This window comes from Petromyzon marinus, chromosome 17, assembly GCF_048934315.1.
Source record: "Petromyzon marinus isolate PM22_M1 ecotype Great Lakes invasive population chromosome 17, UKy_Petmar_22M1.pri1.0, whole genome shotgun sequence".
Classification (NCBI taxonomy): Eukaryota; Metazoa; Chordata; class Hyperoartia; order Petromyzontiformes; family Petromyzontidae; genus Petromyzon; species Petromyzon marinus.
In genome coordinates, this window is record NC_133683.1 from 9,253,923 (window position 1) to 9,317,643 (window position 63,721).

Below are 63,721 nucleotides of genomic sequence, written 5' to 3' on the forward strand. Positions count from 1 at the left end.
GTTTCTTCCATTTGCGAATAATTGCACCAACTGTTGTCACCTTCTCACCAAGCTGCTTGGCAATGGTCTTGTAGCCCATTCCAGCCCTGTGTAGGTATACAATCTTGTCCCTGCCATCCTTGGGGAGCTCTTTGGTATTGGCCATGGTGGAGAGTTTGGAATCCGATTGATTGATTCCTTCTGTGGACAAGTGTCTTTTATACAGGTAACAAGCTGAGATTAGGAGTACTCCCTTTAAGAGTGTGCTCCTAATCTCAGCTCGTTACCTGTATAAAAGACACCTGGGAGCCAGAAATCTTTCTGATTGAGAGGGGGTCAAATACTTATTTCCCTCATTAAAATGCAAATCAATTTATAACATTTTTGACATGAGTTTTTCTGGATTTTGTTGTTGTTATTCTGTCTCTCACTGTTCAAATAAGCCTACCATTAAAATTATAAACTGATCATTTCTTTGTCAGTGGGCAAACGTACAAAATCAGCAGGGGATCAAATACTTTTTTCCCTCACTGTACGTTTCCTAAGTTTGATCTCATTAATCTGCGTGTCTTCTCCCATTCTCGTGCTCCTATTTCTGTCGCAGAGTGTTTAATGTATGTATGTTTAACTTATTTAGCACCCTACGTAGCCAACCATGCTATTCGGAGGTGCGGGGAAGGACAACAGACTAAACACAAACAGCAGTTCTAAATCAATTAATTTTCAATATATATTTAAAAGTGCATAGCTCCAGTGGCTTCCTAATATCGAGTTGTTCTAAGCATGCATCTCTCTGTGTTTTGAGTGTTTTTTTTTATTAATTTACCAATTTGCATATAGCATTACTGTACTATAGACCTTTGCAACTTTTACTATACATTTCAATATAAAATTGCACTTCTAATGTTAAACAAAATTCGCTTTAAATGCGCACACTATGGTACAATTTTAATACTTAAATTATCACTGCTCTAGAGTGCAGTGTGTGTCTTGGGAAAACAGCGCAACACCTGGCACGGAAGAAAGTGAAGTGGGAAAAGTGCGTGGCGCGGTTCTGTGCCGCTTCGCTCGGGAAAAACCGAGCCGAGCCGCACTGCTCACGAGCCGTTCGTGCCATGGGGTCACGGCTCTGACGCGCTGCAGACTGCCCGAGCGACTCATTCTGTTGTTTAAGTGTGAAGGTAGACTTTACAACAGAATAACTTTGATTAAGTTTGTTTTATTAAATCCGTAATTGTGGAATGCGTTGTTTTTTTTTTCTGCCGGCGAGTCGTCTTTAAAAAAGAGCTTTTTAGCTCTACGGGCTTTGCTCAGTGGGAAATACACTCCTAATTCTGATGATTGAAAATCAGGAAAGCGTGCAGCCATCCTAACATTTTAACACGTAGGCTTTCGCGACCAATATTAGCTTTTCGGTTTGTAATTTATATGAATACATCAACTCCCCCTCCTCTCTGTTCTTCACACCTGATTGGCTCACAAGTGACGACGTCACATTTATCCCCCGTCTATTTAAGACTGAAACAGAAGGGAGGTTTTCGCCACAATTATGGCTCTCGCCTGATGATGCTGCTGGTTGTTATTGTTGTAATTACCGGCGAAATGTCACGGTACTAGAATTGTAAATGTTATAGTGGGTTTACTCTCCAACACTCAACCGGTGTGTGCTGAACTAGGAACTAATTGGCACGTTTTGTTTACGTGACAAATCTTACTAACTGGCTGTGTCGGGTGGTGGTGGGTTTTTACAACACATTTATATCTACGGGCTCTCACCCAAAAAAAATACTAACATTATTTTAAAAATGAAATAATCTGCTGGAGATTGTTTGTATAAATATCACTGGTATTAGCATTTAAAGAGCATTTTTTTATTTGAAGGGTGGGGGGGGGGGGTATTTTTGTTAGTATAACCGTCACTTTATACTGGAGGTATAATTAATACAATGGGTACAACAAACATTTCAAGAAAATTACACTTGAGAATGACTATGTCCCTTCCGTACATAGCGTTACTCTCGTTTAGCATGATGTTCACAAGATTATAGAAATGTAGCTGCAACGTGTCGCATGATTATGCAGGTCAGGCTGCATTGCCGCATGGTAAGGCTTGAATCCAGTTGGATGGACAATTGACTACTCGCGAAAACACAGCAGTTCTTTGAATTCGTTCTACTGCTTATATCGATGAACGTATGGTCAGTGATGAACGTATGGTCAGCGTGCAGAGGACCTCAGGACAATAACCGCCCAGTACAAATCGTGTTTTATGAATGGAATTAAGAACTCGGAAGAAATATCAAATTTGGGAGTGCGGTTCTTCGCTTGTTGGCGATGTGAGAACTTTGCAAGCAGGAAAATCAAGAATCCGAGCGTTTGAGTTGTCGTCCTGGGGAGAGGAAAGTATACGCTGGATAGAAACACGCGATAATAGGTTATCGAATGAGCAGATGACAAGTGGCTGGAAGGTCACTGTGAAATTTAGTGAGGAAATGTGATGAGGCAGATCATGGGAGGCAGTGGTCTGATAAAGATGCAGAACTGAAATAAAAGACACTCGAATACATGAAATGGTGGAATGGGCAAACTTTACTATTGTATGTACACGGTGTCAGTTGTCATATAGTGATACATCTTATCACCTTAACGTATATTTTGCCGGTCACTGGGTAGGATTCAGCGCTTCAATACCCTCTATCCAACGGCAGAGTTCTCTTCGCAAACTGGTTTCACACCTCGCCACTTCGTTGAAAAAAATGTTTCTCACGGCTCGCAGTTAGGGTCCTGGGTAGGTCACGTAATGATCTGGCCACCACCACCAGGCACAGCCAAACAAAGTAAATTGTCAAGACTACACGCATTTAATGTGCCGCCAAATATTATTTCCTCGCCTCACGAAAAAGTTGAACAATTCTCACAACCAAATTTTTGCAGTTGGATATTATTAAACGAAGCTTTAAAATGTGATCCTGTAAATAGCCGCAGTTTCCTCTGACACGCTGCATCGGCGGCAATGCGCTGGAGGACGCATGCGTCGGTGTGGTTCGCTCTACCGATTGGTGATGCGCTGGTGTACTGTGTGGGGAGCGGTGGTGTAGCGGTAAGCGCACTACACTACGAACTCGGCTAACCGAGTTTGATTCCCGCTCAGAGCCAACATCAGTGACGATTATCTCAACCAGTCCTGGGCTTCCTCACCTCGGTCGACTCAGCCTCAAATGAGTACCTTAAGCGGTGTGTTAAAACATCGCCACTGGGAAGCCAAAGGCAGCCGGGCGTGGTGTTGGCCACCCACCCCCTTGTGTACTGCGCAGACCTGTAAATAGGTGCTCGTTAATAACACTTGCCCCAACAGCCTTAAAAGCTATACGGGGAATCTCTGTCTTCGTGTGCCGTGTGTGTTGCCAGCAGCGGGCCCCTTAACACCAGCACATGCTGCGTCGGTCACGGGCATTATTTGACCTTTATGCCCTCCCGCCCCCCTCCACAGGAAATCTGACACTGCTAATCTCTCAGGTTATTCTGAGTACATGTGACATCTTCTACCATGTATTCTCAATATATATTTCTCAACAGGAGGTGGTTCCTGCCAGGTTTTTTCGCAGTAGGGGGGCGAATTTACCGCTGCGTGATCCCAATCGAGTAATTCGCAGGTAATTTTTCAGCACTGGGAATGTGATTGGCCAATACCGGTGACATTGTGTGGGGTATTTTTTTGTAACTATGGGAGGAAACGGGAGAGCCCGGAGGAAAGCCATGCAGCAGAACGGGAGGAGAACATACAAACTTAACGCAGAAAACGTGTCAGACCCTTCGTGCCGCGAGACAAGGGTGTCACCACTGCGCCACCCTGGCACCCTGGTTTGGTGCGGAGTGGTTACGTTGCAGTGTGCCTACAGTGGTTGAATGTAAAGTGGTGTGACGTGGCATCACGTGGCGTTGCATTCCTTTGTACGTCAGTACGTGGCTTCATGTGGTGTGGTTTGTGCTTTAGCAGAGCGTAGTGCGGTGTGGTGTCTAGTTGAGTAGAGCGCAGCGCGGTGTGGTGTGTGGTTTAGTAGAGCGCAGCACGTTGTGATGTGTGGATTCGTAGAGCATAGCGCGGTGTGGTGTGGCACGGTGCATATTCCAGTAACTGCATAAACGATACATTGCGGTAACACGCAGCCTTGTAGGACCACGCGTAATGAGTAAGCGATGCGACGGACCATCGCTGTGATTATGTTGGGAAACGTGGCGCGCGGGGCGGTGCGTCGTCACGGGCGCCGCTCAGAAGGGCTGCGCCGTCACAAACAGCGTGAGGCGGAGCACGCTGCTGCTGCTGCCGCTGCGCACGTACGGTTGCACGCTCACCATCTCCACGTCCAGGATGATGTCGCGCGGGCCGCTCAAGGAGCGCAGCAGCGTGAGCACGGCGCTGTACGGGCCCGTCTGCTGCTCGCGCGCGCACACACACACACGCACATATGAAGATAGAGATCCCCCATGTAGCCTACATGGGCTGTTGTGGCAAGTGCTGATTAAGGCTGATGCGGCACATGAGGAGGGTTGTGTTGCCACACAGTGCACAATTTACTAATTTAAGACCGAGTCAAACTGTTGGGGGCAAGTTCGATTTGCGAGTGGCATCTATTCAGGCCAGTACAGAACATGAGTGGGTGCTGTGGCGAATATCATGCCTGGCCATCTTTGTCTCCCCGGTACTGAGGTCTACACACTGCACCGGGTACTCATTTGAGGCGGAGTCGACCTCGGGGAGGCGCAGGACCAATTGACACATTCGTCATCGATGTTGATCATGAGCAGTGCATTGAACTCGAGTCGCCGGGTTTGTAGCGAAGCGCGATCACTACCCCCTGCGGTGGGCACCACGCGCCCACTGGGGGGCCGAGTGCATGCATACCCGGAGTGAGAAGTACGCGCCGTCGCTGCCGGGCGTGTCGTGCAGGTGGAAGGAGTTTCGCGCCCCCGGGTAGCGGGTGGCGGCGTGCACGTGGTACACGGTGGACTGGGGCCTCCGGTCCGGGGACAGCACGGCGTAGCGGTAGCGCACCATGTACGGTCGGTTGCGGCACGCGGCCAGGTCGCGCGGGCACACGCACGTGCTGCGATCGCGCAGCAAGGAAATGTGGGAAGAGGTTGAGCAAATCCATGCACGCACGCGCAAACATGCTCACGCACACTCGCACGCACACACACACACATGCGCACACGCCTACGTACAGCAGTGTAATGAATTGGATCTTGACGATAGCGGCCAGGTGGCTCAGCGAGCGACTCACAATCAGAAGCTTGCGAGTTCAAATCCTGATTGGGAGTTGACCGCCCATCATCCCTACGAAGTCGATAAAATGAGCACCACTGTGTGTGGAAATCAACAGTGATTGAGTAGTGACATCGCGGGATGTTACTGTGTAGTGCCAGCCCGAGGGAGGCACGGAGTGTGGTGTATTGACATCGCAGATACCACTATGGTGTGGGTGTAGTACCGGCCCTAGAGGGGCTCGGTCAGCGCTGATTGATAGCGCTGGATGGCACCACGCTCAGCGTGCAGTGCCAGCCTTACAGGATAGGGTGTGGAAGTGCCGGCTGTAGGAATGAGGTTATTAGAGACCATGGCACTCTACGGTCTATCGAGTCTCCAACACGTGGACCTGGACCTGAGCTGTGGTCCAGTCCGTAGTAGCTAGTTACGTTGTAATTAGTGTGGTTAGCCTGGTAGTCACCACCTTAGGTTGTTATTCTGTTAAGGGGCATTTACCCCGTGTGTTGTTGTTAAATAAATGTGTTGCCTCCAAGAGTGCATCTGCGACTCAGTTGAACTAACTACAACTGGTGTCGGAAGTTGCCAAACGTTATTTTATTAGTAACATAGCCGAGTAGGTTATTCATAATAAAGGTTTTTGGGTTAGATCCTGCCAAATCTGTGACTGTGTCGAGTTCGCCTGTTGACATTCCATCTCTCAGGTGAAGACTGCCCTTTGTTAAATAATTTTCCGCCGCCAGAGGCAACTGGGTGGCCTTCAAGCAAAGATTTCTGACGAACAATGACTTGGCAGGGTGGACGGAGGCGGAGGCGCTGAGAGCGCTGCCCGCCGCGCTTGATGACGATGCCTTAGCGGTGTTTCTCACCGTCCTGCTGTTGGAGAGGGCCACGCTACATCAAGCATTTGCTCAAATGGCGGTAATCTACGAACCACCGTCAAATGTGCGCCATAAGTTCACTGCGCTGAGGAGGGGGGAGGCCGAGACGCCCTCGCCTTCCGTAGCGCACTATTGGTGCTAGCAAAGGCTGCCTTCCCGAAGATGGACCACGACGAAGTAGACTTGCTGGTCCTCGAGAGATTGTTGACGTTAGCAAAGGACCTCCACATCATCCTGCCAGCCATCGACGAAGACGTCTTGTCTTCTCTCAAGGTTGCAAGATGCATCCAGGCACACCTGCTCTTGCAACAACATAAGGGGTTGGCGGCGTGTACCGCGCCCTGTGAGGCACGCGATATACTCGAAGACGTGGAGCCCGTCCAAGCCTATTCATCAATTCTAGATTTGAAGCTTTCGTGACTGCAAGGATCCATACTCTTTGGTTCTATTCGGTAAAGTCACGTAAGTAAAAAAATATAAAACAACAAAAATCATGACGTTTCAGCCACAACACAAGCGGCCTTCATCAGGTGAAGGGACCAGACTGTCTCGAAGACTGCACTGGAGTGAAACAGAGCCAAGCTCAGACCACGACCTTTAAGCTGTGTGAGAGGGATTAGGGTGCCTTGACAAAGGAATTAGCATAAAAATTATCATTTGATTGGCGGACTTAGCATGATGAAAGGTGCAGCTCAGTGATCGGCGACTGCAATGCAACCGCCTGTGCTGCGAAAGTTTGGGGTACCATTACTTGAAAAAATATACTGTACCCTTTGAAAATTAGTTTAATGTTTGATTCGATTTAGAACATCTTTCCAATGGTTGCTTAATTTGAAACCATCTTCTCGGTTGAAATTGTGGCTATGTTTGTAGATCTGAATTTCCTCGTGAACAAATCTCTGATAAAAACCTGTGGGTTTGCAAAGAACCTTGGTATCGGAGAAAATTATATCGTGATCACCCACAGCATTGTAACAGTGATCAGCCACGGCAGAATAATTCGTTCTGCCGTGTTTCAAACCTGATTTGTGCTCGCGAATTCAGTCAGATTTGAAACACGGCAGAACGAATTATTCTGCCGTGGCTGATCACTGTTACAATGCTGTGGGTGATCACGATATAATTTTCTCCGATACCAAGGTTCTTTGCAAACCCACAGGTTTTTATCACAGATTGGACATGTCTGTCATTCAGGAGGGCACTGTGCTAGCTCATGTGTCACCCACGCTTCACGAAGGAAACATCGTTGGCAGTGTGGGGGTCGCGTCGAATACGCGGCCACAAAAGAATTCTGATGAGAATTGGATGGATACGCTTTGTTCGGAAAATGCGGAATTGTCCGAGTCCCAGAGGGGGGAGCTGAGGGCGCTCTTGCCTGAATTCTCAGATGTGTTTAGCAAGGGCAAATTTGACATCGGCCGCACTACGCTTTTGAGTCACCACATCGATACAGGCGACGCCGCTCCCATCCGGCAGAACCCCTACCGGCTGAGCCCAATGGAAAAAGAACATGTGCGGCTAAGGGTTGATGAAATGTTGGCCGCCGATATCATCTAGCCATCCACCAGCCCGTGGGGAGGCCCTATTGTTCTTGTTAAAAAGCAGGATGGTAGTTTGCGCTTCTGTGTTGACTTCCATAAGCTTAATAAGGTATCTGTGGCTGACGCGGACCCTCTTCCTCGGATGGACGATTCCCTGGATGCTCTAGCAGGAGCACATTTTTTGACTCTTGACCTCCTATCCGGATTTAGGAATTTGCCACTAGATGAAGCCTCTAAGCCCAAAACAGCTTTTTGTACACCACAGGGCTTATTTTAATTTACAGTGGTACCTCGGTATTCGTCGTTAATTCGTTCCAGAAGGTAGGACTTATACCGAAAATGATGTGTACCAAACTAATTTTTCCCATAAGAAATAAAGGGAAAGGAAAGAATCCGTTCCAGAGTATAAGAAATGATATTTTATATGGCATATTGTACATTAATGGGGTTGTATAAAATAATTTAGACACTACTTATTACTAAAATGCATATGTAAATTAAAATAAATGCATAAATAAATTGAAATAAAATTTTTTACATCACTTTACCTTGCTGAGAGGAGTTGATAGCCAGTCCTCTTCTTAAAATTATCAAACCAGCCATGGCTGGCTTAAAACACTTCACTAATATCTTCACTCGTTCCTGGCATGTCTTTTAAAAGATCAGCATGCAACATTTTTGCCTTCTCGCAAATTATAGCCTCTGAAACACTATCACCGGCTAACTGTTTTTCGTTTATCCATATTAATAACAATTTTTCTACTTGCTCTAATGTCCGTGATATTTGTTTTGATATAAATTTCACCCCCTTTGCAACGTTAGCTGATTTGATGGCTTTTTTTTCACAATCGTCGAAATTGTTGTTCTCAGCATATGGTATCCCACCGCAAAATAAGTGACGCGCATGCCGCTTTCATACTTTTCTATGATCTCTTTTTTCATGTCAATAGTGATCCTAACCATTGTCTTCGTAGCTTGGCTTTTCTCACTAACCTTCATAGGACCCATCTTGAATGAATTCGCAAAAAATTCACGTTAATATGACAAAAAACACGTGAAAATTCACAGAGAGTTATAGCAAGGGTTGTGCACTGAACGAGATCTACTGTACAGGCAGACGAGGAGCGGTGATTTGTTTCAGTCATGAACGGGGTATACACCGGTACGCGGTGACTCATTCCGACCCATACAAGTTCTAGCAAGCGCGTCATATCCCAAGCAAGACGTCGTATCCCAAGACATTTTTTTCTCGTCAAAACACGACGTATACCAAATTCGACGTATTCCAAAGCGGTCGGATACTGAGGTATGACTGTAATCGGCTTCCGATGGGTCTTCATTCCGCGCCGGCTACGTTCCAGCGATTGATGGAACTGGTTCTCGCTGGTCTCCAGTGGGAATTGTGCCTGATATATCTTGATGATGTTATTGTTTTTAGCCGTACATTTAAAGAATATCTCGAACGGTTATGTGCTGTCTTTCTTAAAATGCGTGCGGCGAAACTCAAATTTAAACCGCAGAAGTGTCACCTGCTCCAAAAATCTGTTCGGTATCTTTGCCACATAGTCAGTAAATCAGGGAGAGTGATGGACCCGGACAAACCCGCGTGTGTTCGTACTTGGCCGACCCCCACGTCAGTGGGGGAGGTGCGGAGTTTAATAGGATTTGCGTCCTATTACCACCGTTTTGTCGCCAGGTTCGCCATTATCACTAAACGTTTCCACGCCTTGATGGCAAATGGTCAGAAGTTCCATTGGGGGGAGGAGGAGGAGGCCGCATTTGTTGCCCTCCGGGACAGCTTGGTGAACGCCCCTCCGCTACCCCAACTTTTTCTTGCCGTTTGTCCTTGATGCAGATGCTAGTAACACCAGAATTGGCGCTGTTTTGTCCCAAGTTGTTAATGGCGTCGAGAGTGTTGTCGCATATGGCAGCAGAGTGCTGTGTCTGGCCGAACAACAGTACTGTGTCACACATCGGGAACTTTTGGCTATTGTATTTTTGTGCAACAGTATCGCCCCTATTTTTATAGCAGATGCTTTGAAGTGCGTTCTGACCATGCAGCGCTACAGTACACGCTGTGTATTGAGCAGCCGTCAGGGCAACTTCTACGTTGGTTGGAAGTCCTCCAGGACTATTCCTTTACAGTTTCAAATCGCAAAGGTACCCGACACATGAACGCGGATGCCCTGTCGCAATTACCAAAGAGCGACGGGTGTGCATGTTTTTTCGGCTCAGGGCATTGTCAGATGCCTGCCAAGGAATCCGCCCCCTCCCCTTGCGGTGTCGACCGAGGTTAACACCTCTGAGAAAGCCGATGGTCTCGTGGCCCGTGATGCCGTTATTGGCTTAGACCATGCGGAGTAGGGGCACCTCCAGGTTGAGGACGCTTCCCTGCTTAAGTTGCGACGCCGTGTCAAGGAGGCGGAGGGGGGTGGGGATCGACGGGTGTAGCTTTTGTCATCCTCAGAGGCGGATTGCTCATGCATTGGGACGGAGGGTTGCGCCGTTATAACATTGCCGTGCCCACTTCCCTACGGGGTAAAGTCATCTGGGCGGTGCACGAGCGACTGTTGCACCTGGGTGTGCATAAGATGCTAGCCACACTTAAGCTCGACTTTTTCTGGCCTGGCATGGCGGAAAATGTCGCTAATTTGTTGAAAGGGTGTGTGCAGTGCACACGGCAGAAACCCCCATCTAAACCCTGTTGTCCACCATTGCAATCCATTCAGGTCTCCCGTATAAATGAGTTGGTCGCTCTTGATATCCTTGGTCCATTTACCACTACCCTTTGTGGGAATAAGAATTTGCTAGTGGGCGTCGAGTATTTTTCACGCTGGCCGATGGCCTGGCCACTCGCCAAACAGTTGGCGGCGGCCATCACCGATGTGATGGACAAGAGTGCCCCTGAGCATCTTCTAACCGATCAGGGCAAACATTTTTTTTCCAAATTACTATGGGAGGGGTGCGACTTGTTGGGAACAAAGAAAGTACGTACGTCGCCATTCCACCCCCAGATGGATGGAATGGTGGAGTGGCTGCACAGGACTCTAACCTCCATGTTGACGCATCAGGTCAGCGAGTCCCAGCTTGACTGGGACTTGTATGTTCCCGGGGTCCTGGCTGCCTATAGAATGGCCCCTCACGCGTCCACCGGCTACTCACTATTTTTTTAATGTACGGAAGAGAACACGACCCCCCGATTGATGTCAAATTACGAGCCGCACCAAACAAGGCTAAATCTCAAATTTCGGACTTCCAGAGAAAATTCCAATTCGCGCCAATTGGCAAAGGAGCGGCTGAGGGGTTCCTGTCTTTCCGCACATGAGTGGACCCCAGGTGACAGAGCCTGGCTACACTGTCCACAGGTACCGGTGGGTACATCACCCAAATTGTTTAAACCCTGGAGGGGGCCGGTTGATGTGATTCGGGTCGTTTGGCCCCAGTGTGTTCAAATTCGCTGGGGTCGACGGAGTTGGTTAGTACATCCCTCTTGCCTCAAGCCCTTCATCGCACCACGTGAATTCATCCCATCACCGGCGAGCTGAGGTGTGTACCCGCTGAGGTTGGTCCTCAGGGGAGTCATGTGATCCCGTCCTTGGGTGCCGCGCGTTTAACGTCCCCCAAAGCTGCCACCAGCGCCATCTCCACTTGATTCGAGAGAGGAAGACCCATCTGCCCGGCTGACTGCTCTTCGTGAGGAGCCGGGTTCGACGGGACATTTGCAGATTCCCCCCGGGACCCCCAGGGAAAGTAAGCCCACCTTCCCTGGGGGCCCGGCCACAAGGACTCGATCAAAGACTCTTCGGTTTTCGTGATCGCCATATACACACACTCCCACACCGTCAGTTGGTTGTCACACTCGGGAGGCCATATTGGTTATGGGCTGAACCTGGCCTTTATTGTGCCTGCGGGTGTTGTTACACAGTGAGGGTGGGAGATACGGGTGCTGGGGGGGATCCCGAGGTTTCACGTGTCACTGCGTTTTATTTTTTCTCTCTCTTCCTTTGTTTCCTATTGTTGTTCTGTACTTTCGTTCCCTTTCCCCGTTAGTTACTGTATAGTGTATATATTGTATAGGTGGGTTGGGGTATTTATTTGTTGATGCACACATAGGGGTTTTGTTCATTTTGTTCGTTGTTAAAGGGGGAGTTGACAGCCGGGACGGACGGCTGAGTGCTATGAAGGGGGTGGGGGGGGGGGGGGTGATGTAGTGACATCGCGGGATGCCATTGTGCAGTGCTGGCCCTAGGGAGGCATGGCGTGCGGTGTATTGACATCGCAGATACCACTATGGTGTGGGTGTAGTACCGGCCCTAGAGGGGCTCAGTCAGCACTGATTGATAGCGCTGGATGGCACCACGCTCGGCGTGCCATGCCAGCCCTATAGGATAGGGTGTGGAAGTTCCGGCTGTAGGAATGAGGTTATTAGAGACCATGACACTCTGGTTGACCCGAGAGGACACGTGACCGGTTAAGTATACAAAGGGGCCCCAAGTGGGGGCTAGGGGTGGTCACGTGGTCGGGGCCCAGATCATGCTCGAGGATTCTAGAAGGTGGTCGTGGCCAAGGGCAGAGCCAGCCACGCCGCAGAGAACATAAGCCAGGTCCCCCAGAGGGACCGGCGTTGTAGTTCATCCTGAAGAAACCTTCGTCTACGTTCTACATTCTACCGAGTCTCCTACATGTGGACCTGGACCCGAGCTGTGGTCCGGTCCATAGTAGCTAGTTACGTTGTAATTAGCGTAGTTAGCCTGGTGGTCACCACCATAGGTTGTTCTTCTGTTAAGGGGCAGTTACCCCGTGTGTTGGTGTTAAATAAATGTGTTGCCTCCAATAGTACATCTGCGACTCAGTTGAACTCACTACAGTTGTCCTATGGATGGACTCGCGCCCTGCCATAGGAATGAGGAATGTCCACCACTGGGCTCAGGACTGCAGACAGGAGAAACGAGCACCTGCACGTCGGAACACCTTTAAATAGAGCAGGAAATCACCGTCACCTGACGCGACTTAAAACACAGGTAAGACATTTTCAACGGGATAGCAACCCTGCGTCATTACCACAATGCAATCGGAGCAACTCCAGCAGCCCGACGTGGGCAAGCACAGACCGCTATTGCACCGCGTGCCCTGCCACGGACGCACAGGGGGGGGGGGGGGGGGGGGAGGAGGTGTCTGTGCGCGAGCTGCAGGGACACTGACTCGTCGGACGTCTGTGAGTACGGCTGCGTGCACTTGTCCCGCTGCAGGCAGCGCATGGAGCCTGGCGTGTTGAAGCAGCTCTGCGAGTCAGTGCAGCCGTGCACTCCTAAGTCGCACTCGTCGATGTCTGCGTGAGCGCCAGAGGAGGAGGAGGAGGAAGTGGAACGTTAACGCGGGAAGGAAGCGGTGGTGTTCCACGCGATGTCAGCGTCATAAAGTTAATACTTTGTCGTTTTAAGAATTAATTTAAAATGCTTTGTTTTCTCGTAACCACTCAGGGGGCTCTGTGGTGGAGCGAGCGGCTCACAAATCGGGAAAGTTGCAAGTTTAACTTCTGACTTAGCCCATCATCCCCAGGGGTCGATAAAATCAGCAGCAATTTCTGAGCAAGTCAAAAGTGGTTTGTTTTATGAAGAGACTTGCCCCCACCATAGGAATGTGGAATGTATATCACTGGCTCAGGCCTGTAAATGGGCACCACCTCAATGCTCCTTTGAGCAGAAATTCGCCTGAAATCTTACCAAATATTTTTCTTTAAAGAAGACCAATCCCCCAAAAATAATTTTTCATTTATGTTTTAGAAATATTTTCAGTCAGTGCTATCCAAATATATCTCGTTGTCTGTGTGCATTACAAAAACACATGCTGTGTTTGGAATTATTCTGGGGAATATACAGAACACACTAAAATAATAGATTTTTGTCTGATAAGATACATTAGTATGAGATGATTGTTAACACGACAAATCATTTTTTTTTTTTACAATTGCAGCCCCCCTTTTAGGCTGGGGCCGTCTCAGAGCACTTCGCACGGGAGGGGCGACTTGCACAATTCAAATCCCATCTCAAACATGTGGCAGCCGTCCCTTTGCAGCACACGATTACTCAGCACCTGGTCTGCAAGCGAGCATCGGTCTGCCAACAGAGGGGGCGATGTTTGCTGCTTTATGTAATTCCAACTGAGTAATTTTTCTTAAAATAAGGCAAATTTGGACCGCGATGCTGGCACGCAATGGCCAACTCTGTCCGCATGCCAGGGGATCGTCGCTAGCGTCCACTGTGGAGCAAAGCGACACGCATTTCATGGAAACTACCAAACACGACAAGAGCCCAGAAAATTAAATCAATGCGAAGTGAAAAAATGGTGATGCCGAGTAATATGGGAGGGGGTTTTACGACAAAAGACGTGGCCATATCACGACCGTGGCCTAACCTGAGAAGAATCAGTTATAAATGGCGATCACATTGATTGGTACTTCGCCAAAAGTGGACAAGGTGAGTTGTGATGCAGTTACCTGTACAGCGGCCCTCGCTAGCTTCGTAACCCTCCGGACATTGGCACTCGTAGCTCCCGGGGATGTTTTGGCACGAGAAGCGACAAACGGGCACAGGTGCACTGCATTCATCGATGTCTGCAACATGAAGAAAACGGATACCCACTTAGCAGACTGTCAGGGGGCAAGTTCTGTTAGCGAGCAGCAACCTATTCAGGCCAGCACGGAACATGAGTGGGTGCCGTGGCGAATATCATGCCCGGCCACCTTTGTCTCCCCCGGTGCTAGATGTTTACACACTGCACCAGGTACTCATTTCAGGCTGAGTCGATCTAGGGGAAGGCCCAGGACTGGTTCAGATAATCATCACTGGTGTTGGCCTGAAGCGGGAATTGAACTCGGGTTGCCGGGTTCGTAGCGCAGCACGCTAACAATAGCACTACCGCCCCCCATACAAAACGAAACTTAGAATTTTACCAGGTAAGCCCCACTGAGCTATGAAGCTCTTTTTCAGAAGCGACCTGGCCACAAATGATAGCTCAATAAAGTTGCTTATCACGTGGAAATTTCTAGCAGCAAAATACTCTGAACGCGTGTTTATAAATGTGGAGGGAAAAACCGGAGGACCCGGAGAAAAACTCATGCAACCACAGGGGGAGTGACATACAAACTCCAAATATACAGACGTTGGGGTCGTGATCGAACCCACAACCTCCTGCATATCAGGCGAGTTAGTTAACATCTCACCACACACGTACTCGCACACAAGAGAGGGCATTTGGCAGTGGTGGCCAGCAATTTGTCTGGCCACATTGGTTTCCCCAACACCCGTGTTCACACGACACCAACTTATTCTGAGATTAATTTATAAGTTGTAGACACCATTTGCGAGGAATGCACACTTTACAAAAGTATTCACTCATTGTACTGCTAATTAGGCCCAGTGGTATGTGAGTACACCCCTTTCACTTTGCATTTAAATGTGTAATGAGTCCACCAGACGAATATTGAGGCGACACAACTCTTCTTTATTTTCCGCACGAGCTACGCCACGTGCGACCACTCCACTCTGAATCCCACCAGGAAGGTCCCCCGATCGCCCCGCCTCGTCCGGTGACATCACCACTCTCTCCCTAGGCGTTCCCTCTCTCTCACGCCCCGCCTTCTCTTTACTTTCCTTTGTGACGTCATCTCTAACAGTAACCCCCGGATCACGTAAGTAGTAGCACTACAAATGTATTGCAAAACAGCTATTATCTTACAAATTGGTTCATCATCATCAACTGTGGTCAATCCACTGCTGAATGAAGGCCTCCCGAAGCCACTGCCAGCTCTCATGATCCTGCGATGTAATAATCCACCAAGAGCCTACGCAAGAACTGATTTCATTGCTCCATCTCCGCAGGTCACGTGATCTCTGACGCGTTCCATTCCTTGGCCGACACTGGGTCACTATTGGTGACCATTAGCTGTCATCCCTGCTTGCGGCGTATTCTGTCCAACCCCACTTACAGTTTGAATGCCATTAACCTACATATGTTCTCTAACATATACAGTGACTTTGCACTGGACCCTACAGCCCAGTCAGGTGGCTCAGCGGTAGAGCGACCGGCTGGCGATCAGCATTTGCGAGTTTACATCCCGGTTGGGGGTTGACTTGGCCCATCCGTCCCTGCTGTGGGGTCAATGAAACGAGCACCACTTTGTGGAGCGTGGAGTTACCAGCAGTGGCTCGGGGCTGTGAACGAAAGACGCCACCCCATCCCGCCCCGCCTCCCACCCTGTCTCAACGCTCATCTGAGCGGCAGGAGATCGTGTGGCGTAGACTCACCTCGGCAAGTGCGTCCATCCCTCTCGAGCAGGTAGCCGCGCTCGCAGCGGCACAGGAAGGAGCCGAGAGTGTTGAGGCATCGCTGGGCGCAAGGGCTGCTCTCTGTACACTCGTCTATATCTGTGGAAAACACAAAACAAGGGGTGGTAGCGGACGAGACGAATAATCCCCCCCCCCTGCCACCCCGTGTGGACTTGAGAGGCCTTTTGGACACACAAAGACAAACGATTCCCCCGTTTAGCCTCTAACAGACTGTTGAGGCAAGTGTTGTTAGCAAGCACCTCTGAAGGCTAACAAGGCGCACGAGGGGGTGAGCGGCCAACACCACGCCTGGCCGCCTTTATCTCCCCAGTGGCGATGTTTACACACTGCACAGGGTGCTCATTTGAGGCTGAGTCGACCTAGGGGAGGCCAATGGCCGGTTAACAGGTAATCGTCAACTGATGTTGGCCGTGAGTGGGAAGCGAACCCAGGTAGCTGGGTTCATAGCGCAGTGAAGCACGAACCGTTACACTACTGCTCCCCCATCCACAAACTCACATATGCATGGAAGAATTGTAAATACGGGTTTGTTTTACACAGATACCGAGCACAGGCTCAATGGACGAAAACATGAATCGGCCAGCAGCAAACAGCACCAAAAACGTTGTAAAAGGTACAGAGTGAACACGTTTACTTGAATTGAGCAAGGATGTTATCAGAGCTTGCGAAATGATGGAAATGAAATTCCAAAGAGGAGCGGCATATACTCACCATCTCCAGTTTTATATTATATTGACACTGACACAATTTTCTGGAATGTATTTTTTTTGTTTGCATCATTCTCCGTTTGTGCCGCTTGGGTTGTGCTCTACATTTGTATGTTTAATTAAACAAAAAAAATGCTTTGGAAGAAGAGGAGCAGTGGGAGGGAAGATGCCGAAAGAGAAGTGTTGTGGCCTGCAGTGTGGTGGTTGAACAAAGCGGCTGTAAACCTCAGCATGGGCAGGATAATCAAACAGTGAAGTTCACGGGAACAGCAACCATGGTAGTAGTAGCGAAGGAAGAGCGAGTGACTGGAGTGATATTCTTGGTTCTTTCGGTAAAGTCACGTAAATAGAAAACAAACATTTTTTTTAATAATAAAAGCAAAAAACCCACGAAGTTTCGATTGCAACACAGGTTGTCTTGATCAGGTGGAGAGAAAAGAGGGGGCAAGCCTCCAAATGTAGCTGCCTATAAGGGTTCCAAAGTGAGTGGGCGGTGGAAAGAGCTGTGCAAACAGACGTTTAAAAAAATTACATCTATGTGACTTTACCGAAAGAACCAAAAATATGAATTCCTGCAGTCACGAAAGTTAAGTCAAAATTTAACTGGAGTGAATCAGTGAGTGCTGGATCATCAATCACCCTGCCTGCTGCTTTAATTATGTCTGGTGCAGTGAGGTAGTGTTGTATATGTAGGTTATGAAAATTTGATGAAAAAAATGAAAATTAAATGAAATTTGCTAAATTTATCCAAAATTATGTTAATTTGTGTAATTATGCTAATTCGACAGATAATCGTATTAATTTATGCGAGTGGATGTGGTTATGATAATGCAGGTCGTTATGATAATTGAGCCCAGCCTCGGTGACGAGGGTTGGGTTATCAATTGGAACAATGCAATTAATCATATGCAGTTATGCAGGTGTTGTGAACGTGAATGAGAAAGAGTCAATTCGACTTCGTTGTTTAACTCAGTATTATCAATAAGGATACGATTATTCTCGCTTTAACACGTACTGAATGTATTATGTGTGTTAGTGTGCTTATGATAGGTCCACCAAGGTTCAGATCTCAATCGCAGAACAATTCTTACGCGGAATCACGGAAAGAATCACACACAACCCTCTGCTTTAATCAATTTTATTTCCTAGCTAAACTTAAATGTTTGGATAATATGAGAACTCTCAATATCGGAATTTCAACACAGCATTAACACGGTACCATCACGATTGCGTTGTTTCACTTCGATAACGGCACCTGTGGCTAATTCCCGACGCATAACGCAATTAATCGGTTGTTGAGAGAGAGATTAAAACATGCATACTATTCTACCAAACCCTTAACTCTATCATATGCAAATTCGTATACTTGAATTGTTACACAACACAGCACTCGATCATTGATCATACGCGACCCTTAGTGCACATTCTTGTCACGTTGTTAACCAGTAGGACGATTGATTATTATGCAACTCAATGACAGCAGTGTTTTTCGTTATCAATTGATTTTTAATGCACCACCTTGGAGTGGTAACCCTTCTTGATTATCCCGATATGCGTATCGTGTCTTCTTTATCAGTGGTTCAATTCTTTGCGTAAAGCAGACGCCAAGGTTGGCATCTCTTGTGTCAAAAATGTGTTTGATCGTTGCGGAGCAGTGGGGGAGTGAGGGGGAGAGTGTGGGGGAGGGAGTGGGGCATACGAACGGCTGCCACAGTTTCTGTCCACCGCTGGCTGGAAGAGTCAGCACGACGCTCGCCGTCGTTGCGCCGATGGGTGTTGAGTGCGGGCACGCTGCCCTCTCCTGATGCTGCTCGAACGCTGTCAGCGCTGGTGGCGCGTGGTGGCGCGAAGTGGCGCGCTGTAGCACGCGCTGGTGCTGGTGGCGCGCGCTCCCTCTCCTTGAAGATGCGCGAACGCGCCCGTGCTGGTTCGCTGACAGCAGTTTCTTCACTGCTGGATAACTTCTGCACGCTCTTGCTTGGCGGTGCTGGCCGCGCTCTTTCCGCTGCTGATTGAGCCACGTCGCACGCGCTCTCTCTGCGGAGATGCTGAGGTTGTTGGCGGCTGGCCAAGCTTTTCCGCTGCTGGATGGCTGGCACTTGATGTAGGAATAAAGTTTGGAGTGATACTTTGCCTTTCGGCTCTGAACTACGCACGTTGATACATCGCGACTCAGCGATCCTCGCTACTCAGCGAGGCTCGCGCTCCATGGAGCCAGCTGTTCGCTGCGACTGCTCGTGTCTTGTCGACTTCTTGAACCGTTGATCTGTCTTGACTGAACTTTTTGAAATGTGGCTGACCGTTACATTAAAAAAAATTATCCGCTCCACGCAGTGAAAAGGGGGGGGGGCGTGGCCTGTGTATGTGTGTGTACGTGCGTGTGTGTGACATTCCACAATCCATCTGCGTTATACGATGCTGGGGGGGGGGGGGGAGGGGGCGACCCTCTCCCCTTGACTGGTTTTATGGTTGTTTATTACTCATCTCCTGGATTTTCTGGTTTAATGGCTGTGTTACGATGGGCATCTGGTTTCCCTGTGTGGCTGGCTGACGTGTTTTATTAATTATTGTTTGTTACTTTAAAAAAATGATATATAATGGCAAATATTCTTGTTAATATCAATTTTGGAAAAGCCTTATATATCCAACATACTGCCCTTTTAGAAATGATCAGTGGTCAGCCACCGGTTATTTAAAAAAAAAACAATTGTCTTTTCCATCATAAGCATTGATTGTCCTCGAGTTTGTGTGTGTGATTTTTTCTTACAATGCGCGCGTACGTGTCACAACTTAGCATGATTACATTTGAAATAAGAAAAGAAAAGAACAGAAGAAAAAATATTAAGGCAACAGGTTACATCGGTTCTTATCAATTATTGTTACTTTGACTTTGTTTCAGTTCCTGGGAAATGCTGGATAGCGGTTTTGAGCCCGGTGGTACACCGTTTCCCTCATGTTACCTCTTTGCAACTTGTTTACCAAGTTATTGGCAACCTTACTGCCACCTTTGGTCAAGAATATAGAGTCATTTTTCTCATGGCCAGGTATTTTAGAGTTACCCATGACCTGTCCATGCAACATCACATTATCGTCATCTTGGTTAATCGTCGATATGGCTTTAGCCAAATGAGCACGGTTCCCTGGTCCGTACCGGTAAAAAAAATGTATCCCTCTCCGTCCATGTGGGTTTATGTGGCGTAAAACCATGTTGTGTGTAACCAGGATTAGTACACACCACGAGTTTCCGTGCTCGACTGTTGGGGTCATTTGCCTTCTCCGCAGCCATGTGCAGATTTGCTGACTCCGTACCACGATGTGATTCTGGGCCACGACTCGATTCCGTGCCACGATTCCATTCCGGGCCACGATTCGATTCCATGTTTTTGCGTGTGCTGGATTTCAACACATCCCCCGATCCATCATGGATTTTTGTCTCCGTAGCATCTTTCTCTGCCACATTCGCAGTACTCTCACGCAATTTCGCGACACAATTGATGGCGTTTCCATTTACCAAACCATCAGGTTTCTCCCCCCGATCCTGTTGGATCACACTTCATGGTTATTTTTCTCTACTCTATGTTCACCACGGGAGCGACTCTCGCGTTCTCCACCACATTATCAGAACGGGTGCATGACACTTTTAGTTTTTTCCAATCATGGTTGCCCTCCTGGTTTTGCTCGTCACCTCCAGCCTGCTTGATTTTTCCCAAGGGCTGTGATTTTTTTTCAGCTCAGCGGACACCACTCTCCCTGTCATTTTCCTCTCAACCAGTGTGAGCGATTCATCACGTGCCCATGTCACCCTCTTTGTCACAGCAGCTAAGCTCACACCTGTCTCCCTATTTCTCATGCCTCTGCTCCCTCCTGGTAACGCTGGTGGTGGGATTGGTCGGAAGTGGACAGATCATGTCTGACCCCTTGTGTATCGTGGAATTGGGAATCGGCGTGATTCTGCTCTTGGCCTATACGCGCCGTGATTCTCGCGATTATGTGTCTTTGTGTGTTGTGATCGCCCATTCTCTATGTGCCACTGTCGATTGTAATTGTTATCTCGCCATCTGTGTGGGTAATTTTGGCCAGCTGTGTGCCGTTGCGTTGGGTACGGACATGGTCCTGCTCTTGGCTTCCACCCGTGGCGATTTTCGCAAATACGCGTCCGTACACGCTGCGAACGCTCCCGGCCTGTGTGCCGTGGAATTGGGAACTGGTCTGACTTTGCTCGTGGTCTCCACACGTTGCGATTCTCGCAAATACGCGTCCCTAGACGCTGTGATCGCTCCTAGCCTGTGTGCCGTGGAATTGGGAACTGGTCTGACTTTGCTCGTGGTCTCCACACGTTGCAATTCTCGCAAATACGCGTCCCTACACGCTGTGATCGCTCCCAGCCTGTGGGCCATTGCCTCGTGTAATTGCTATCTGGCCACCTGTGTATGTAGTTACGTTGGTAATTCGTGGATGCTTGCCGTTTTCTGCACTGTGGGCCTGCATGCATCAAATGCCTCACCTGTTTTTTTCTTTTCCTCTGATAGGCTGGTTGCCTTGTCCCGTTCACTGTGTGTTGTATAATTATTGGTTTTAGCCCTGTACAGCCAAGCCATGTGTGCCCGATCCTCTATGTGGTCTAAGGAGGCTGTCTCTGGATTCAAGACCATTCCCACAATTTCTGTAATCTCTGGACTCAAGGATGAAAAAACATGATCTTGAATCTTTTGTCCCCTTCGTGATACTGGTCCACATCGACTGCGTAGTACGCTCTTTTAAATCGCATGAGGTAATCCTGAGTATCCTCGTCTGCGCACTGGGTTATAGATTTTGCAGCGTTAAATCCCTCAGACAGTGTTAGATATTCTCCAAACTTCCGAATCACTGCCAGGCTAAGTTCTTTGAAATCGTTCCGAACTTTGTATGGTAGCGACTTTACCCATGGTATAGACTTTTCATGCAAACTCCGTTTCAGCAAACTGGCTTTCTCATCCGTTTTCCTCAGACCCCTGATCATTGCTTCTGCTTCTACCGTTGCGACGTGAGTGTGTATGTCCCTGTTCTTATTGTGTGGATCAAAATGGGGAATTCTGATGAGAGCTTTGTCCATCAATTTCAGAGTGTTACTACTGAACGAGTATTCGGAAAGTTGATCATCGTCATCCAAATCAGATTCGGATGAGTTAGTAATATCACGGTGGCGTTGCTTAACCAGCACGAGCGTGATTGCGCAGCTAATCCAGCAGTGGAGAGAGGTGTCCACTGAGCAGCACTGAGAGCGATCAAGCAACTCGAGAGGGGGGAGCGGTGTGCCGGCCAGCTCATCCCAGCGGTGTGAGAAACGCCGAGCGAGAGGGAACCTGCCTTTGTTCATATGCCCCTCCCCCACCTTCACAAACCCACTGCGCTTACATCGTCTGCTCACACAAGAATTTACCAAAAGAACAATCCTACGAACCTAACACTAAGACTAATAAACCATCAGCTGGGCACGAAGGCATCACCGCCCTTCAAGTGATAACGATGCGTCGGTTATAAGTACATTAAGTTTTTTCTATTATTGAAAGTTTCTGGTCTTCGTTTTGTGATGGTACTTCTAATCGCATAAATTACCCATAGATTCATCTATCCGAATTAATTCTTGAGACCTTCGCCACGGGCTGCGCTCACAGGGAGAAATGATGTTAAACGGGCTTCCTTATCCAATCTTGTACACGAATTCATTAATCTCCTGTGAGAAGCACGTCCCGTCGCACACCTTATTCCAAGCCATCTCTTAATTATACAATATCGCTGATGAATCTATGAACGCATATTTGTGCCTTCAGAAATAATATTTTGTTATTTTTTGTCTTTCATATGAATACCGTCGCATAACCAAGAATATGCCTTTATTCATATTTTCTATACGTTCGTGTTACGCTGCATAATAATCAATTGCCCTGTTAACAACGTGATAAGGATTGCCTATGGGTCAATGAATGAACATCCGGGAGTACAGTGTGGCCGATTTCAAATATAATAATTCATAATAGAATGGTAAGGTTTTTGTTTAGAATAACTTGCACGCATGTTTTAACGACTCCCTCTCTCACTAACAACAATTGCATTACGCGGGGCGGGGGGGGAACGTCAAAGTGAAACCACGCAGTCATTGATGAGACTGTGTTGATACTGTGTTGTTTTTATTACCAAGCTGAGGGTTGCATCTTTTAGAGTTAAGGTTTAATTAGAAAATAAATTGATTAATGCAGAAGTGATCGTGTGATTCTTTCCTATAATTTTTGCATAAGGACTGTATCCTGCAATGAGATATGAACTCGGGGACCTAAAACATAAGCACACTAATCCACTCAATAAATGTCAAAGCGAGAATCATTGTATTATACCGATCGATAATACGAAGTTAGACAACGAAGCCAAGTTGACACTAGCATAACTGCATACGATTGATTGCATTATCCCGATTGATAACACCACCTCGTCAACGAGGCGGGGTCTGATTATCATAAAGGCTATCATTCACATAGCCACACCCATTCGTATAAATTAATACGATTACATCTCGAATTAGCATAATTTACGCAATTAACATACTTATGGAAATTTCATTTAATTTTCATTATTTTCATCAAATTTTTACACACCCACATATACAACACCACGCACCACCGGTGTACCGCTAAGACGTTCTTTTTCTGCTTGGATATTCTAGGCATTGATCATGGAAACGATTTTAAACGGATTGAAGTACAACCTGGCCAGATGGCTCAGCGGCAAAGCGAGTGGCTCTCAATCGGACAGTTGCAAATTAAAATCTTGGGGGCCGTCCGTAAATTACGTCACGCACCTGGGGGGTGTGTCGGACATTTGAGACGATGTGTGATGAGGGGGGAAGGGGGGGTTTGAGAAATGTGACGTCACACAAAAATGCGCAACTTTAAATAAATATTAATTTTAAAAAAACTGTTATAACAACACTCATTTTGATTATATTTCATTATTAACTATTTTTTTATTTCAATTTACTAAGGTCACTTTTATTTATTCCATGAAGGAGCATTTTGCTTCCCCATGGGAGAATGGAGAAGCATACATTTTTTAAAATTTTTTGAATAATTGTTAATGAACATTTTTATTCTAATGATTGTACCAGGACTTTTCATTCTGTGAAATGAATATGTGACTTATAATTGTACTCTCCATTTTGCTTCGTTCTACTACAAAGTTTAAAGTATTTTTTATAGTTATAATTACTTTTAATATTTTATAATTATGAGAGAATTTCAATATAATATTCTGAACATCTGCAGTTTTAGTTAGACGTTTAATATTTTCAAGTGAATTTTAGGCTAAATTTAAACTTTACAACGCCTCTTTTTTAATAAATGTTTTCTCCTACAACATCAAAGTGCAGCGCCACATTAAATACGCACTACAATGACAATAGATTAAAGAGATTTGAAGCATGTTTTATTTTAAAAATGGAAATATGGTTTGGGTGGGGGGGGGCAGAGCTTTGTGACGTCATATTTGAGGGGGGTCTGACTTTTTGTGACACCGTGTGACAAGGGAGGGAGGGGGGGGGGTCAAAAATAGGCCAAAATCGGGTGACGTCATTTATGGACGGCCCCTTGGTTGGAATTGGTTTAGTCCATCATCAATAAAATAAGTACCATTTGTGGGGAGGATGCCATAGGAATGCGGAATTTCCACCAATGGCTCAGGGTTGTAAACAAGAGCACCACCTCAATGCTACTTTGAGCAGGAAATCACTTTGACTCTTTAAAAGTACTTCCAAGGAGTTAAAAGTTATCAAATGGTCAGTGTTGATTGTGCGCTCTGCAAGAGCTGTCGTCTGCCAGTCAGTCTATACGACCTTGTTGCCCAAGACCGTACCAGTCTCCCCAATGTACTGGTCACGATCGGTCATACATCTCCACGACCCAACAGTCACACGTGTATGTGGACAGCAGCCATCCACACCGTCTTGGACGAGGCTCAACTGTGTGGCTACGAGCATCTTGGCACGCTGATTTGGCGCCACCTCAAGTTCATGTGCCACTTCGCCTATAAGTGGCTGTGGGGATTGCCCAGCAGATAGCTGTCTCTCCACATCGCTGAGGACCGTCCCTTACAACGACGGTTGAAGTGAGAGGGCCTAGTGAACTAGACGAAGTGGCGAAGATGGAGTCGTTGATCAGTTTTGGATATCAACCTTTGATAGCGAACGCAAGAAGAAGACTGGTCTTGGGCAGGTCGGCTCGTGTTTCTGAGTTGGCGAGTGTGAATGTGTGCAGGTGGGCGTGGGGGTGTGGGGAGTGGTAGTGTATCGGTTAGCGCGCTGCGCTATGAACCCGGCGACCTGAGTTCGACTCCCACTCATGGTCAACAACAATGACAATACTTTGAACCGATCCTGGGCCTCCCCAAGGTCGACTCAGCCTCAAACGAGTACCTGGTGCGGTACGTAAAAATATCGCCACTTGGGAGACAATGGCGGTCGGGCGTGGTGTTGGCCACCCACCCTCTCGTGCGCCGTGCCAGCGTTTGTAGGTGCTCGCTAACGGCACTTGCCCCAATAATCTGTTGAGGTTATACGGGGAATATTTGTGGGTGTGGGTGTAAGTCTACGAACTGAGGGCTAGCTGGACTCACCAGCACAGTTGCGACCACCCGCTGCCACCGAGTAACCTGCAGGACACTGGCACTCGAACGAACCGACCGTGTTGATGCAACGATGCTGGCAGGGTGACCGCAAACATTCGTCCACATCTGTACGGAAAAGAACAGAGGGAGGCGGAGATGAAAGGTGTAAAGATTAATTAGACATAGGTAATGACAGGGGAGTCAACCTACGGTGTGAGTGGACTAGTGGCCACAGTAGGTAATGGCAGGGGAGTCAGCCTGCAGTGCGAATGGACTAGTGGCCACGGGAGGGAATGACAGGGGAGTCAGCCTGCAGTACGAATGGACTTGTGGCTGTGGGAATCATCGAGCATCGGAGCATGGCCAGGTGATGGAAGAGGACGGTAGAGTCTGCTGGTAGAGCGAGCGTCTAGAACCAGGGAGAAAGTTCGGGAATGGGGGCGTGGCCTCGGACCGTATATAAGGGAGATGGGCGGGAAACTCAGGGCTGTTGCAGTGGGGGTCTCCGCCTGTTCGAGTGTGAGCACGTGGCTCCTTAATAAAATAAACCATCTCAAGACAAGTGCGTCCCAGTCGTCATTACACATGGGTTTAATTCAGGACTAAGACTGTGGGAAGAGTAGAGTGCACATACAGAGAGATGAGATGCAGTAATCCATCTCTCCCACCGATTCCAGCATTAGGCGTCATCTCTGTGACATATGATTCACAAGGCATAACCTCCCGAACACACGCGTACGTGCGCTCGCTAGGAGCCAGTCATGCGATTAAACACATTAAGTTTAAAACGTACAGCAAGACAAACAAAAATATAGGAAGAGCTTATTGAGGAAGGGAAAAGTCCGCAGTGAAAACAAAAGCATTTAAGCTAAGAGTTGTTGTCTCCAGACACCATCGGCTACAGCAACTTGCACGGGGGAGGGGGGGGTGGATATTACAGATGAGGAACAACACTCTCAAACCCCTAGACCAAGGGGTGGGCAATCTGCGGCTCCGGAGCCGTGTGCCGCTCTTTCTTCAGACTGCTTCGTGACCGTTATTTATTAAGGGACCCCCAGCGTCTCGTATTCATCACTGCGTTGTACGAGCTCTTGAAATATTGAGGGCTGTCTTTTTTTATCCAATTCGAAAAAAAAGTTTGTCACTTCTTGTTAGTTTGGTTGGCGACCATTGAAGTTGGGTCAGGGTAACCATTATCGAGTCATTTTCGAAATTTGAGGATGTGGACCGTGACACCAGCATGCAATCGCCTACTCCATTTGAACGACGTTCAAATGGAGTAGGCGGCCCGGCGTACTTCGAACCGCGAACCCCCTGCAGCAAGCGTGGCGAGCGCGCCGGGCCAGACCATGCTGTGCTAGGTGCCGGTGTGGTCTGTGCACGATTTTAAGACCCGCCATGGGAGCCACGGGCAACCGACCCGTGGCGTCTCGCTCTCTCAGCCGCGTCCAGCGAGGGGTGCTGCGGAACACAACGCAAGAGGCTCACGCGTGTGCCCTGCTGTCATTAGCCGAGAGTCGCCCGCCACGAGAGCTCGTCCCGCGCAGTTAGCAATGGTGGAGGGGGCTACCGACGCGCCACTCACCCTGGCATGCGCCCCGGCCGCCCATGCGGAAGCCGGGGAGGCACTGGCAGCGGTAGCTCCCGGGAGCGTTGGCGCACACGAGCGGGGGAGCGCAGCGGTGCGTGTCCACCTCGCACTCGTCCACGTCTGTGGGCGGGAGAGCGGGAGGAAGAGCGGGTGCGAAAGAAGTGTTATCGTTCATAGTAATGATGATAGTGATGATTTAAGCTGGGTTTTTGGGTAATTTATTAAGATGCAAAATTTCATCAGAATATATTTGGTTCTGCCATTCATTTGTCGAGATTCTAGCAGTCACAATTAACATTTCCATTTGACAAGTCATGCGTGGAGCGTCGGTGACAAAGAGCTTTATAGCTCATCGGATTCCTTTCGTGTAAATACATACTGTATTCTGATTTTGGATCAAAGGTCCCTTTGCAGCGATATCGGGAGTGGTTCGCTAATTCATTGCCAACGGTTCACTCGGTTACGGTTGACCAACTGCAGATGTCAACACACGATTAGAAAACAAATTGCACTTGAGGGAATCTTTCCCGCTGAGTCAATCAGCTGACACCGTACGCTAACCATCTCCCCTTGCCCTTCTAAGATGATCCGTGACTCTCTATAAACCCCAATTTTTCCTGAAGGTCAGTGAGCTAAAACGGTGAGATCCTCCTTTCCTCTCAGTGACAGCATTAACAACCCGATGTGTTTAATTGACCGGTTTGTGTGTGTGTGTGCGAGTCAGGGTGTATGTACGTGTGTGTACGTGGGGAGCGGTGGCATAGTGGTTAAAGCACTGCACTACGAACCTGGTGACCTGCGTTCGATTTCCGCTCACGACCGATATTTAGTGATGATTATCTGAAAGGGTCCTGGGCCTCCCCTAGGTTGACTCAGCCTAAAATGAGTACGTACCTGGGGCGGCCGGGAGTGGTGTTGACCACCCCACCCCCTCGTGTGCTGTTCCAATTTTCATTGGCGCGAGCTAACTTGCCCAAACAGCCTATTCGAGACTACACAGGGGATCTTTGTATGTCAGTATATACAGAATGTGTTTGTCATTGTGCTGATGTAATTCTGTGATCCTCTGTATGTCTCTGTGGATTTAAAGGGTAATTTGTTTCCCAGCTGTGAAATCCACGCTTGTCAGATGGAAAGTCTGCATACGGAAGCTCATTGGGCCAATTCTGGGCCAATGCCGCTCTCTGTACAGTAATCGCGTGGTAGGGGCTCAATGCATATGCTGTAAATCTGGTAAATGTTAATATTTTTCTTGAACATATTGCTTCCTGCCAAGGGTGTAAAATATGTACTTTAATTAATTTCGACGGTATTGAAATAACGCGCGCGCATTTCGGAGGCATAGCAGTGGGAGTTCCGCCAGCATGGGCGCGCCTGCACCCCGACCCGCCTGCACCCCGACCCGCCTGCACCCCGAGCCATCTGCACCCCGAGTTGCCTGCACCCCGACCCATCTGCACCCCGAGCCATCTGCACCTCGAGTCGCCTGCACCCCGACCCGCCTGCACCCCGACCCGCCTGCAGCCCGACCCGTCTGCACACCGAGCTGTACATGTGTGCGCTATTGCTTGTGTCCGTGCATATGTCTGCTTTCATACAGAGCTACCATTCTACACCTACACGCCCTAATGTATGAGCAATCTATGGTACGATACGAATTGGGACTTTGAACGGCACGTTCACGCACCTGTGCCCCAAGAATATGTACCACAGGGGAGTAGCATTCGAAGTGGAACGAAAATTAGGTCACAATCAGATTGAACTTAAAATAACTGAAGAGCCGCAACCATCGCTGTTACGCAGCGCATCGACTTGTCACCATCTCTGTTCGTGTGGCATCTCTTCTACGCATGTATGTATTATGTTGACATTCTTTCGCACTGGACGTAGCCAAAGTGCGGAGGAATAACGACAAACTAAACACACAAAGAGGTTCATCAGAAACTCATTTTCGATCGAGATTTCAAAGTGCACAGCTTCAGTGGCTTCCCAATAAGAACGGCGGAGCTGCCCATCAAATGGCCGTCCCTCCACGGTGTCGATGATGGCGGCTCGACGGTGCAGTGAGAATGCCGATTTGAATCTGATGACTGAGCATCCACCTGTTGGATTCTCTTATCATTTCACATTCCGACGCCCGCAGCATGCAGAGAGGGAGGCGGGGGGGGGGAGTCCCAACTGAAGTGCGACGACCCAACGGAGGAGCCTGCGAGCCCCTCCACTCGCCCCGCCCCATCCATCTTTTCACGCATCAACCTTTTGCCGTCAGTCGTCCACCCACGGTGATACCCCAACGAACTAATGCTTCCCTGCTTCCTGGACCTTCGTCCACGCCGATCATCATAAAGGAATTGGCGATGCCCACGCCTCCGTGCACTGCCAGCGATCCAGGTTCGCTTCCCGGCCACGTGCGTCTGTGACAAGTGGCCCGGGATTCACGCAATGTCGGCGCAGTCAACGTTCGAGCGCCCGATGGGATGCGCTAACCGGAGGGGACGAGGCGGACGAGCTTGGCTGCGCTCACGCCACCCACAGCGCGTGGGTGCCCCGCTGGCTTTGATAATTATCTGCGAAGGATAAAAGGGATCTCTCTCTGCGCTGTGTGTTTTGAGTGGCAGGGTGCGTTGCTTTGCGTGCACGCGCGCGCTGCTGTGGCCCCCGAGCGACAGAGGAATGTGGACGGATTTTCCACGCTGCGTCTCCCAACCACGCAGCGCGGTTAGGGGGGTCGAGCGTGCATTAGGATATTTCGTGGCGCGGCACGCGATCGATGTTTATTTATACTGCCGCAGTTTCTGTCCGCCTCTATTTATTTTGTGTAATTTTAACCGCCCTGCTAAAAGCGAGGGACGGGGGCGGGGGGGGGCTTGGATGTCAGATGGGCGCCCACTTCACAAGGCCCGGTTTGTTCCCGAGGTCCAATACCAACCAGCGCCGCACGCCCCCGTCAACAGCCCGCAACTGCGGGGCGCCACTGCCCCCCCCCAACCACCACCACCGCTCCGGGCACCGTCCCCTGCTTGGTGGGACGGCGACGAACATAAAGTTGCGTGAAGCGCCACCGCTCCCTGCCAACTCTCCAGCGCTCCCTGCACCAGCTCACTCAGCATTCTGCGCTAAGCGTTAACAGAACCGCGACATAGAGGCTGCCCAAACAGAATGAATGCAGTGATGTTCAGCAGATTCTGTGTAGGCGCCTCGAACTTCTTTCGCACCGCACAAAGCCAACCGTGCTAATCGGAGGTGCGGGGGGAAGGACAACAAACTATGGATCTCTATGTGAGTCTATGGATCTCTATGTGAGTCTATGGGTCTCTGTACGAGTCTGTAGGTTTCTGTGTGTATTAACTGCTTTCGCACTGCACGTAGCCAACCGTGCTAATCGGGGGTGCGTTAGTATGTGACCCACCCATCAAATCAGTCAAGAAGATGCCAATGTGTTGGCTAGATGACTTTGGCTGGAGACGTAGAGGGGTGGGCGATCTTAGGCACCGAGGCCCGACATTGGACTCTTGAGGATCTGAGTTTTCCTAAGACAAAGTGAACAGCGGTATTGAGAAACGGGATGTGTTAGGATCACAAATCCTGCAGGAAAAGTGGCAGCGGACTTCGTATGAGGCAGTACGTCTGTAATGCGGGGGGGGGGGGGGGGGTGCAGTGAGAAGGAGGTGCATTGCTTTGGCAGGGCAGGTTGTCGATGGGCTATGGACACCACTTTTGTGTGAGGGCCATGTTCTGAGTCACGGGTCTAACTTGAGCCGCCTCAGTTGCTTTCAAAGATGCACCAGCGGCTCAGCCATGGCTCGGCTCAGGCACCGCTCGTGGACATCACGAGCGAGGGATGGCACCGCGCTCAGAGCCGGCTCAAATCAAGCGGAACTTTGAGCCGGCTCACTTGAGCCAGAGCCAAGCCCGAGCCGAACTGTGACTGAGAATATGCGCCCCAATGTAAAGAAATGGGCATTTGAGGGCAGCCGCAGGAACGCTGTCTGTATTACTTGTGGATCCGAGAGCTGGACGCAAACCAAGCTGCTCCACAATAAGTTGTTGGCATTTGAGCACAGATGTCTGAGAGATGGACGCTGGCAATTCTGTGCCAAGACAGGATACGCAATCAAGACGTCCGATATAAAATATGACTCCGTGGTGTTTAAGAAATGACGAGCCAAAAAAATGGCTGAGCTCAGTGGGACGTGCGAGCAGGCCGGGACCGATTAGTGCCACGGACATTGGAGAGGTCTCCACGAGTCCAGCGACCAGAAGGTCTTAGACCAGATGGTGGGAGACTCTCAGTGCAAAGCTCGGGAGTTTGTGTGTCTGCTGTGCAGCAGCTGTGTGATCTGGCGGAGGAGAGAAAGCCTGAGCAGTGAAGATGCATGACGGGTACCATTTGATGACTTCTGCTTTCATATCCTTGATTTGATTTTTTACGTCAGATTTCATTTTTTATTTGTTGCTGAACGTCGTGGTGCTTTGCCTGTAATACAACACTTTGGAAGCAGAGTTTGTGGATCGAGCATCTGCATGCAATATTCTTACTTTTAATAAAATAAAGGGCTTTTAATCATCATGCCGACAGTGCACAATGCACCACTCGTTGCCTAAAGACTTATGTGGCACAAGACGAAAAAAATCACAAGTCCATTGATAACTCTCACAGCGAGCCGTGTAGTACTTTCACGAGTCAGGAAATTGCCGTCTGAAGATGAACAAACAGAACTAAATTCCACTGAAAGCCTTTTATCAACACGCGGTGGCAAATGCCATACGTACCCTGTAGGAAAAAAATGTGCTCATTACGTTACAATCAAATACATTTACTTTGAAAATGTCATGGCTGTAATATGCAGAATTAAGTTACAAAATATCATTCAACCAGGTAATGATTCTGGGTTTTTTTGTAGTTGGTGGTGACTGGCTGGGATGACTACTCGCTACGCCCCGATCACACATAGACCACGCCATTCATTGGGACAGCAGCAGCAACTCCGACTCTGACATTGCATCAGCCCCAGGGCCACCCTGGTCACCGGCCAACATGACACCTCCTGCAGTTTTGAATGAGAAAACGTTAGGACGACTTACCTATGCAGAATCCTTCGGACAACCTGTAGCCAAGTTGACAGCGAGAAGTGGGCGGGGGAAGTGGAGTTTCTGCTGGAATGTTCACGTCTGGAGGCTGCGGTCGATGCCCTTGGTCAGAGAAGTCGTTGTCCTGCTCAAAGTCTTGCCCAGTAACATCGGGCCTACCGCCTCCTTGCCTAGCGTTGCCTGGTCTTGGTCTCCCTGGCCTTGGTTCTGCGATTCTAGTCCCTCCAGGTCGAGGTCCATCCCGTCTAGGTTCAATCGGTCTGGGCACAGCGGTTCTCGCTACGTCTGGCCTAGGTTCTCCTTGCCGAGGTCCACCAGGCCTGGATCCACCGGGACTGGGCTCACTGTGTCTAGACCCGCCCGGCCTAGGTCCACCCGGTCGAGGTCCATCCAACCCGGATGTGGCTGGGCCTCGGGTGCCAATTTCAGTGTCCTGCCCAGTGCCCAGCTCAGGCCCACGCTGGCCTGGAAGTCCAGATTGAGGTCCGCTCAGGTCCGTGCCGCCGGGCTGCACGCCGCCCGTGATGACGAGCGCCGATCGCGGCAGGCACATGTAGCCCCCGAAGTGGTTGACGCACATCATGTCGCCGCGGCATGCGTCTGGAATGCCGGTGCACTCGTCCACATCTGTATGGAGCGAGCACACAGCGTGATGCAGGAGTGAACCGGCGTGCGTGGCTCCCTCGGGGATGGCTTTTGGGGCTGGCTCGCGTGTGATTTCTGCCTCGTTGGAAAACAAATCAACGGGGCCATGTTGGGGGGAGGTTGAAATGGGGCGAGCTGAGTTGCAAAAAAAAAGCCGTGGGTTAACTCGTGAAAATATACACATGCACCCACATGGCCATCGCTAGATATACGGCGTTTACATTGGTCGACGAACAAACACACGAATGACTGCTGGGCATCTAAGGCACTGAAAAAATATTGACGTAAATAGTCGGGGCACGAATAACAAAAAGACTCGACACATTCGCCAATAACACTGCAGGGGCATGGGACACGTTGGCAATTTGCAGCAACGCGCGTGTCTGAACGACGGCGCAAGGGAAACGTGACGGAAGCAGGCCGTCAGATAGCCCTTCCAACACATTTCTTGCATTTGGCAGAATGTTTAAGTCTGGTCTGAAGCCTCACACATTTCCGCTTCCAGTCCGGTGACCCCGATTCCTCGCAGGGCTGTGCCGTCGTGTGATTAGAAATTGTTCAATTCTTGCCATTGGTTTTACTATTGGAGTTTTTTTTATTTACTGATTGGAAACTTAACCCAAGGTTTTATATAGTCGGTTGTATAAATGTAGCTTGTGTTTTATGTTGAGTTTATTACTGTCGATATAGAATTAAGATAGAATTATTGAAGTTTACCGAGAAATGTTTTGCTACTTATTTTCAGTAGTAAATCAGCTTTTTTAAGCTTCTTGAGTTGTGATAGCATTTAGACGCTGAAATGACATTGCATTGTGGGACACAGTTTGATATATATTACTTCTGTTCAATTATATAAATTGCGAATGGGCTTCTTGTATTAGGCCACGACGTACCTTTACGTAATCGTGAAGGCGGATTCTACACAACCCGCACAAGCAGATACATGAATGTGCACTCACAAACATCACCCGCCGTTCGCCAACAAGGGGCGGTGACGTCACAAACAAGCACACACGTGAACAGAGTACACAAAAGCACACCGAGACACACAAGCACATGCACGCACGAAACAGATGCAGACAAAACGCATGCACATGGAAACACAACAAAGATCCCTCGTGTGGCCTGGGCCGGCTGTTGGGGCAGTGCTATTAGCAATCACCTTTGAAGGCCAACATGGCGCACACGGTGGCGATGTCGCCAGTGCCATTGCAAGTCCCCTTTATTTCCCCAGTGCTGATATTTAACGCACAACAAACCATGTACAGTACTAAATTAAGGCTGAGTCGACCTAGGGGAGGCCCAGGAACGGTTCGGGTATTTGTTACCGATGTTGGCCATGGCCGAAAATCGAACTCGGGGCACCGGGGTCTGTAGCGCGGTGCGAAATCCACTGCACCACAAAACACACGCGCACATTGAAACCCGCAAACAAGCCATCTGAGCTAAGTTCAGACTCAGTACATATTCAGTGCCTATGGATTGATGCTGTTCTCTATGCACAGCGTTCAGCAACCTCGACAGTCTGCAAGATCGCAGTCTCCTGTTGCGTTTCATGGACAGGCTGATAACGAAACCAAGATGACTGATATAAGATGAAGTCACTTCTTTCTCACCGCATCACGTAGTTAACAGGCCCGTGTCACTTCAACAACGATGACAGTGCCATTTAATTCACCGACATCCGAGCACGTGTGTGCGCAAAACCTCTACACTGGCACTGCTATAACATTCAAACAGCCCCGTGAAGTGTGATGTATGGCACCGGCTGGCGGAGAGGGGGGTACCTCTGCATTCACCCGTCGCGTGCTCCCACTCGTAGCCCTCGGAGCAGTCCTGTGCACGCGACGCACACGCGTAGAGTTAGCGGTGTCCCACTTGCGCACGCACACAGCAAGAGCACCGCGTGCTGTACCCGTGCACACGCACGAGTGCTGCTCACAAGGCGAACGCTCGCTCGGTAGATTGTGCGAATGGTATTTCCATTGACCTCACTGCAACGGACACACCCAAAATTCAGTATGGCGGGAACATTTTATAAGTGTATTTTTGTTTAATGTAATCGAGTCTATTTACTTAGGAATACTGTTCGATCATTATTATTCATTGAGCTAAGAGTTTTACCATTCCAAGGCCAGTTGAAAAACTGTTCATCAGGAAACATTGGCTGAAATGTAACTCAGGCCCCCTTGTGTAAAAGTGCAGTCTCCACCTCTTCTCCACTCTCTGACCATTCCATTCACGCGCTACACAGACGAGAAGAAGGGCCGTTGCCTGAAACACCGCCTGCTTTATATTTGTTTTGGTTTCCCCTTCGAGGCCACGGTGTGACTGATGAGCGTGTCGAGCTTTCCGCCCTATTAGACACGAGGAGTCGGTGCTCATCCCTGCTGGAGGCCCAGAGCCAGTGGAGGAAATTCCAAATTCCTCGGGTGGGGAGTCACTTTTCTCCGTAGAAAAAAAAAACCCCACAGGCGCAAACTGGCCGCTTGGACCCCCGACTGGGATTTGAACTTTGCAACGTTCCAGTTGGCGAGTTAAAGAAATCGCATTCTGCCACATCGATGATCGCTCGCCGAGCCTTCATCCCCAGCACGTGATTAGGTGGGGGGGGGGGGCGGTGAACCACGGTCAATTACAAAACGTGACGCGTGACATCTCCCCGTGTGAATATCGTAACAAGAATACACGCCGTGGTATTCACGAGGCAGCAACTGCACACCTCGCGACATTTACGATTCCTCACTGAGAATCATCGTCAGCTATGTTTACTACACTTCTGGATGAAGGCCTCCCCAAGCCGCCACCACTTCTCGCCATCTTGCGATACAACAACGGTCCACCTGCAGGTGAACTGATTCAATCGCTCCGTCTCCACGCTCAACGTCCTCTCCGACGCGTTCCGTTCCTTCGCTGCCACTCCATCACTATTCTTGACCGTGATCCATCGTCCCGTCTGTGCCATGGATGATGTCATGAACCTGCGTGTGCTCTCTAAATCCCCATGTTCCGCATCGCCTCTTGATGTACGTCCACGGGTGCGATGCATCTATCCACGCTTCTCTGGGTCCCTTCCCTGTTTGCGATCTCTATTTTGTTGTGACTATGTTTGTGAACCACACGTCGTGGCGGCGAGTTTCAAGAGTCGAGCAACAGCTGATGACGATCGATCAAAGGATGGCGATGAGAAATGACAATTGATAATCATGGCATCGTGTTCGCCTCTTCCGCCGTGTACCCAACTGAAGCCGTGGGAATCCAGCAACGCCATGGGAATGCAACGGTTACCATTACTGTAAACGGAAATTCTGCGGTGCGAGTTCATGTGCCAGGTCATCAACTCGCACTGCACGACCAGCGGACCCCTACCTGTGGTGATGCCACGCGACCTCCCTACCTGTGGTGATGCCACGCGACTTCCCTACCTGTGGTGATGCCACGCGACCTCCCTACCTGTGGTGATGCCACGCGCCCCCCCTATCTGTGGTGATGCCACGCGACCTCCCGACCTGTGGTGATGCCACGCGACCTCCCTACCTGTGGTGATGCCACGCGACCCCCCTACCTCTGGTGTCACGTGCCCCCCTACCTGTGATGTCACGCGCTCCCCGACTCGTGGTGCCACGCGACCTCCCTACTTGTGGTGCCACGTGACCTCCCTACCTGTGGTGATGCCACGCGACCTCCCTACCTGCGGTGGTGCCTCGTGGCTTGGCTGAGAGACAGTGGAGCCCAGCAGCGCGCAGAGCACGGCGAGAGCGCGGAGCGCGGTGCCCATCCCGACTCGGGAGCTCGGGGAGTTGCGAGGCGCGGGACTCCGACCGGGACTCCGCTGCACCTCCTCCTCCTCACGGGACGACTGTGAACTGCGCCCTGCTCCCTGCTCCGCGCAGCAGACAGCAAGAAGCGCGTGGCGCCCTATGAGGGCGGCACGACCCTCCCCCCGCTCCCTCCCATCGCACTGCACCATCCACTCACTCACTGCCCTCCATCCCGCACCCTTCTCTCGGCCACTCCTCTCACTCGACACCCTCCCTTTAGCACTTCCCCCCTCCCTCCACACAGCCCCCTCAGCCCATTCATCAGCAGCAACATCATCATCCGCACCTCCGATTAGCACTGTTGGCTTCGTACGGTGCGAAATAAATTCAATATTCGTAAAGTGAGGGAAAAAAATATTTGATCCCCTGCTGATTTTGTACGTTTGCCCACTGACAAAGAAATGAGCAGTCTATGATTTTAATGGTAGGTTTATTTGAACAGTGAGAGACAGAATAACAACAACAAAAATCCAGAAAAACGCATGTCAAAAATGTTGAAAATTTATTTGCATTTAAATGAGGGAAATAAGTATTTGACCCCTCTGCAAAACATGACTTAGTACTTGGTGGCAAAACCCTTGTTGACGTTTTTTGTAGTTGGCCACCAGGTTTGCACACATCTCAGGAGGGTTTTTGTCCCACTCCTCTTTGCAGATCTTCTCCAAGTCATTAAGGTTTCGAGGCTGACGTTTGGCAACTCGAACCTTCAGCTCCCTCCACACATTTTCCATGGGATTAAGGTCTGGAGACTGGCTAGGCCACTCCAGGACCTTAATGTGCTTCTTCTTGAGCCACTCCTTTGTTGCCTTGGCCGTGTATTTTGGGTCATTGTCATGCTGGAATACCCATCCACGACCCATTTTCAATGCCCTGGCTGAGGGAAGGAGGTTCTCACCCAAGATTTGACGGTACATGGCCCCGTCCATCGTCCCATTGATGCGGTGAAGTTGTCCTGTCCCCTTAGCAGAAAAACACCCCCAAAGCATAATGTTTTTACCTCCATGTTTGACGGTGGGGATGGTGTTCTTGGGGTCATAGGCAGCATTCCTCCTCCTCCAAACACGGCGAGTGGAGTTGATGCCAAAAAGCTCCATTTTGGTCTCATCTGACCACAACACTTTCACCCAGTTGTCCTCTGAATCATTCAGATGTTCATTGTCAAACTTTAGACGGGCATGTATATGTGCTTTCTTGAGCAGGGGGACCTTGTGGGCGCTGCAGGATTTCAGTCCTTCACGGCGTAGTGTGTTATCAATTGTTTTATTGGTGACTATGGTCCCAGCTGCCTTGAGATCATTGACAAGATCTTCCCGTGTAGTTCTGGGCTGATTCCTCACCGTTCTCATGATCATTGCAGCTCTACGAGGTGAGATCTTGCGTGGAGCCCTAGGCCGAGGGAGATTGACAGTTCAATTTGTGTTTCTTCCATTTGCGAATAATCGCACCAACTGTTGTCACCTTCTCACCAAGCTGCTTGGCAATGGTCTTGTAGCCCATTCCAGCCTTGTGTAGGTCTACAATCTTGTCCCTGACATCCTTGGAGAGCTCTTTGGTCTTGACAATGGTGGAGAGTTTGGAATCTGATTGATTGATTGCTTCTGTGGACAGGTGTCTTTTATACAGGTAACAAGCTGAGATTAGGAGCACTCCCTTTAAGAGTGTGCTACTAATCTCAGCTCGTTACCTGTATAAAAGACATCTGGGAGCCAGAAATCTTTCTGATTGAGAGGGGGTCAAATACTTATTTCCCTCATTAAAATGCAAATCAATTTATAACATTTTTGACATGCATTTTTCTGGATTTTCTTGTTGTTATTCTGTCTCTCACTGTTCAAATAAACCTACCATTAAAATTATAGACTGATCATTTCTTTGTCAGTGGGCAAACGTAGAAAATCAGCAGGGGATCAAATACTTTTTTTCCCTCACTGTACATACCCTCATGCACCCTAAGCTTACCTCCTCCTCTCACTCCACTCCCTCATCTCAGCCGCTTTCCTCACTCCACTCCCTCCTCTCACACCACTCCCTCCCCTCACTCCTCTCATTCTCCTCACTCCACTCCCTCTCCTCACTCCTCTCACTCCGCACTCTCTCCTCACTCCACTCCCTCTCCTCACTCCTCTCACTCTCCTCACTCCTCTCACTCTCCTCACTCCACTCCCTCCCCTCACTCCTCTCACTCCGCACTCTCTCCTCTCACTCCTCTCACTCTCCTCACTCCTCTCACTTTCCTCACTCCTCTCACTCTCCTCACTCCTCTCACTCTCCTCACTCCTCTCACTCTCCTCACTCCACTCCCTCCCCTCACTCCTCTCACTCTCCTCACTGCACTCCCTCTCCTCACTCCTCTCACTCTCCTCACTCCACTCCCTCCCCTCACTCCTCTCACTCTGCACTCTCTCTTCTCACTCCTCTCACTCTCCTCACTCCACTCCCTCTCCTCACTGCTCTCACTCTCCTCACTCCACTCCCTCTCCTCACTCCTCTCACTCCTCTCACTCTCCTCACTCCACTCCCTCCCCTCACTCCTCTCACTCCGCACTCTCTCCTCTCACTCCTCTCACTCTCCTCACTCCTCTCACTTTCCTCACTCCTCTCACTCTCCTCACTCCTCTCACTCTCCTCACTCCACTCCCTCCCCTCACTCCACACCCTCCCCTTCCCTCACTCCACAACCTCCCTTCAGCTGTCACCTCACTCATCAACGCTAGCTCGTAAGCTGTCGCACAGTATCGTACTGCAGCGGGCACTCCCCTCAATCAACACGCGGAGACAGATAAGGAACGGTTCCAGTCCTTATATTCCACACACACCGCTCATCATCATCGTATCGGCAGGCAACGTGGAGCCGTGTGCTCGTGCCGTTACGGATTGCATCGTGACGCCCTCGTCCGCAGCAGCATTGAGGACCTGTAAAAACCGACTCTGCCTGATGACAGTGGAGGAGCATGTCGGCCTCCCACCAGGCCCAGACGACCCACCGCAGACGGCGTGGGCGAGATGAGGATGGGGGCCGTCGAAGGAAACGTGGTTTTGTATAATGGCACAAGCATTTGTGTGGCCGGAGGCAGTTACGCGTCGCAGACCACTACTGCCTACACCTCGCCGGTAGCGTCGGCATTCGCCGGACTCAGCAAGGGTGTGTGATCTTGTTGGGTGTTCTCTCTGGCGCATTCATTCATAGAGGCGACCCGAATAAGACGTCAGTTCCCAAAAGGGGCACGGCACGCAGGAGAGTCGCAGAGGCATGGTCGGGCGCGTCTACTGTGATGTCAGCAAAAGAGATGCTGACCTTTACCCTGCCCCATCACCTTTATAAGCGCTTACCACTGGTGTTGAGGGAGTGAGTTGAAGAGCGAGCGGTCAATTAGTGCAGCGGATGCGCCAGTGACATTTTAGTACCAGTGCCAAAGATTGGGCCTCACAATGAAGGCTGTGCCCGACGCCGCGGCCACCGCTTGCCGCTGTAGCCTCTTCCACCGTGTGATAGGTCTGATTAAGTGGCCAGTTTGCGGGTCACTCGCCCGCAGAATCGGTGGGGGCGGGCGGCAAGAGAAGAAGGTGACTGGAAGATTTAAAGGCGGCCACGGAGCAACAGGTGGCAATGGCACGGCCAGTGGCAGTGGTGTAGGTGGCGGTTGCGGACTCGCGGCAGACGTGAAGGCGATGGGTGACCACCGGCCCACGGGCAGCAACGGTGTTGCCAGCTGCGGTGGTTCTGGCTGCAAGGCAGTGGCGGAGGGGAGAGCAGGCATGTATGGACGGGCGTCGCTGGCCTACCTCAGCGACACCCATTGAGACCCAGCCCAGCTGGCCACACCAATGATAAATGATGGCCGCCTGATAGGACTAAGAAGCCTGCAGCCGGCCGTGGCTGTTGCGGTTGGTAACCCCGGTGGACAAGGCCCCTGTGCTGTGTGCCTGGGAGCTCTTCCCATACTTCTCGCAGGATGGCAGTCAGAACAACTGTAATGTCCATTGCCACTTATTCTTCTTTCGTATGTCTGATATTCATGTAGAGACAACAACTACAATTTCACATTCAGGTGGTCAAGCCAGACAACCCGGAGTGTATCGCCATGATATCTCTTCGTAGTTGTGGATCGGGCATTGTGTTGTTATACGTTGCATGGTCTGTTCTGGATAACCACAGTCACACACTGGAGAGTTCCCATTGCCACTAGTGAGGTGCACGGCAGTGGAGGTGGCCCGGAGAGGGCACGGTGACCCTTTTGACAGTCGCCGATCGGTGCATCACAACGTGTGCAGATCGATTTGTTCAGTGACCCACGTGACCATCATTGAGGTGGTCCTCAACGATGGCCACGTAGTTGACCAGGCAATTGACTACCACACCCTCCAGATTCACGTCGTTCATGGTCAGGTATGTCTTCTGGGCCAAGAGGTGCAGGGCAATGGTGAAGGCCATGGTAGTCTCTTCCATGGCCACGGTCCGTCCCCAGAAGTGGCACCCTGTAACAACCCTTATGGTGAATATCTCTGCCATGGCCTTGTATGCGTCGGCAAGAGTGGTCTTCTGTCCCGCCGGGATGGAGTCATAAGCTCCAACGCATCGTCCCGAAAGACGGTGGAGAAGTACAACAGGGCGGCGTCATCGCACCACCGTTGTTAAAAGACAGGCTGTCCGGTAGCAGCAGGTAAAGTGGTCCCAGTCCATCAGGGGTTCAAAACTTCTCGAGCAATCCTAGGTGGAGGCCTTGTTGGGTGGAGGCAGGGGCTGGCGATGATGGCGGAGGAGGTATGGCGAGTTTCTGATTAGCGACATCTTGCGAAGAAAAAGTGGGCTTGAGCAGCCACCCACGGGTGTTGCTGCACGGTGTGGACTGGCCCGGGAGGTGGTGGCGGTGACGCTCCAGCGGTGAAGTGTGGTCGAGCTTGTGGGTCAGGAATGCCACTCCCAACTTGACCAGGAGGGGGCGCCATTACACTGCTCCATAGGCCAGACGCCTGCGTGGCAATTCCGGCTGTCGCCTGATGATGCTAATTGTAATTACCGGTGAAACGTCGTACTCGAATTTTTTATGTTGTGGGTTCCTTCTTCTTCTGGGATCCCTCGTAGTCGAGTATGATTTCTCTCCAGGTGTCACTTGTCCATGACACCATGGGTCCGGAGATGGCTGAATAGGCCAATCCGTGACCTGCAGATCTTGGCACAGTGGGGGCACAGATTGTCCATCCTGGAGCTCCCACTCGTTGTTATCTCTGTCTCTGGTGTATGTGCTTTGTGGCATGCTCTATTCCTGACTATCAACTCTCTTTGCTCAGCCTCAAAATTCTGAGTTCCATTGTTTATTTTGGACCTCCATGATGTTCTATCAAGAGCAGAAATTTCCCAGTTGTTTGGATCTATGTGGCATTGCTTGAGATGCATTTTAAGGTTGTCACGGAAACGTTTCATTTGACCTCCGGGGGCACGTGATCCATTGCTGAGCTGGGAATAGAAGATTTGCTTAGGAAGCCTCGAGTCATTCATCCTCACAAGGCGACCTGCCCATCTGAGTTGATACTTCATCATGATGGCCTCTATGCTGGATGAGTTGGATCGCTCCAGGACACTGATATTAGTTTGTCTTTTTCTTTGGTTCTTTCGGTAAAGTCACGTAGAATGAGAATAAAATAATAAATTGATAAAATAAAATAACACAATAATATTCTCACGACGTTTCGGCCACAACACAAGCGGCCTTCATCAGGTGAAGGGGACGAGACTGTCTAGAGGACAGCGCTGGAGTGAGAAAGCCACGCTGAGATCACGACCTTTAAGCTGTGTGAGAAGAAACAAAGTGCCTTGACAAAGGAATTAGCATATAATTTAGCATTGAAATGGCTGAGTGATTAGCTTGTGACTGGTCACAGAAAAGGCTATGTTAAAGTTAAAGCATACACATCCGCAAAGGCACCCCTTTGTCAAGGCACCCCTTTGTCAAGGGGTGCCTTTGCGGATGTGTATGCTTTAACTTTAACATAGCCTTTTCTGTGACCAGTCACAAGCTAATCACTCAGCCATTTCAATGCTAAATTATATGCTAATTCCTTTGTTAAGGCGCTTTGTTTCTTCTCACACAGCTTAAAGGTCGTGATCTCAGCGTGGCTTTCTCACTCCAGCGCTGTCCTCCAGACAGTCTCGTCCCCTTCACCTAATGAAGGCCGCTTGTGTTGTGGCCACAACGTTGTGAGAATATTATTGTGTTATTTTATTTTATAAATTTATTATTTTATTCTCATTCTACGTGACTTTACCGAAAGAACCAAAGAAGATTAATCCTTGCAGTCACGAAAGCTTTAAATCGAAATTTAGTTTGTCTTTCTTCCCAGGTGATGTTTACTATTTTCATGAGACAGCGTTGATGAAACATTTCGAGAGATTTTTCGTGTTTACAGTAAGTAGTCCAAGTTTCTGCACCACATAAGAGGGTTGGAATGATCACCGCATTATACACAGCTACTTTGGTATTGGTGATAATGTCGTGGTCTTCAAAGACCCTATTCTTAAGTTTGCCAAAGGCAGCACTAGCTCGGGCAATCCGATGTTGGATTTCATAATCAATTAAGACATTGCTAGAGAGATGGCTGCCTAAGTATGGGAAACTGAGAACGTTTTCTAGTATTGCATTGTTTTTTCTTGGTTCTTTCGGTAAAGTCACATAGAAAGAACCAAGAATATGAATCCCTGCAGTCACGAAAGCTTTAAATCAAAATATTGCATTCTTGGTAATTATTGGAGGGGGTGGTAGGTGTCCTCCCGGAGCTTGTTGAAAAATAATCTTTGTTTTGCTGGTATTCAATGTTAGACCCATCCTGCTGTCAGCATCTGTAAATATGTTGACGATGACCTGAAGGTGAGCTTCTGAGCAGCCACTGACTTGGGCATCTGCATATTGGAACTCAATAACGGATGTGATTGATGTTTTTGACCTGGCTCTGAAATGGTTGATGTTTTAATATGTTCCCGTCTGTCCTATATGTGATATTTATGCCTCTGGGAAGTTTGTTCTCTGTCAGATGAAGCATTCCCGCCAGGAAGATGGAGAAAAGAGTTGGTGAAATTACGCAGACAGGACGTAACATTAGCGTAAGACTAAACTATCACCAAAAGAACACTAAATTATCCCAAACACAGCTGTCAGCAGTGGCAGAGCATGCTTGCCAACAAGGTCATTCAATTGATTTTGATAATGTTGAAGTGTTATGCAGAACTTATTATTGCTAGCCAAGATTAGTTAGAGAATCAATTTAAATTGAGAATAATTCTAATAATTTTAATCGCTATGATAGCTATAGACTCAGCGCAGCCTGGAAGCGTATTATTAAGGAATACACAACACATTAAAATTCCTTACAGGTCAGTCATATGCTAAGTGGCTGATTACTGATCTATTACGTAATTGCATACACACCCAACCCACACCGCCTCTGTAATCGAATCCTGATGGGGTTCAACAATGATGACGTCAACCTGCACTATTTAAGACCAGAAGCAGGTGGATGGCTTCACTATTCTGGCAAATCGCCAGAAGATGCTGGATGTAATTTCAGCGAAACATCCTACTCAAATAGTAAATGTTATGGATCCACTCTTCAACACACCGGTGGGCTAAAGTAGTGGAGGGTTGTGACACATTTATAAATAATGCGATCTAACCCAAAAACCTTTATTTTGAACGCAGCCTTGCTTCACACCGGTCCTTAATTCGATTGGCTCTAAGGTTTCACCATCAGAAAGGATGACAGCCTTCATACCATAATGCAACAGACGAAGGTCCTTAACAAATTTTGTTGGGCAGCCATATCTCAGAAAGATTCTCCATAGTGCATCACAATTAACAGAATAAAAAGCTTTAGTCAAATCAAAGAAGGCCATGTACAATGGTAGTTTCTGCTCCTGGCACTTCTCTTGGAGTTAACTGGCTGAAAAGATCATGTCTGAGGTTCCCCTGCCAGGTCGAAAGCCATTCTGCGATTCAGGAAGGATTCATCTTCTTTGGTTCTTTCGGTAAAGTCACGTAGAATGAGAAAAAATAATAAATTAATAAAATAAAATAACACAATAAAATTCTCACGACGTTTCGGCCACAACCCAAGTGGCCTTCAGGTGAAAGGAACAGACCTGTCGGGACGACAGAGCTTCAATGAACGTTGTTAAGATGTGTAGCGTCTTTTAAGCTGGTTTAGAGAAGTGAGGTACCTTGACAAAGGGGTTTACATATCAAACAGGAGAATTTAGCATTGAAATAGCTGAGTGATTAGCTTGTGACTGGTCGTAGAAATAGCTATGTTAAAGTCAAAGCTTACACATCAACAGAGGCACCTAGTACAAATCAAACAGGATAATTTAGCATTGAAATTGCTGAGTGATTAGCTTGTGACTGGTCACAGAAATGGCTATGTTAAAGTCAAAGCCTACACATCCACAGAGGCACCTAGTACAAATCAAACAGGATAATTTAGCATTAAATAACTGAGTGATTAGCTTGTGACTGGTCATAGAAATAGCTATGTTAAAGTCAAAACCTACACATCTACAGAGGCACCTAGTACAAATCAAACTGGAGAATTTAGCATTGAAATAACTGCGGGATTAGCTTGTGACTGGTAATAGAAATAGCTATGTTAAAGGCAAAGCCTACACATCCACAGAGGCACCTAGTACAAATCAAACAGGAGAATTTAGCATTGAAATAGCTGAGTGGTTAGCTTGTGACTGGTCACAGAAATGGCTATGTTATAAAGTCAAAGCCTACACATCCGCAGAGGCACCTAGTATAAATCAAACAGGAGAATTTAGCATTGAAATAACTGAGGGATTAGCTTGTGACTGGTCATAGAAATAGCTATGTTAAACATTATGAGACCTCCTTTGCCAGAAACAAGATATAGGAATAGGTTTTACCCTTTTAACTGGCACAAAAACTGACACCTTTATTCAAGGCATCATGTTTGCAATGACCACAACACAAGCAGTCAAAATGCGAGTTGTCTTTTTTGTTTGCATTTTGACTGCTTGTGTTGTGGTCATTGCAAACATGATGCCTTGAATAAAGGTGTCAGTTTTTTGTGCCAGTTAAAAGGGTAAAACCTATTCCTATATCTTGTTTCTGGCAAAGGAGGTCTCATAATGTTAATGCTCACCCCGATCCCTCAATACTCTGATAGTGCGCTGTTTTTTGAGTTGTACGCCTTTTGGCGTCTTCTGGTCCAACACCAATGGAGACTAGGCTCTAAGAAAAGCTGTCTCGGGTGTGGACCAATCAAATTCAAGGACAGTGCATATTATTATCAGAGTTGTCTTTTTTGTTTGCATTTTGACTGCTTGTGTTGTGGTCATTGCAAACATGATGCCTTGAATAAAGGTTTCAGTTTTTGTGCCAGTTAAAAAGCTATGTTAAAGTCAAAGCCTACACATCTACAGAGGCACCTAGTACATGGACGCCAAAGGGGCTGCAACAACTCAACTATCATATAGTAAACCGATGTGAAAAAACCTAAGTCTAAATTAACTCAATATAATAAATGTACTCAATATATTCTTCAATAAGCTGAGCTATTAACAGTAATTGGGTATACACTACACTATATAATGAATACCATATAGTAAACCAATAAAAACTACAATATAAACTACCTCAATGTTATCAATAAACTCTATATTCTCCAATCAGCTAAGCTACCAACAATAAGTGGTTATATATCACAATGCTATATGGTGAAAAAATGGGTGAATTCTTACCCTCAACTTCAGCACCACGGATAGCTACGAGCCCCGTTCAGGCGGACGAGTTCATCCATGGTCGGAACGGAGGAGGAGAGAGACAGCTGCGAGGCACTGTTATACTCCATGTTGTAAACCATACCATTAACCGTGGTATGAGAGGTATTAAGAGTCAATGCCAGCGAAAGAGCTGCGGTCTGAAGGTCATCGTAAAATACAATTAATTAAGAACCGAAATGGTTTAAAACATCTTTCCAATGGTTACTAAGCCAGAATCCATCTTATCGGTTGAAATTGTCTCTGTAATTGCATATGTGAATGGCCTCATGAACGAATCTCTCATGGTAGCCGGTTTGCTTTGCAAAGAACCTCCGTCTTGGAGAAGTAGATGTGTAAGTTTTGACTTTAACATAGCTATTTCTATGACCAGTCACAAGTTAATCCCTCAGTTATTTCAATGCTAAATTCTCCTGTTTGGTTTATACTAGGTGCCTCTGTGGATGTATAGGCTTTGACTTTAACATAGCCATTTCTGTGACCAGTCACAAGCTAATCACTCAGCTATTTCAATGCTAAATTCTCCTGTTTGATTTGTACTAGGTGCCTCTGTAGATGTGTAGGCTTTGACTTTAACATAGCTATTTCTATGACCAGTCACAAGCTAATCCCTCAGTTATTTCAATGCTAAATTCTCCTGTTTGATTTGTACTAGGTGCCTCTGTGGATGTGTAGGCTTTGACTTTAACATAGCTATTTCTATGACCAGTCACAAGCTAATCACTCAGTTATTTCAATGCTAAATTCTCCTGTTTGATTTGTACTAGGTGCCTCTGTGGATGTGTAGGCTTTGATTTTAACATAGCCTTTTCTGTGACCAGTCACAAGCTAATCACTCAGCTATTTCAATGCTAAATTATCCTGTTTGATTTGTACTAGGTGCCTCTGTGGATGTGTAAGCTTTGACTTTAACATAGCTATTTCTACGACCAGTCACAAGCTAATCACTCAGCTATTTCAATGCTAAATTGTCCTGTTTGATATGTAAACCCCTTTGTCAAGGTGCCTCACTTCTCTAAACCAGCTTAAAAGACGCTACGAATCTTAGCAACGTTCATTGAAGCTCTGTCGTCCCGACAGGTCTGTTCCTTTCACCTGAAGATGGCCACTTGTGTTGTGGCCAAAACGTCGTGAGAATTTTATTGTGTTATTTTATTTTATTAATTTATTATTTCATTCTCATTCTATGTGACTTTACCGAAAGAACCAAAGAAGATGAATCCTTGCAGTCACGAAAGCTTTAAATCGAAATCAGGAAGGATTTTTTTCAGCAAGTGGTAGAAGTCTTTTTGATTTAAAGCTTGCGTGTCTGTATCTGCTCACAGAGCAGATACAGACACGCAAGCTTTTAGAGCAGATACAGACACGCATTGGCCTTCATACCTTCACTTATGAACACCGCAATAATTTAAAAGACCGGTTTGCATGTTTATCCCCCTATAGCCTTTATCATAGTGTTGGGGCAAGACCGCTTAGCGAACACGTTTTCGCTGCCGTTATGGCCAGAAACACACCTGGCCACCTTTGTCTCTCCATCATTAATGTTCTACGCAGGTCCTCATTTAAGGCTGCTTCGACCTAGAGGAGCGCAAGAAAGTTTAAAGATAACACTCGCCACTATGTTAGCCGTGGTCGAGCATCTGACTCAGGCGGGTCGGGTTTAATCGTGTAATGCGCTAACCACAGCGCCACCGCTCACCTCTACGCGGCGAGGAATTTACGGTATTCCATCGCAAAATAGTCCGTTTTTACCGCACGCATTTCATAGATTAAAAATTGCGCTACATAATTTTGTGCCATTTTTCAAACGAACGCAGATGCCAAACATGTCATCTCTGTATTCTTAGTTTTTTCGGTAAAGTCACGTTGAAGAGAAACAACAAAATAACAAAATATATATAAAACAATAAAAAATTCTCACGACGTTTCGACCATAACTCAAACGGTCATCATGATGACCGTTTTGATGACCGTTTGAGTTATGGTCGAAACGTCGTGAGAATTTTTTATTGTTTTATATATATTTTGTTATTTTGTTGTTTCTCTTCAACGTGACTTTACCGAAAAAACTAAGAATATGAATTACTGCAGTCACAAAAGCTTTAAATCAAAATGTCATCTCTGGTTTAACTAGTATTATTGTTTAAACGTATGCTATTTTTTTATGCAGGAGCATTCGTGGCTAAACAGACCGATCCGACTGTGACACAGATCCTTCCGCAGTGACCGCAGGGGTAAGCGGACCATCAGCAAAATGCCTTTGTCTTTGTATGTAGAGGATGTTGAACTTCTTTCGCACCGTATGTAGCCAACTGTGGTAATTGGAGGTGCCGGGGGTTGGACAACTTAACCAAACACAAAATGTAGCTCTAAAGAAATTGGTTCCACAATCAGAATGGAGTTGCTTGGCCGGCCATCTGATGGCGAAGAATCTCCGGAGTGCATTTATAATGCTCGAAGAGTCCATGGACTCGATGACTTCGATGTGCACTGCTCGTGTACTCATACAGGTGAACAGCATTGCGCAACCTTTGATGTTCGCGAGCCCTCCTCTGGTGCAGCGGGATATGACTGTCCACAGTCCGAACACGTCGATCCCTGCAGAGGTGAAGGGAGGTTCCATTACTAAGTCGATCAGCTGGGAGATCTGTCATTTTCTGTTCTTCCTGTTTTACACGTAGCTTGCTACACCTGATACACTTGTGGATGGTGCTGGTGATGCACCTCTTTGCTCCAACGATCCACAATCCTGCAAATCGGATTGCTCTTTCTGTGAAGTGCCGACCTTGGTGCTTGACCGTCTAATGGTAGTAACGCACAAGTAGAATGGCGATGTTGTTCTGGCTTGGGATTATGAGGGGGTTTCGTTAATTCTCATCTAATTTTGCATTCCCGAGCCGACCACTGATCCTGAGCAAACCGTCTTTCTTCAGTGCGTGGCACTTCGCAGTAATGCCACCCATTGCAGCTGCCAGTGGTGCCTCTCATTGGGTGATGGAAGCAGTCTGCGATATGCATTAGATGTGCTATTGCTCGCACAAGCATCATCCATTTCTAGAAATGTTCAAAATGGTGTGGACTCAGTGAGCTTCTTGGTGGCACATTTGTGACCAAAGTTGTCACTTGAGGACGAATCTCCTTGTCTGACTCGGGCTCTACGAGTCCAAAAGTCTCTTTGGTAGTACATGGGCCACCGTCACGTCGTAAGAGGAGCGCTGGACCCGTCAGCCAGATGGTTTGCTTCAGCAGAGATGCAGGGACGGACCTAGTTGCGAGATCTGCTGGATTCTGTTCAGTTGGAAAGTAATTCCATTGCTCCGGCTTCGTCGATCTCCTGATGCGTTCCACCCTGTTGCTGATGTAGGTGTAGAACCTTCTGGTTTGGTTGTTTATGTAGCCTAGTACGACCTTGCTGCCGGTGTAGAACTTGACCGCATCCAGTTTAATGTCCAATTCATCCAAGATCAGTTCCATCACTTCTGTAGCTAGAACGGCTCCACACAGATCGAGCCTTGGGATGGTATGTTCTGGTTGTGGGGCCAATTTGGCCTTTCCTAAGATGAACCCAACGTGCTGGATCCCTTCTGCGTTTGTGTTTTTTAGGCAAGCTACGGCTGCTACGGCCATCACAGAAACATCTGCAAACACATGTTACTCCGTACATTGGGTTACGGATAGGGATGTGGGTGTGTAGGAATGTGGAATCTGTAGCTGCTCAAGTACCTGTATGGAATTTCTCCAAGTTTCCCATTCTTGTTGCCTTTCCTCAGGCAACGGGCTATCCCAGTCTTGTGTACCAGCACAAAGATTCCTGAGTATCCAACGGCCTTGAATGGTGACCAGCGCTAAAAATCCTAGTGGATCGTACAGGCTGTTTACCATCGACAAGATGCCAAGTCGAGTGTAAGTCTTCTCTCCAGTTGATGCTCGGAATGTGAATGTGTCCGCTTTCAGGTCCCAACTCAGGCCAAGGCTGCGTTGGATTGGTGGTGTGTCGACGTTAAGGTTCAAGTCTTTCAAGTCCTTTGGACGATCATATAAAGGAAATGCTTTTATCACTTTTGCGTTGCTGGACACTATCTTGTGAAGTCTCAGGTTAGCAGTAGCTAACATTCCTTGCGTCCTTTGGAGCAAATCGATGGCTTCTGAGGCCGTGGGCATTGATTGAAGTGCATCGTCAACATACAAATCTCGCTCTACAAATCGCTTGGCATCTTACCCAAATTCCCGTGCTTCTGCTTGCGTGGTCCTCCTAACTCCATAAGTGGTTACCACTGGGGATGGGCTGTTGCCGAAGACATGCACCTTCAGTCTGTATTCAATAATTCAATCATCAATGTTGTTATTGCGGTACCACAGAAATCTGAGTTAATTTCTGTCTTCTCGGACAATGAAGCAATGGAACATTTGTTGTATGTCGGCTGTTACAGCGATTGACACCTTTCTGAAACGGATAAGTAATCCTAGGAGACTGTTAGTCAAGTCCGGTGCGGTGAGCATTACATTGTTCAAGGAAACGCCCTTAAATTGAGCATTGGAATCGAAAACCACTCGGATCTGATCCGGCTTCTTCGGGTGATAAACACCAAAGATTGGTAAGTACCAGCATTCCTCTCCTTCTTCGAGAGGAGGGGCTGCTTCAGCGTGACCACTATCAAATATGTTTTTAATGAAGGATACAAAATTATTCTTTATCTCTGGTTTCTTGTCCAAGGTACGGCGCAATGAGTTGAGCCGTGAGAGGACTTGCTTTCTATTATTGGGTAAAACTGGCATCTGGGATTACGAAATGGCAGAGGGGCAACCCAGCTGTTTGACTCATCTTGGAAGAATTATTGTTCTGCCTCACGGCAGATGTGGGGGTGTGTGTACACAGGAATTTCCTGTTTTGATGCTGAGTTTGGTCGCGTGACCAGGAAGTTACGATTTAAGATTCCCTCTCAGCCACGCGGCAGGGTGTCAGCCATTACACAGAGTACAAAATGGTGTTACAAAGAGCGTCCCCGTGAAGACATATGCAACTGTTCATTGTCTGTAAGTTCCTTTATGTTCTTATAATACTGGGAATGCTGTTACAATGTTAGAATGACCGTTATAATGCTGTAAATGCCTTTATAATGATGTTAAATTGTTTCGATTTAAAGCTTTCGTGACTGCAATGATTCATCTTCTTTGGTTCTTTCGGTAAAGTCACGTAGAATGATAATAAAATAATAAATTGATGAAATAAAATAACACAATAATATTCTCACGACGTTTCGGCCACAACACAAGCGGCCTTCATCAGGTGAAGGGGGCGAGACTGTCTGGTAGGACAGCGCTGGAGTGAAAGAGCCACGTTCAGATACGGCCTTTTAAGCTGTGTGAGAGGAACAAAGCGCCTTGACAAAGGAATTAGCATATAATTTAGCATTGAAATGGCTGAATGATTAGCTTGTGACTGGTCACAGAAATAGCTATGTTAAAAGTTAAAGCATACACACCCGCAGAGGCACCCATTGTTAAAGGAATTAGCATAGAATTTAGCATTGAAATAGCTAAGTTAAGGCATACACATCTTGACAATGGAATTAGCATAGAATTTAGCATTGAGATAGCTGAGTGATTAGCTTGTACCTGCTGCAGAAATAGAGCTTGTACCTGCTGCAGAAATAGCTACGTTAAAGTCAGAGCATAGACAATCACCGAGGCCCTTAGTACAAATCAAACAGGAGAATTTAGCATTGAAATAACTAGGCGAATCCAGCATTGAAACAACTGAGTGATTAGCTAGTGACTGGTCACAGAAATGACTACACATCTGAGCTATTCACAGTACTATATAGTGAACCAATAAAAACTAAAATATAAATTACCTTCATGTTATCAATAAACTCTATATTCTCCAATCAGCTAAGCTACCAACAATAAGTCGTTATATATCACAATGCTATATGGCGAAAAAATGGGTGGATTCTTACCCTCAAATTTCAGCACCACGGATAGCTACGGGCCCCGTTCAGACGGACGAGTTCGTCCATGGTCGGAACAGAGGAGGGGGAGAGAGACAGCTGCGAGGCCCTAGTATGCTCCATGTTGTAAAACTATACCATTAACCGTGGTGTGAGAGGTATTAAGAGGCAATGCTGGCGAAAGAGCTGCGGTCTGAAGGTCATCGTAAAAATACAATTAATTAAGAACAGAAATGATTTAAAACATCTTTCCAGTGGTTACTAAGCCTGAATCCATCTTCTCGGTTGAAATTGTCTCTGTGCTTGTATATGTGAATGGCCTCATGAACGAATCTCTCATGGTAGCCGGTTGGTTTGCAAAGAACCTCCGTCTTGGAGAAGTCAATGTCATGTGAGCCCACTGAATTATAACAGTGATCTGCCACGGCAGAGGAGTTCGTCCTACCGTGTTTCAAGTCTGCTTTGTGTTCGCGGATGCGGTCCGAGATATGTGCCTCTGTGGTAGTAGCTACATTGGAGAAACCAAAAGAGATATCTCGGACCGCATCTGCGAACACAAAGCAGACTTGAAACACGGTAGGACGAACTCCTCTGCCGTGGCAGATCACTGTTATAATTCAGTGGGCTCACATGACATTGACTTCTCCAAGACGGAGGTTCTTTGCAAACCAACCGGTTACCATGAGAGATTCGTTCATGAGGCCATTCACATATACAAGCACAGAGACAATTTCAACCGAGAAGATGGATTCAGGCTTAGTAACCACTGGAAAGATGTTTTAAATCATTTCTGTTCTTAATTAATTGTATTTTTACGATGACCTTCAGACCGCAGCTCTTTCGCCAGCATTGCCTCTTAATACCTCTCACACCACGGTTAATGGTATAGTTTTACAACATGGAGCATACTAGGGCCTCGCAGCTGTCTCTCTCCTCCTCCTCTGTTCCGACCATGGACGAACTCGTCCGTCTGAACGGGGCCCGTAGCTATCCGTGGTGCTGAAATTTGAGGGTAAGAATCCACCCATTTTTTCGCCATATAGCATTGTGATATATAACGACTTATTGTTGGTAGCTTAGCTGATTGGAGAATATAGAGTTTATTGATAACATGAAGGTAATTTATATTTTAGTTTTTATTGGTTCACTATATAGTACTGTGAATAGCTCAGATGTGTAGTCATTTCTGTGACCAGTCACTAGCTAATCACTCAGTTGTTTCAATGCTGGATTCGCCTAGTTATTTCAATGCTAAATTCTCCTGTTTGATTTGTACTAAGGGCCTCGGTGATTGTCTATGCTCTGACTTTAACGTAGCTATTTCTGCAGCAGGTACAAGCTCTATTTCTGCAGCAGGTACAAGCTAATCACTCAGCTATCTCAATGCTAAATTCTATGCTAATTCCATTGTCAAGATGTGTATGCCTTAACTTAGCTATTTCAATGCTAAATTCTATGCTAATTCCTTTAACAATGGGTGCCTCTGCGGGTGTGTATGCTTTAACTTTTAACATAGCTATTTCTGTGACCAGTCACAAGCTAATCATTCAGCCATTTCAATGCTAAATTATATGCTAATTCCTTTGTCAAGGCGCTTTGTTCCTCTCACACAGCTTAAAAGGCCGTATCTGAACGTGGCTCTTTCACTCCAGCGCTGTCCTACCAGACAGTCTCGCCCCCTTCACCTGATGAAGGCCGCTTGTGTTGTGGCCGAAACGTCGTGAGAATATTATTGTGTTATTTTATTTCATCAATTTATTATGTTATTATCATTCTACGTGACTTTACCGAAAGAACCAAAGAAGATGTTAAATTGTTATGATAAATATGAGGCCTAGTTAACAACGAAGCCTGCCACTTGCCTTATTGTGAATGTTACTTGTAATTGAATAAGTCGAGTCAGACTCGTAACCATATAACGTTATTGCGATCTTGAGAACAAGGATGACAAAATATATCATCCACAGTTCAGTGTTATGTGTAGTGCTGTACATTTTGGCTGCAGTATGGTGGTTACACGATGTGCCCTTACTTAACACAGTAGCTTATTATCTTGAATAGCTATTCAGTACTAATGTAGGTGCCTGGTCCATCCAGGATCTATTGTTGAGTTTCATGTTTTCTAAGACAATGTTATGTTGCTGTAGTGTTCATTCATTGTATTGATGTTACCAAATATTAACTGATGCTGTATTTGTGCTGTGTTTTTCCATCAGTTTTACCTCTTTCAATTCATTAAATACGTTTGGAGTCAGATGTTCACCCTGGCTCTGAAGGTTTATTGAATGCGAGATTATCTACTCGGATAGTGGTGCAACGCAGCGCACAGCGAGGCCGAGACAATTATCTGTCCATTATTTTCAAGAATTCTGTATCCTCTAGCGATGGAGCAGGTTTGTCGTTGTCCTTTATTGTCACGAACACCATATGTCCAACATAATCTTCTTGTGTTTCCAGCATAGAGGTTTCTTCGTAAGTCTGCATGGCACGGCCTTGACTTCACTCTTCGCGTTACTCTCTCATCGTGAAGTGGTTGGAGCATGGCTTGAAGAGCGACACACATCCATTCATGAGCACACTTGTTCTGAATGTGCTAATGCGGTCTGGTTTGTATGTTCCATTGAGACAGACATCACCTACGATGATCCATCCTAGGTCAAGTCTCTGGGCATAGGCAGCGTCGTGAGGTCCATTGCGTTGATCGCAAAACTTATGGACTCTCAGCATGTCCCTGCCAAGCAAAAGTACAATCTGTGCCCCGTGATCTAATGGCGGGATGAACTCTGCTATGGGCTTCAGGTGTGGGTGGTGACGTGCGACTTCGGGCTTGGGAATCTCGCTCCTGCCATCCGGTATCTCATTGCACTCTATCACCATAGGAAGGACTCGCTTCATGGTGCTATCCATGGTTTCCACCATGAGGCCACTCGCTCTTCTTCCCGCTGTCTCCATCAGTCCTGAGCATGTTCTGAGCATGTATGTAAAGTAATTCCCACATACGCTTAGCTGATAAAAGATCTCTGACCTTGCCAAAGACTTGTTGCTCTGATCGTCTATTATGGCATACATCCTTACTGCCCTTTCAGGATGTCCTTTAGGATACACTCGGACGAGGCATATATTTGAGCAAGATTTTCCTTTGAAGCCTTCTCCACAGACGTCTGTGAATTTGGTTGTGACTGACGAAGTGGATGCAGCGGTCTCACCTTGCTCCCCGCTGTGCTCTGCTTCGGGATCAGAAGGCTTAGTGACACTGGGTTTGGAGTAAAATGCATGCAGAGCAGTTGTGTGTATGTCGCTGCCACATTCCTCACACTTGATATCTGCCTTGCAGTTCCTTGCGAGGTGGTTTGTAGAAGCACAGCATTTGAAGCACATTCCAAATTATTTCCGCATATTCTTCTGCTCTTTCAGTGGTTTCCTTCTGAACTCACGGCATTTCTGGAGGGAGTGACATTTTTCATGCAATGGGCATTGCCTTTCTGCATCTTCTATCTTTTTCTTTGTGATGGTTGCCTGGACGGAGTTTATGAATATCGTAGGATAGACCTCAGTCTTGTGTACGGAGATTGGCACACTCGCTGTTCCTCGTCTCGCCGTTACTCTTTCGATTATTGGGAGATCTGGACTGGAGACCCCCGTGGTGCCAAACATAAAACTCGGGTCATTTCTGGTCCTAGCCAGGTTGTGGATAAACCTTGAGAAAAACGAAAATGGGGGGATGCAACCTGATGCTCTGACTTGTATCTTGAACCCTCTGTTCTCCATTTCTCCTGCACGTCGAATGGCAATTTCACTACGATAGGGTTCACTCCATGGTAGTAGGGATCAGCCTGGGCTGATTCAAGCTCCATCAGAAGATCTCCAAGCTCTCGTAACCTTTCATTGTCTCGACCAGAGATTTTTGGAAAGTTCTGCAACTTTTTGAAGAGAGCCTTCTCAATGGTTTCTGTGCTACCATAGTATTCCTCGAGCCTCTCCCTCACCGCATGCAGGCTTGAGGCACGGTCGTCCATGTTTGCTGACCGGATCCTCTTTGCATACTCTGCAGATTCGTTTCCTAACCATTTAACCAACAGGTCGAGTTCTTCACCTGCAGAGATGTCTACATTTCTGATTGCATTCCTGAAGGTAGATATCCAGGCTCGATAGTTCTCAGAGTGGTCATCAAACTTAACGAGGCCTGTGTTGATTAGTTCACGGTGAGCCAGGTACCTAGCAAAGTTCCCTGTGCCTGCTGATCCAGGGTGTGTCCGTACTGGCGTTGTATTGCCTTGCATGCCATTATTTGCAATGGCATTGGATTGTGGGCCCAAAAGGTTTCGGTCACGTTGGTTTGATCCCTTTATGTGACTGTCTGGAATGTGGGTCTGACTTGACGCATCCTTGTCTGACTCCACGTGTGCGACGCTGAATCGGTGATTAACTGCCACGGCAGGGTATGCATTTCCACAATTCCCGTAGAGCGCATTCATGTTCACTCGGCATGGAGGCGGTGATGCCTCAACATCCACCCTTTGCTCAGTATCGGTTGATGGAGGAGCATTGGTGCATTGTTCAGACCAGTCCAAAATATGTTTTCTGGTAAGTTGATCACGGTCCTTGACAGGCATCTGAGTGCCAAACCCACTCCAATTATCTTCCTTATCCAGATTGGCTGCTGCTTCGAGCACCTCTGCCTGGGCCTTTGCAGCAGCTGCTTCTTTTTTGAGCTGTAGGGTACTTAGCATCCAGCTCAATTTTCTTCCATGTGGCAGTAGCCACTAATATACTCTCTTGCTCTTCAAGCTCTGCTTTCCTCCGTGCAGCAGTAGCCACCAATGTCTCTTCCAGCTCTGCTTTTTCTTGCTCTGCTTTCTTCTGTGCCGCAGCAGTTGCTATGCCTGCTTCTTCTTGCATGCGGGCCTATTCAATTAGCATGGCTTCCTCTTCAACCATGTAGGAGATATGGGCGTTTGCTGCTTCTGCTGCTGCACGTGCCTGAGCTGCTGCCGTACTGGTATATGATATCTGTGAGTTTGCTGAGCCTTTAGATCTTGTGGTGGACTTGGATCAGACAGAGTGCTGAGATCGTGTCTCTATTAAGCCCTCCACACGGTCCATTGCGTCTTGTATCACTGCATTCACATTATCATCGAGCAGTTCAAGAAAGTGCTCTTGAATGCACACTCTCTCAATGCCCTCGTCTGTCTTCACCTTCTTCAGTACGGAGATGCATGTATTTGCCAGCAGCTTGTAGCTTGAACTGCTCACCATCACTCGCCTGCTGAATTGAGGCTACTGTGTCTGAGGCGTTTTGAGCTTCAGATATGTCTGCTTCAACCCGGTCCCATGCCCTTTGTATCTTGGCATCAAAGTCTTGCTTCTCAGCATCATAGCTTTACAAGGTCCGTTGTGTCAGCCTGACCTCTGTTTGGGCCCTGAACTCCCTTGGTTCTCTTGAGGCAGAATAGGAGGTCCTGGATTGCTTAATTCACTTGAAACACAAGTTTAATGTAGACTCGCTGCAAAGCTGGCTGCTTGACAGCTCCAAGCCTGAAGAGCTGGCTGGTTGAGAGCTCCAAGAATAATGTATTTTTACTGTGCTAGCAGCACAGGTTTAATGTAAACTTGCTGTGTAGTTGGCTGCTTGAGGGCTCCAAGCCTGAGGAGCTAACTGGTTGAGAGCTCCAAGAAGTGTCTTTTTACTGTCTCGGCTTTGCTGTGCGCTGCGTTGCACCACTATCCGAGTAGTTAACCTCGCATTCAATAAACCTTCAGAGCCAGGGTGAACATCCGACTCCAACGTATTTAATGAATAGAACGAGGTAAAAAGACAATGCTTCTCAAAGTCTCACAATTACAGATGCTCCTGTCTTCACTGATATATTATTTGTGCCTCCATTTTGTACTCTGAATGTTAGCGTCTCTACTGGCTACGCACACACGGCCGATCACTTGGCGTGGTTCCATCGTCCACACTCGGCTACGCCGCTGGCTGGCGTCGTGCCGAGGAGGGTGGCGGAAACCCGCAGGGGATATTCCACATGGACGCATTCCGGGCCCAAGACTTCACACACGAACCCCGAACCCCGGTCCGGCCCTGCTTATATCCTCCCAGGCACGGCTAGGCTCCGCCTCTGGCCACGCCCTATCGTGGAACCTTCGAGCAGATTCCCGGAGCATCTCAGCCAACCCCGCCCATTACCTTTGCCCCAGATACCTCTCCCTTTCAGATTTGATGTTGTCTTTAGCGGTGTCCATACCCGTGCTTCCTTTTCCAGCCAGCAGGTGTCATGTCATTACACTAGTACAGCACGCCAGTGTGTTGGAGAGTAAACCCACAACAATTACAATTCGAGTACGACGTTTCGCAAGTAATTACAATTAGCATCATCAGGCGACAGCCAGATTTGTGGAGAAAGATCCCCCATATAGCCTTAACAGACTGTAGGGGAAAGTGCCGTTTGCGAGCATCTATGAAGGCCGGAACGGCACACAAGGGGGTGGGTGGCCAGCACCACGCCCGGCCACCTTTGTATCCCTAAGTGGCGATGTTTATATATCGCATCAGGTAATTATTTGAGGCTAAGTCGACCTAGGGGAGGCCCAGGACCAGTTCAGATAATTGTCACTGGTGTTGGCCATGAGCGGGAATCAAACTCGGGTCGCTGGGCTTGTTGCGCAGCGCGCTAACCACTACACAACCGATCCACACACCAATAGCAATACCCCGCCATTCGCCACAACGTGATGGTGACATCACCAGGGCGCCTGTGCCAGGACAGGTGCACTTTGAGGCTACCACGTGAAGTGTCGAAGGCTCGCTGGCAGGAGGTCTCGGGACAGACCCAGCAGGTGCCATGGGTTGCCTTACTGAGATTACAGGTATAGATGCACATCAGCTTTACCCCCTACTGTGCCAACTTGCTGGAATTTATCCACCCGGCGCTCTGCTCGTTGTTGTGAGCATCGCTCCTCTGCCCTCCATTGTTGCTGGAACGCGACTGCCTCCAACTGCCCAGTAGCATCCTTCACGAGCCTCCTCCACAGAGGCCGATCTTGACACCGCTGGTAACTAGTCTTCGGCAAGTCCACTCAGCTCCACACCCTCCCATAGCGCATCAGCTCCATCTCTTCTCCAGCCAATGTAGTGCCCGTTTAGCCCTCTCTATGTGGCCAAACAGAAGCTGCTTGAAAGATCCTTGAAAGACCCCCACACACTCACTTTCACACACACACACGTGCGCCCGCGCTCACACACACGCACAAACACTCACTCCCCGCACGAGGCTGACTCATTACATCTCGCGGAGGATCTCTCCGCTGAACAAAAAAGTTTTGCGGTTTAGTTTGCAAGTGCGAGTTCGCGTGTTAAGTCGACGTAAACAAATGTCATGGAAGCTGGTTCGTAAGTGCGGGTGTTCGTAAGTTGAAGACTGCCTGTATATGTCTACTTAGGTGTTCTTCCCCTTGCTGTACGACATATTTACGTGATGTAGAGTGGTCATTGTAGAAAGGCGCATTATAACTCTAATATACAGTATCTCCAGTGCCTTCTTCCAATTATAACTCTAATATACAGTAGCAGGCTCACCCTGCTGCTATTCCAGGGGCCAGGGCACTCCCCTGACACATCCAACTTGAGCCGATTCTCTCCTCTCTCGGAAACCCATGGCTCAGGTCATCCGCTGGGATGCCTGGGCAGAAATTTCTGAAAATAATTGCTATGCTACGACAGGCAACAACGCACTGCCATCCAAAATAATCATTAGCAACTGTTATCATAATCATAACTAAACTTAACAAATTGCCGTTATTATTACTACCGGTTCTAGTATTACGGTGTACAGCAGTTCTGCGTGTGGTTTGTCCAAGTGTTGCCGTACCCCAGCAGAAGCCTTTTCTCGACTGCTGTGGGTAGGTACAATCAAGAGTCAAACACTGTCCTGTCTCTCTGTGGGGGCTAACGCCCCCCTCCTCCTCTCCCCCCTCCTCCTCCGCCCCTTCTCGACGGGCTGCCGTCGATTGGGTGATCGGCCTCCCCGCACCAGCGTCCTCTCTGTGGGACTTGGCTAGTGGCTGGCTCCCCACCGCCTCGGGTTATCCCACACACTCCCCACGTAAACCACCACTAATGCGGAGATGGCTGCCTGCTCGCGCATACCCATGCAGGTGGCTCACCACGGCTCTTGCTAAAAATAGCGCGGCTGCTGCACGGACGCGAGCGCAGCCAATGAGTTACTATGCCGCGCAACCTCACACACGCCCAAATTACGCACCACGCCGACACCCTTAATGCCATCATCGCTACGTAAACACACTGCCTAAAACACGCTGTGTAAACACGCACGCGAATATCAGCGATTGTTTATGATTGAATACATGCCGATCGTCACACGTACGCACGTACTCACACCACCCCTACGCTCTCCCCACATACACACAGAAATCACGTGGCGTCAGTGTCCTGTGCTAAAGTTTATTAATGCCTCGCCTGAAGAAAAACCCTGTGTGGCCCGGAGCAAAATTCTCAGCGAGCAGCGCCCAATCTATTCCTAGGTGGACGCTTACTCTACTTCTCACCTCGCGGACGTACTCGCTGTGTTGCACGGACGTGGGGGACGAGGGTCCGAGAAGTGTCTGCCGGGGGTCGAGTTGTAGCAGCAGTCGCCCGCGTCGCTCGGACGCTGCGAGCGGCTGGGGGTCCGACCGGGTAGCTGACGGCTGCATGAGAACTGACTAAAGTTTTTCCCCTCCCTCCCTTTATCTCCTCCGAATTAAAAAAAATCCAGGGTCACGTCGCGTTCCCTGCGCAGCCAACCGGGGCGCTTACCTTTCGATTTCCAACCGATGCCCTGCCCCTACCTGGCGTGTGGCTCTCCATTGTGCCCTAATCCATTGTCTATGCACCCGTCCTCCCTCCCGTACTCTGGTGGCGGTTTAGCTCCTTTTCTTTTTTAGTCAGTTCAGGAATTTCCCTCCCACCTGCTCTCGCGCATTGCTCGCTGGGAGCCCTGCTCCCCCAATGTCCTATTCCCTGTGCTGGGTGTGCTCTCACTGCGGTTTTCTCGATGAGCTCGTCGTGTCCATACCATTTTAAGTTAATTCACGGGGCCGCAGTGCAATTCGGCCTGGGGGGGGGTCGGCCAATCTCCTGGCACTGGGAAACCGTGGGACGTCCCCACGAGGGGCCCCTCGGGTAAAAACCCAGGGTACCAGGTGACCCCCCCACGAGACCCTACGTGGGTGCATGTGTGTGTTTAGAGGAGGTGTGCGTGCGTTCGTGTGGGGGGTGCGAGGGGATAGCAGCGCTGGCAGAGTTTCTCCGTTGCTGTGGCACCACATCTCCATTTCATTACTTTAAAATGTATTAAAAAGTGGAAAATTAGAATGTAATATGAGTGTTACGTAGGCTATATCACTGTCGAGTGGAAATAAACGTTTTAGGTGAAAAAGGGGCCGATTTGCGATTGCTAATCAATCAACCATCACTAACATTAGCTATCATCGCTAAGTAAGTTACTTGGCAAGTTAATTAGCCACGCATTCACCCAGCGACCAACAATGGCGCTCATGGGTGTATTCAACTTATGTTAATGTCTTTATTACGTTATATTTATCAGAAAGCCCACGTGAAAGTAAAGTGAGAATATGTTTTCCATTTTTTTTTTGCAATAAAGCAAGTGTTAAGATGTTAAAACACCAAACTGAAATCTTTTGGTATTAGCAAAGGAGGTCTCATGATCTGAGGAAAGTGTCAATAATTTATGTTGCGCTGCATGTGTAATATTTGTAGACAGTAGTAGCTTTCATTTATTGCATATTCGTATAGTATAGTGTATAGCTGTACTTGCTTATGATAAATTGCATTATTAGTGTTTCTTTGATTAAAGTGCAAGCAGTTTTATTACAGTCTGCTTTCATTCACAGTGAGTGGCATCATGAGCAAGAGGAAGGTGTGGCAGTGACTTTCGTCAGTTTTTTGGGCAGCCTCAGAAAAGAAGAAAAGTAAGTTGAGAGCAGTGAGAGAATGAGTACCAGTCAGATGATAGAAGTATACAGTAGTACAAGAGATGAGTCAATGCTTCTCAATATAATTGCTATTCAGATCAGAAATGGTTATTAATCCATTCCTGAACATCATGGTAAGAAACACCACTTGTTTACTGATCATATTTATTTCATGTTCACTCTGGTGCAATCAGAATAAAGAGAGAGAGAGAGCATGAGGATGCCGACAGGGCAGGGAGAGCAGGTGACACGGAGGTGAGTGAGAATATTAGCAAATATTGATGGTTAAAACCGAATGACATCACAACAGTCTAATCCAAATGTTAATTTAAGTTGAAATATTCCTCTAATTATGGCTTCTCATGTGTATTTCAGATAATACAATCAAGCAGGGAGAGTGAGTTTGAGACAATGACAGACAGGGAGAGAGCAGACAGGCAAGCGAAGATGAAGCTGTAGGAGAGGGCGGGGGGGAGCTTGGGCCTTGCCCAAATCAGCCAAATGTTAATGTCATACCGAGTCAAACCCTATCAAATAGGACACTACTTTCAGGAGAAATGGTTTAAAGATTATACTTGGCTCCATTACATCACCTCCTTAAAGGGGTCCTCTGTTTCTATTGTGCTAAATACTTTGCAACACAAAAATCTAAGCTTGCGTCAAAAGCAGATTCAGCTTTTGTCAAAACTGGCTTTGAAAATTGGAAGAAGGCACTGGAGAAATTTAGTGCGCATAAAGACAGCCAGTGCCACAAATTAGCTGTGATGACTCGGATTCAGGAGCCAAAACTTGTTAATGGCAACTGTCACGTGAGCTTGAAAGAGAGCAGCAACAAGCGAGGAAAAATCTTATGAAGATTGTTTGGGGTGTGAAGTACTTGGGACGGCAAGGCCTGGCTTTTCGAGGCACTGATAAGGAGAGTGGGAATTTCAGCCACCTTCTAAAGTACAAGGCAGAGGGCGATGCAAAGCTGACCACCTGGCTGAAAGGTTACTTTGATTTTACCAGTCCCCAAATACAAAACGAAATTTTTAAGCTGGTAGGCAAGACAATCGTCAAAGAAATTGTGTCGGAAATAACATCAATGCCAGTGGTCCAGTTCGCACTTATCATTGATGGCACCCAAGATATATCAGGAGTTGAGCAGGAGTCAATATGTGTGCGCTTTGTAGATGCAGATCTACAACCAAAGGACGAATTCCTGGGACTCTACGAAGTGTCATCAATGCCAAGATGGCATGTGATGTGATGATGTGTTTCGGCCTTCATTTGATGAATTATGATACTGGTTAGGGCCTTATACCTACCCTCAGTGCACCTCCTGTAGTCGCCCTGCGCGGCCGTGCCATTTACAATTGGTAGCGGCTATATCACTTGCACAACGCAGTGTGCTCACACCACCGATGCATGTCATGTATGTAGAACTTCTTTCGCACCGTACATTGCAAACCATGCTAATCGGAGGTCCGGGTGGAAGGACAACAGACTA

At 48.0% G+C, this 63,721-nt stretch overlaps 1 protein-coding gene across 1 annotated transcript; it reads right to left on the reverse strand.

Moving 5' to 3' along the window:
• Positions 1 to 1,178: 1,178 nt before the first annotated feature.
• Positions 1,179 to 36,662, reverse strand: LOC116943381 (EGF-containing fibulin-like extracellular matrix protein 2). Its single transcript, XM_032956222.2, has 10 exons — positions 36,369 to 36,662; positions 34,465 to 34,513; positions 32,027 to 32,659; positions 26,936 to 27,061; positions 25,360 to 25,476; positions 15,971 to 16,090; positions 14,161 to 14,277; positions 12,867 to 12,993; positions 4,883 to 5,084; positions 1,179 to 4,413 (listed from the first exon to the last, which is right to left on the reverse strand). Exons 1-10 carry the CDS (start codon positions 36,645 to 36,647, stop codon positions 4,249 to 4,251), a joined length of 1,935 nt encoding a protein of 644 aa, XP_032812113.1. The 5' UTR covers positions 36,648 to 36,662; the 3' UTR covers positions 1,179 to 4,248.
• Positions 36,663 to 63,721: the final 27,059 nt, after the last annotated feature.

What these genes read in the sequence shown, in the direction of transcription:
- LOC116943381 (XM_032956222.2), bottom strand. Translation starts at nt 36,647, where the DNA reads ATGGTGCAGTGCGATGGGAGGGAGCGGGGGGAGGGTCGTGCCGCCCTC. An exon ending in GGATGGACGCACTTGCCGAG is followed by an intron (nt 14,278 to 15,970) that starts GTGAGTCTACGC and finishes TTCATGTTGCAG; the next exon opens with ACATCGATGAATGCAGTGCA. An exon ending in GCGCGTACTTCTCACTCCGG is followed by an intron (nt 4,414 to 4,882) that starts GTATGCATGCAC and finishes GCGCGCGAGCAG; the next exon opens with CAGACGGGCCCGTACAGCGC.